The sequence below is a fragment of the Bombina bombina genome, unplaced genomic scaffold (assembly GCF_027579735.1).
Source record: "Bombina bombina isolate aBomBom1 unplaced genomic scaffold, aBomBom1.pri scaffold_1535, whole genome shotgun sequence".
Classification (NCBI taxonomy): Eukaryota; Metazoa; Chordata; class Amphibia; order Anura; family Bombinatoridae; genus Bombina; species Bombina bombina.
In genome coordinates this window covers 1-52500 of record NW_026511082.1, presented here as the reverse complement: position 1 = coordinate 52500, position 52500 = coordinate 1, and the positions used below count along the sequence as shown (strand labels likewise).

The 52500-nt window shown below is 44.2% G+C and overlaps 1 protein-coding gene across 1 annotated transcript; it reads left to right on the top strand.

Annotated features, from left to right (window-relative positions):
* The first annotated feature begins 15160 nt into the window (after positions 1-15160).
* Positions 15161-51827, top strand: LOC128643594 (protein sidekick-1-like). Its single transcript, XM_053696439.1, has 3 exons — positions 15161-15554; positions 42908-43024; positions 51596-51827. The coding sequence occupies exons 1-3, from the start codon at positions 15410-15412 to the stop codon at positions 51784-51786; spliced, it is 453 nt and encodes a 150-aa protein (XP_053552414.1). The 5' UTR covers positions 15161-15409; the 3' UTR covers positions 51787-51827.
* Positions 51828-52500: the final 673 nt, after the last annotated feature.

The following is a 52500-nucleotide window of genomic DNA, read 5'->3' as shown; positions in this document are numbered from 1 at the left end:
AAGGTATATATATACACAAATATATATATATACACACACAGAGAGAAGCACACTCACAGGAACGAACAACTGGCTCAATACTATTGTTAGCCTGTTCTTTCGCGATTTACCACCTGGGTGCAACTTCTTTTAGCCCAGCAATACTTTTCACAGAGAAGAACTTTCCTGTAGTATATCAGTCTGATCCCACCTATTACGGTCAGTCTAGCGCCAAAATACCAGGCAATTCCTCTCTGAACAAGGAACACAGCAACCCCAGACGATCGTTTCGGCCTTCATTGGGCCTCGTCAGTGAGGTGTAGCCATATTCCTCTAAGCACACTGAGCAAGGAGTCCACGTCTGGTTTCCCCTTTTTCCCATAGGGAGACTAAATACACACAGAGAGAAGCACACTCACAGGAATGAACAACTGGCTCAATACTATTGTTAGCCTGTTCTATGGCGATTTACCACCTGGGTGTAGCTTATTTTAGCCCAGTAATGCTTTTCACAGAGAAGAACTTTCCTGTAGTGTATCAGTCTGATCCCGCCTATTACGATCGTCTCGGCCTTCATTGGGCCTCGTCAGTTAGGTGTAGCCATATTCCTCTAAGCACACTGAGCAAGGAGTCCACGTCTGGTTTCTGGGGCAGCTTTTTATGAGTCCGAACCTGTGCAGATAACGCTAACCCTTTAACTTGAAGATCATGTGCCAAACTATTTACAAGCACTAACCTCATCTGCCGATAAGAAAGTGCATATCAAGATTTCATACTCCAAGAGGTGACGGGCACATCTACACACATATCCTGTGAGATAATCATTGGAAGAAAAAAATCTCTACATACTCTAAGAGGTGGATGAAAGTCTAGAAGCATACATGGGCATTCCGGACCAACCAATCACAAGGAACTAAGCATCCCTCCCAGTGCGGTAACTTACCTCCTATGATTGAGGTAAATTCTGGTAAGGGAATTCACTGCATTTAAAGATCACTACATGGATCTTCTTTGACATTTCATATATTTTTAAGAAACTTTGGTCTTTAACATTCAGACACTATTGATATTGTACAAACATACATATCAATCTCATATCACTCTGTTTATATAAGGATTTGTGAGCACTGTTATTCCCTTGTTTATTCATTTTAACTTTTACATCATCAGGTTTTACCCCTTTGATGTCTTAGTCTCTAACAGCTGCCATCTATTTCCTTTTCCCCTGACTAGCGCATTTTGTGAGTACCGCTTGTTCTCAGGTCAGGGCTTCTGAACTGTAACATTCTACTTGTTTGTTCCTATATATATATATATATATATATATATATATATATATATATATGTGTGTGTGTGTGTGTGTGCTGTGTAACCTGTTGGCGCTCTACAAATACCTGATAATAATAATAATAATTATATATATATATATATATATATTTCTCTTGTAAAGGTGAATCCAGTCCACGGGTTCATCCATTACTTGTGGGATATTCTCCTTCCCAACAGGAAGTTGCAAGAGGACACCCACAGCAGAGCTGTCTATATAGCTCCTCCCCTAACTGCCACCCCCAGTCATTCTCTTGCAACTCTCGACAAGAAAGGAAGTATCAAGAGATATGTGGTGACTTAATGTAGTTTTTACCTTCAATCAAGAGTTTGTTATTTTTAAACGGTACCGGCGTTGTACTGTTTTACTCTCAGGCAGAAATTGGAAGAAGAATCTGCCTGGAGGTTGATTATCTTAGCGGTTTGTAACTAAGGTTCATTGCTCACACATAACTGAAGAGTATGGAAAGAAAACTTCAGTTGGGGGGACGGTTTGCAGATCTCCCAGGACACAGTGGTGACGGTTTTGGGGTAATCAGTCCCCAGATGCCACAGTCCAAAAATCAGCACGATTCGCTTCTGAGGACCGGAGTTACAGTCTGTTGAAGTTATGGGGATAGGGGCGTCCAAAACCCCCGGTTCCCAAAGGAGCTCCCCTCCGGTAATTCCCCCACCTCTTTCCCTCCCTAGGGGCTACTAATCCCCAAAAGAGCGGAGCTCTGGGGCACATGGTTGCTGGAGCGACCAGGGGTAAAGTTAGCGGGTGTCCTGCTGTCCTGTGGCCGACCAGGAGTTTCAGGAGCCCAGGCCAGCCTGAGAGGAGTTAGACGGGTGTCCGTTGTGAGGCAGCCGACCGGGAATTCCAGGAGCCCGGCCAGCCTAGGAGGGTTTTCCTGGTCATACACCAGCTCTTCACAAAACAAGCAAACAAAAGCTTCCAGAGGTTGTGGTTGCTCTGAGGAGCCCAAAACCACTGAGAAACAGGGGTGAGGTTGTAGGAGGGTGGGGGGGGGTAGCCTTAGCTGTCTGGTATCCGTGACAGCTTTCTCTTCGGCTAGAAGAGTTTTGGAGCTTTCAGCATTGCAGTGTGAATCTCCTTTCCTTATTTTTCATTCTATTAAGGTGGTCCTGCATACTGCCTAAGGTTGTTTCATATAAGAACATTAATCAAGAAATTGTTGTTCCTTCTTTGTGTCATAATCCTTCTCATAAGGAGCGTTTGTTGCATAACCTGGATGTGGTTCGTGCATTGAAATATTATTTGCAGGCGACTAAGGATTTTCAGCAGTCTTCCTCTTTATTTGTTGTTTTTTTCGGGGAAACGTAAGGGTCAGAAAGGTACGGCTACTTCTCTTTCGTGTTGGTTGAGGAGTGTTATTCACTTGGCATATGAGACTGCTGGACATCACGGCTCATTCCACGAGGGCTGTTTCATCTTCTTGGGTCTTCAAAAATTGAGCTTCTGTAGATCAGATTTGCAAGGCTGCCACTTGGTCATCTTTGCATACTTTTTCTAAATTTTACAAATTTGATACTTTTGCTTCAGCTGAGGCTTCTTTTGGGAGAAAGGTTCTTCAAGCAGTGGTGCCTTCTGTTTAGGTTTACTGTCTTGTCCCTCCCTTATCATCCGTGTCCTCTAGCTTGGGCATTGGTTCCCAACAGTAATTCTGATGATCTATGGACTCACCGTGTCATTAGAAAGAAAACAAAATGTATGCTTACCTGATAAATATATTTATTTCTTGACACAGTGAGTCCACGGCCCGCCCTGTATTTTTCAGACAGTTTATTTTTCCATAAACCTTAGGCACCTCTGCACCTTAGATTACTTCCTTTCTCTTTTCCCTTTGGTCGAATGACTGGGGGTTGTGGGTAAGGGAGTGGTATTTAACAGCTTTGCTGTGGTGCAGTAATTATGATGATCTGTGAACTCACCGTGTCAAGAAAGAAATACATTTTTCAGGTAAGCATAAATTTAGTTTTTTCTGTTTTTTTTAGAACCTCCACATTTCACAAGGGAGCCCATGAGGACTATTGTGGCAGAAGTGAACACAGATGTGGAGTTTCCGTGTCAGGCCTCAGGTGAGAGGTTAATGTTGGGTTATTTGATCCTTTTTTATTATTTGCTTCTAACACAGTGGAAGAGAAGCTGGTGCAGGGCTGTTTGTTGTGTGTCTGGGGAAGCTGGTGCAGGGCTGTTTGTTGTGTGTCTCTGGGGAAGCTGGATCATGGCTGTTTGTTGTGTGCCTCTGGGGAAGCTGGTGCAGGGCTGTTTGTTGTGTGTCTGGGGAAGATGGTGCAAGGATGTTTGTTGTGTGCCTCTGGGGAAGCTGGTGCAGGGCTGTTTGTTGTGTGTCTGGGGAAGATGGTGCAAGGATGTTTGTTGTGTGTCTCTGAAGAAGCTGGTGCAGGGCTGTTTGTTGTGTGCATCTGGGGAAGCTGGTGCAGGGCTGTTTGTTGTGTGTCTCTGGGGAATCTGGTGCAGTGCTGTTTGTTGTGTGTCTCTGGGGAAGCTGGTGCAGGGCTGTTTGTTGTGTGTCTCTGGGGAAGATAGTGCAGCGCTGTTTGTTGTGTGCCTCTGGGGAAGCTGGTTCAGGGCTGTTTGTTGTGTGTCTCTGGGGAAGATGGTGCAGCGCTGTTTGTTGTGTGTCTCTGGGGAAGCTGGTGCAGGGCTGTTTGTTGTGTGTCTCTGGGGAAGATGGTGCAGGGCTGTTTGTTGTGTTTATCTGGGGAAGCTGGTGCAGGGCTGTTTGTTGTGTGTCTCTGGGGAAGCTGGTACAGGGCTGTTTGTTGTGTGTCTTTGGGAAGCTGGTGCAGGGCTGTGTATTGTGTGTCTCTGGGGAAGCTGGTGCAGGGCTGTTTGTTGTGTTTATCTGGGGAAGCTGGTGCAGGACTGTTTGTTGTGTTTATCTGGGGAAGCTGGTGCAGGACTGTTTGTTGTGTGTCTGGGAAAGCTGGTGCAGGGCTGTTTGTTGTGTGTCTGGGGAAGCTGGTGCATGGATGTTTGTTGTGTGTCTGGGGAAGCTGGTGGATGGATGTTTGTTGGCCAGTAGTCTTCTTATCCTGGCATCAAGAGGAAGGATAAGGAAATATCCCAGAACAAGATAATTTATAAGTAAATGAGGTAAGCAGTAATGACAGTAGTGAGGGCAATCCTTCATGGCACTACAGGGGATAACTGGAGAATAGTCAGGCAAGCAGAGTTAGGCAACAATAAGGCAATCCACATTATCAGTAGTTCAGGGGTTAATCAGAAGAGTGGTCAGAGACAGGCAGAGTTCAGCAACAATAAGGCAATCCAGCAGTTCAGGGTTAAACAGCAGAGTGGTCAGAAAAAGGCAGAGTTCAGCAACAATAAGGCATTCCAGAAGTTCAGGGGTTAAACAGAATAGTGGTCAGACAAGCAGAGTTCAGCAACGATAAGGCAATCCAGCAGTTCAGGGGTTAAGCATAACAGTACAAAGAATCACCCAGGAAGCACAAAACAACCTATACTTGGGCAATGTAAGTAAGGAAAAAGGTACTTACATAGACCCAGATTGGCGCCAAGGAAGACGTCCAGGAGTCATGGTGACGTCATGTCCAATGAGCCAGAGCAACAGCCATGATAACAGGAAGGAGCCGCCTGCATCCATGGCAACGGCCATGGAAGCGGAAGCAGCCGTCTCCGTTTATGACAATGGCCACAACGGAGTGGGCGGCGTCACAGAGTCCCCATCAAAGGGGTTCATCCTGCATCCTAATGAAACTTGGTGGGATGAACCTATTGAAACCTGGAGACCAGAGAAGGAGCATGCACATGATGGGCAGGAACGATCTGCCACAAAGTAACCCTTCCAGTGCACAAGGTGTTGAAGTTGTCTCCATCTGTACCTGGAGTCTAGGATCCTGGCAATCTCATACTCTGGCACACCATGAACCAAGAGTGGTGGAGGAGGAGGTCTGAGTCGGGTAAATCTGTTTATGATGTAGGGCTTGAGCAGAGAGATGTGGAAGAATGGATGAATGTGCAGGGCTCTGGGTAAGGTCATTTTTTTAGGCAACAGGAGATAATCTTTTAAGGACCTTGTAGGGACCGATGTAGTGAGGACGTAAGCAAATGTGTCGAGTAGAGACCCAGACTCACTCACCAACAGCAAAGGCACGAATAGTAGCTGGATGATGGTCGGCATGCCTCTTGTATCTGGAAACAGCTGAACGTAACTGAGAGTGTATACGATGCCAATGGGTAGTAAGGTCAGTGAAACGACATTCAGCAGCAGGAAATCCCGTGGACTGAGCTGAAAGAGGGAAGAGACAGGGTTAATAACCTGCTGTTGTTTGAAATTCAGAGCATTGTAGAGATTAGTGCCAATTACTGTTCCTTGCCAGTTCAGCTAGGGGCAAGAGTCCTAACCAATTGGTATGCTGAGAATTGACATAGGCTCTGATATAGGCTTTGAGATCTTGATTTGTCCTCTTTGTCAGACCATTGGTCTGAGGATAATAGCTAGAAGACAATGATACAGTGGTCCCAATCATTTTGAAAAAAGCTTTCCAGAAGGTGGAAACAAATTAAGGTCCTCTGTCAGAGACAATATTTACAGGTATACCATGAAGGCGTACCACTAGAAGAAGAAACAGAATTGATAACTCTTGGGTAGTAGGTAGTTTGACCAAGGGCACAAAATGAGCAAGCCTGGAGAATCGATCCACCACAACCCATATAACCGTATGGTGGTCAGAAGGAGGGAGGTCCACAATAAAATCCATGATTATGTGTGTCCAAGTTTGTTGGGGTATATTTAAAGGTTGAAGTAAGCCATAAGGTAAAGATCTGGGAGTTTTATTCACAGCACAAGTTTGACAAGCCTTGACATACTCCTGAGAGTCGGACTTCATGGTAGGCCACCACACATGCTGAGAAAGAAGTTTAAGAGTTCTTGTCAGACCAGGATGACCAGACAGTTTGCTATCATGAGCCCAGGATAACACAGCAGTGCGTAGGTTCGGAGGTACAAAATGGATGTCAGGAGTCGTAGGGGCTTCAGGAGGTTTTCTTGACTGAGCACGTTGTAATCTCTTCAGTAGAGAGGTATTAAGTTGAGCAGTCACACAGGAGGAAGGAATGATGTGTTCGATAGGGGCTTCAGAAAAAGTCAGTAGAGTGGGGAAACTGACGGGAAAGAGCATCCGCCTTTTTATTCTTGGTCCCAGGAAGATATGAAATGATAAAAGTAAAGCGAGAATAGAATAAGGCCCACCTGGCCTGTTAGGGATTGAGTCGATGAGCTGTTTCCAAGTATGTCAGGTTCTTATGATCAGTAAGGATCTGATCTGAATTGGGTTGGCAGTGCCCTCCAGCCAATGTTGCCACTCATTAAGGGCCAATTTAATGGCTAGGAGCTCACGATTCCCCACATCACATTTCCTCTCTGCAGGGGTAAAGTGTTTAGAGAAAAAGGCTACAGGATGCAATTTAGAGGTAGAAGGGTCCCTTTGAGTTAAGACAGCACCAACTCCTATTTCAGAGGCATCAACCTCTAAGGTGAACTGCAGGTCAGGGTCAGGATGGCGTAGCACAGGAACAGTACAAAAGGCCTTTTTTAGACGTGAAAAGGCGTCCATGTCTACTGGAGGCCAATTTTTGCAGTCACTGTTTTGTTTGGTAAGCTCAGTGAGTGGTGCAGCGATTCTGGAGAAGTTCTTTATAAACTCTTACGGTAATAATTGGAAAACCCCAAGAATCTCCTTCAATGTGGTGGGTTGAGGCCATTCCAAAACTGTGGTTAGCTTTGTAGGATCCATGGCAAAACCTTCTTTTGAGATAACATATACAAGGAACTGAATCTAAGCTTGATCAAATTTGCACTTCTTCAACTTGGATACCAGAGAATTGTTTCTGAGATGAAGGAGAACCTGTTTCACATGCTCATCATGTTCCTCCAGGGTAGTGGAAAATATGGGGATGTCATCCAAATAGACAATGACAGTACGATTAAGGAGGTCACAGGTGACGTCATTGACGAAAGCTTGAAAGACAGCAGGGGTATTGCACAGTTTAAAAGGCATTAAAAAATATTCATAGTGCCCTGATCTCGTGTTGAAGGCAGTTTTTCATTTATCTCCTGGGAAGATGAGAATGAGATTGTTTGCCCAACAAAGATCTAGTTTTGTAAAGTAACAAGCATTTTGGAGTGAATCATATAATTCAGTAATCAAGGGAATAGGATAATGGTTCTTGATAGTGATGTTGTTTAGGGCTCTGTAGCCGATGCAGGGTCTCAAACCACCATCCTTTTTACTGACAAAAAAGAAACCAGCCCCAGCAGGAGAGGAGGCAGGGCGAATAAAGCTTTTAGCTAAGTGTTCTTGGATGTTTTCCTCCATGGCTTTAGTCTCGGCCTTAGACAGCGGATAAGTCCTTCCTTTAGGATGTGGAGCTCAGAGCTCCAGGGAAGAGGTCAATATTGCAGTCTTAAGTGCGGTGAGGTGGTAGCACATCAGCTGCTTTCTTTTTGAACACATCAATAAATGCTGTATATACAGAGGGAAGGCTAGAATAAGTCTGAAGGTTGGCTATAGGGGTGTGATACAACAGAGTACCTTAGCCAGGCAGGAGTGAAAAAAGGATTTGCCCCAGGAGGACAACTGTCCCTCAGTCTAATGAAATTGTGGATTGTGTTTGCATAGCCAAGGAAGACCAATAATAACTGGTTGTGCAAGAGAATGAATAACATCAAATTGCAATTGTTCAGAATTTAGGACTCCCACAGCCATGGTCAGGGGTGCAGATTAAAAATGGATCAGGCCAGATACAAGGGGAGGGCCATCCACAGTGGTTATTTAAGACACTGCTTTTTCTGAATAAGAGGCAACCCTGTGTGAATCATGCAACAGTGATCTAGGAAATTTCCAGCTGCCCCAGAATCAACAAAGCTTTTGCATGGACAGGGTTCTGGAGAAAGGTAAGGGTAATGGGTACCAGGATCCAAGAAGAGTGAGGGGAATAGATAGTGGCCATGCTTCGAGGTACCTCCTTTTTATCCTCTAAACATTGGCTTTTCCCGGCAGTATATCACAATTCTTGAGTTGGTGTGAATTGGAGCCACAGTAAAAGCATTGTCGCAACCTCCTTATTCTCTGTCTTTCAGATTCAGAGTACTTAAGGGAAGAGAGATCCATGGGTTCCTCTTCAGAAGTAACTAGAGGTGGAGGAGGGGGGGAGGACAGTCTAGTGGTTAGACGGTTGGAGGACGAGAAGGCAGGATTCTGTGAGCTCTATAAATTCATCCAGGGTAGATGGAACATCACGATAAGTGAGCTCATCATTGATGCATTCATATAGACCCCTCCAGCAGGCCGTCCTGAGAGCATTGCAATCCCAAATTGTCTCATGTACCAAGGTGCGAAACTCAATGGCATATTGTGCCACAGATCTATTATTCTGGTGGAGATTCAAAAGAGAGTATTCTGCAGCAGAAGTGTGACCAGAGGTCCCAAATATGGAAGACAGTGCAGAAATAAAGTTATCGGCATCGTTCAGGAGTTGAGCACTCTGTTCCAATAGGGGAGAGACCCAGGCTAGGGCCTTATCCTTTAATAAGGAAATAATAAAGGTGACCTTAAACTGATGGGACTGGAAGGTATGAGGGTCATTGCGGAAATCCCCTACAGTCGGTAGTGCTATCATACTTGTCAGACAATGGTATCAAGGGTATGCTGCTAGAAGCAGGGGAGGAGGTTGCAGTACTAACAGCAAGGGCAGGTTGTGTGGCAACAAGAGCAGTATTTTTCTCTGCAACAAGTGAGCAGAGCATAGCGGTAATAGTCTCTAATTTAGAATCCAGACTCTGCAAGTGTATGGCATGGGTTCCCAGCGTCTGTCGCTGAAGAGAAACTGCTCTTGCTACCTCATTTGAATCCATGGCCCAATTATAATGTAATGCTTGTGGGATATTTTCCTATCAGACCAAACTTGGCCAGTAGTCTTCTTATCCTGGCATCAGGTGTAAGGATAAGGAAATATCCCAGAGCAAGAGAATAGATAAGTAAATGAGGTAAGCAGTAGAGGGCAGTCCTTCACGGCACTACTGGAGAGTAGTCAGGCAAGCAGAGTTCGGCAACAATAAGGCAGTCCATGGTATCAGCAGTTCAGGGGTTAAACAGCAGAGTGGACAAAGACAGGCAGAATTCAGCAACAATAAGGCAGTCCATGGTATCAGCAGTTCAGGGGTTAAACAGCAGAGTGGACAGAGACAGGCAGAATTCAGCAACAATACGGCAATCCAGCAGTTCAGGGGTTAAACAGCAGAGGGGTCAGAAAATCAGAATTCAGCAACAATAAGGCAATCCAGCAGTTCAGGGGTTAAACAGCAGAGTGGTCAGAGGCAGGCAGAGTTTAGCAACAATAAGACAATCCAGCAGTTCAGGGGTTATACAGCAGAGTGGTCAGAGACAGTTAGAGTTCAGCAACAATAAGACAATCCAGCAGTTCAGGGGTTATACAGCAGAGTGGTCAGAGACAGGCAGAGTTTAGCAACAATAAGACAATCCAGCAGTACAGGGGTTATACAGCAGAGTGGTCAGAGACAGGCAGAGTTTAGCAACAATAAGACAATCCAGCAGTACAGGGGTTATACAGCAGAGTGGTCAGAGACAGGCAGAGTTTAGCAACAATAAGACAATCCAGCAGTTCAGAGGTTATACAGCAGAGTGGTCAGAGACAGGCAGAATTCAGCAACAATAAGACAATCCAGCAGTTCAGGGGTTAAACAGCAGAGTGGTCACCAAAAGCAGAGTTCAGCAACAATAAGCCAATCCAGCAGTTCAGGGGTTAAACAGCAGAGTGGTCACCAAAAGCAGAGTTCAGCAACAATAAGCCAATCCAGCGGTTCAGGGGTTTAACAGCAGAGTGGTCAGAGACAGGCAAAGTTCAGCAACAATAAGACAATCCAGCAGTTCAGGGGTTAAACAGCAGAGTGGTCAGAAAAGCAGAGTTCAGCAACAATAAGCCAATCCAGCGGTTCAGGGGTTTAACAGCAGAGTAGTCAGAGACAGGCAGAGTTTAGCAACAATAAGACAATCCAGTAGTTCAGGGTTAAACAGCAGAGTGGACAGAGACAGGCAGAGTTTAGCAACAATAAGACAATCCAGCAGTTCAGGGGTTATACAGCAGAGTGGTCAGAAAAGCAGAGTTCAGCAACAATAAGCCAATCCAGCGGTTCAGGGGTTTAACAGCAGAGTGGTCAGAGGCAGGCAGAGTTTAGCAACAATAAGACAATCCAGCGGTTCAGGGGTTAAACAGCAGAGTGGTCAGAGGCAGGCAGAGTTTAGCAACAATAAGACAATCCAGTAGTTCAGGGTTAAACAGCAGAGTGGACAGAGACAGGCAGAGTTTAGCAACAATAAGACAATCCAGCAGTTCAGGGGTTATACAGCAGAGTGGTCAGAAAAGCAGAGTTCAGCAACAATAAGCCAATCCAGCGGTTCAGGGGTTTAACAGCAGAGTGGTCAGAGACAGGCAAAGTTCAGCAACTATAAGACAATCCAGCAGTTCAGGGGTTATACAGCAGAGTGGTCAGAAAAGCAGAGTTCAGCAACAATAAGCCAATCCAGCAGTTCAGGGGTTTAACAGCAGAGTGGACAGAGACAGGCAAAGTTCAGCAACAATAAGACAATCCAGCAGTTCAGGGTTAAACAGCAGAGTGGACAGAGACAGGCAGAGTTCAGCAACAAAAAGACAATCCAGCAGTTCAAGGGTTAAACACCTGAGTGGTCAGAGACAGGCAGAGTTCAGCAACAATAAGGCAATCCAGCAGTTCAGGGTTAAACAGCAGAGTGGACAGAGACAGGCAGAATTGAGCAACAATAAGGCAATCCAGCAGTTCAGGGGTTAAACAGCAGGGCTGTTTGTTGTGTCTCTGGAGAAGCTGGTGCAGGGCTGTTTATTATGTGTCTCTGGGGAAGATGGTGCAGGGCTGTTTGTTATGTATCTCTGGGGAAGATGGTGCAGGGCTGTTTGTTATGTATCTCTGGGGAAGATGGTGCAGGGCTGTTTGTTGTGTGTCTCTGGGGAAGCTGATGCAGGGCTATTTGTTGTGTGCCTCTGGTGAAGCTGGTGCAGGGCTGTTTGTTGTGTGTCTCTGGGAAAGCTTGCACAAGGCTGTTTGTTGTGTGCCTGGGGAAGCTTGTGCAGGGCTGTTTGTTGTGTGTCTGGGGAAGCTGGTGCAGGGCTGTTTGTTGTGTCTCTGGGGAAGCTGGTGCAGGGCTGTTTGTTATGTATCTCTGGGGAAGATGGTGAATGGCTGCTTGTTGTGTGTCTCTGGGAAAGATGGTGAATGGCTGTTTGTTGTGTGTCTGGGGGAGCTTGTGCAGTGCTGTTTGTTGTGTGTCTCTGGGGAAGCTTGTGCAGGTCTGTTTGTTGTGTATCTGGGGAAGATGGTGAATGCCTATTTGTTGTATGTCTGGGGAAGCTCATGCAAGGCTGTTTGTGTGTCTTTGGGAAGCTGGTGCAAGGCTGTTTGTTGTGTCTTTGGGAATCTGGTGCAGGGCTGTTTGTTGTGTGTCTCTGGGAAAGCTTGCACAAGGCTGTTTTTTGTGTGCCTGGGGAAGCTGGTGCAGGGCTGTTTGTTGTGTGTCTCTGGGGAAGATGGTGAATGGCTGCTTGTTGTGTGCCTCTGGGGAAGCTGGTGCAGGGCTGTTTGTTGTGTGTCTGGGGAAGCTTGTGCAGTGCTGTTTGTTGTGTGTCTCTGGGGAAGCTGGTGCAGGGCTGTTTGTTGTGTATCTGGGGAAGATGGTGAATGCCTATTTGTTGTATGTCTGGGGAAGCTCATGCAAGGCTGTTTGTGTGTCTTTGGGAAGCTGGTGCAATGCTGTTTGTTGTGTGTCTTTGGGAAGCTGGTGCAGGGCTGTTTGTTGTGTGTCTCTGGGGAAGCTGGTGCAGGGCTGTTTTTTGTGTCTCTCCTGGGAAGATGGTGCAGAGCTGTTTGTTGTGTGTCTCTGGGGAAGCTGGTGCATGGCTGTTTGTTGTGTGTCTCTGGGGAAGCTGGTGCAGGGCTGTTTGTTGTGTGTCTTTGGGAAGCTGGTGCAGGGCTGTTTGTTGTGTGTCTTTGGGAAGTTGGTGCATGGCTGTTTGTTGTGTGTCTGTGGAAGCTGGTGCAGGGCTGTTTGTTGTGTGTCTCTGGGGAAGCTGGTGCAGGGCTGTTGTGCGTCTCTGGGGAAGCTGGTGCAAGGCTGTATGTTGTGTATCTCTGGGGAAGATGGTGCAAGGATGTTTGTTGTGTGTCTCTGGGGAAGCTGGTGCAGGGCTGTTTGTTGTGTGTCTCTGGGGAAGATGGTGCAAGGATGTTTGTTGTGTGTCTCTGGGGAAGATGGTGCAGGGCTGTTTGTTGTGTGTCTCTGGGGAAGCTTGCACAAGGCTGTTTGTTGTATGCCTGGGGAAGCTGGTGCAGGGCTATTTGTTATGTGTCTCTGGGGAAGATGGTGCAGGGATGTTTGTTGTGTGTCTCTGGGAAAACTGGTGCAGGGCTATTTGTTGTGTGTCTCTGAGGAAGCTGGTGCAGGGCTATTTGTTGTGTGTCTCTGGGGAAGCTGGTGCAGGGATGTTTGTTGTGTGTCTCTGGGGAAGATGGTGCAGGGCTATTTGTTGTGTGTCTCTGAGGAACTGGTGCAGGGCTGTTTGTTGTGTGTCTTTGGGAAGCTGGTGCAGGGCTGTTTGTTGTGTGTCTCTGAGGAAGCTGGTGCAGGGCTGTTTGTTGTGTGTCTCTGGGGAAGATGGTGCAGGGCTGTTTGTTGTGTCTCTTCTGGGAAGATGGTGCAGAGCTGTTTGTTGTGTGTCTCTGGGGAAGGTGGTGCATGGCTGTTTGTTGTGTGTCTTTGGGAAGCTGGTGCAGGGCTGTTTGTTGTGTGTCTTTGGGAAGCTGGTGCAGGGCTGTTTGTTGTGTGTCTTTGGGAAGCTGGTGCAGGGCTGTTTGTTGTGTGTCTCTGAGGAAGCTGGTGCAGGGCTGTTTGTTGTGTGTCTCTGTGGAAGCTGGTGCAGGGCTGTTTGTTGTGTGTCTATGGGGAAGCTGGAGCAAGGCTGTTTGTTGTGTGTCTCTGGGGAAGATGGTGCAGGGCTGTTTGTTGTGTGTCTCTGAGGAAGCTGGTGCAGGGCTGTTTGTTGTGTGTCTCTGTGGAAGCTGGTGCAGGGCTGTTTGTTGTGTGTCTCTGGGGAAGCTGGTGCAAGGCTGTTTGTTGTGTGTCTCTGGGGAAGATGGTGCAGGGCTGTTTGTTGTGTGTCTCTGGGGAAGATGGTGCAGGGCTGTTTGTTGTGTGTCTCTGTGGAAGCTGGTGCAAGGCTGTATGTTGTGTGTCTCTGGGGAAGATGGTGCAAGGATGTTTGTTGTGTGTCTCTGGGGAAGATGGTGCAGGGCTATTTGTTGTGTGTCTCTGGGGAAGATGGTGCAGGGCTATTTGCTGTGTGTCTCTGAGGAACTGGTGCAGGGCTATTTGTTGTGTGTCTCTGAGGAACTGGTGCAGGGCTGTTTGTTGTGTGTCTTTGGGAAGCTGGTGCAGGGCTGTTTGTTGTGTGTCTCTGAGGAAGCTGGTGCAGGGCTGTTTGTTGTGTGTCTCTGGGGAAGATGGTGCAGGGCTGTTTGTTGTGTCTCTCCTGGGAAGATGGTGCAGAGCTGTTTGTTGTGTGTCTCTGGGGAAGGTGGTGCATGGCTGTTTGTTGTGTGTCTTTGGGAAGCTGGTGCAGGGCTGTTTGTTGTGTGTCTTTGGGAAGCTGGTGCAGGGCTGTTTGTTGTGTGTCTTTGGGAAGCTGGTGCAGGGCTGTTTGTTGTGTTTCTCTGAGGAAGCTGGTGCAGGGCTGTTTGTTGTGTGTCTCTGTGGAAGCTGGTGCAGGGCTGTTTGTTGTGTGTCTATGGGGAAGCTGGTGCAAGGCTGTTTGTTGTGTGTCTCTGGGGAAGATGGTGAAGGGCTGTTTGTTGTGTGTCTCTGAGGAAGCTGGTGCAGGGCTGTTTGTTGTGTGTCTCTGTGGAAGCTGGTGCAGGGCTGTTTGTTGTGTGTCTCTGGGGAAGCTGGTGCAAGGCTGTTTGTTGTGTGTCTCTGGGGAAGATGGTGCAGGGCTGTTTGTTGTGTGTCTCTGGGGAAGATGGTGCAGGGCTGTTTGTTGTGTGTCTCTGTGGAAGCTGGTGCAAGGCTGTATGTTGTGTGTCTCTGGGGAAGATGGTGCAAGGATGTTTGTTGTGTGTCTCTGGGGAAGATGGTGCAGGGCTATTTGTTGTGTGTCTCTGGGGAATCAGTTGCTGTGCTGTTTGCTGTGTGTCTCTGATACTTTCTTACGCTTGGAATAAATAATACAGTTTTACCCACATATCCAAGATTCTCAACAGTAATCAATATCAGCTTCGGCAAATGTGTTTTTTCCAGTGTTACAAATGCACAAATACTTTGCTTGTGAGACTTCACCTCATTTAATTTTAAATTAGAAACTGTGACCACCTTGTAAGCTACAGGGCAGCTTGTATTACTAGAAAGTCATAATGATTTATTGATTCTGTAGGAACAGACGCCAGTGCTGCATTTTCTCAATCCGTTCAGGCGATGTCAGTGCTACTAATGTAGTTGTTTTACAAGTAATAGCAGTGCAGCCTGTGATTGGGTAACTATCTCTTGTTCTGTTGCATAATAAAGGGTGAGGTTGCCCACTTGACTCTTTAACCCCTGACACCCACCACTGACAACTAGATTCATGAATTACAGATGTCTGTGTTTGTTTTTTATTACCAATTTATTCCAGTAATAGGAAATGATTTGCTTCCTTCGTTGTGGGTAAATAACCTGACTGTGCTCTCTGAATATTTATAGCTGGTTTTGACATTAGAATATGAGAAGTAAATGACAAGTATGTCACAGTGAACCGAGCTGGTCACCTTCCTGATAATAGGAGAGTTATTTTCTACTAAAAGTGACAGTGTAAAACTGAGACAACAAAGTTCTGCTATTACATTGTGACACTTCAAACAGAATGATTTAGAGCTAATACTCAGTTGTGGTAGATCCAGCAACTCTATGGTTTTCTCTTGCTGTAGGTATTCCAGCCCCTACATTAGTGTGGTACAAGAATGCTCAGAAGATAAACATGATGCAGAACCCTCGGTATAAGACACTTGCTAGTGGGAACTTGCAGCTCCAGAATCTCCATCCAGAAGACGCAGCAATATTTCAGTGTTTTGCTAAAAATGAAGCTGGAGAAATTCAGACTCAGACATACCTGGACATGTCCAGTAGGTATCAATGGTGGAGTGGGGCATACTGAGCAGAGAATGGGCAGGGGGGTGTGCCAAATAGATAAGGGTGCCACACATTTTATATATAAAGTCACATAATGTCCCCAGTGCTGTTATACAAAATATACATTAGGGCAACCGGGCACTGTTTTCTGTTTCCTCCAGTAAAATCTACGCTAAATATTTTGTAGCCCGAGTAAACAAACAATTTATTATGCATCAGCTCATCTGCTATTGTAATTAATTTCCAAATGAAATATTGATGGTCTCTTATTCTGTGCTGGCGCGTATTGCCTCTGCCTAGCGCACCTTGTGTTGTTTTACCAGCTCACTATCAGTCCCTATGGGAACCTAAAAACCTCAGATGTTTCACAGAGAGTAGGATAAGGGTTAGGTAAAGCTTTGTTCTTCAGATGATGATCACATTCCTGGTGCTATGGTGCCCGGCTGTGTAATTAATATAAAGTATGAGATAAATGCCTGCCACAAGGTTATTCAATATTTTCAAACAGCCCTCCAAGCACTATGCTATATATTCTCTATATATTCTATGGGGGATATTTATCAAGCTGTCAACCGCAAATACGCTGGAATTCTGCAGCGTAATTGTGGAAAGCTTGATCCGACCTAGTTATCAAAGCATACAGACGGGCAAAAGTTGAAATCTGTGACCTAACATATGATCCGCCGGTCTCAATCCAACACAGATCGATGCTTACGTCATTACAGATGTTCTGAATACACATTCGGCACATTTGACACTTTTTAAAAGTGATCAAACAATTAACTGGCACGCTCGCGGCTATTCCGGTCCAGCGTACCTTGTTTTCAATCTACCACCCTGGAGGCAGCAGATGCCATAGGAATCAATGGGAGTCTGAAAGCAGCGAAAGCTCATGTCCGATGCTGCCAGATATCCCATTGATTTCTATGGTGAAAAACCAGTTACGTTTACACCTAACACCAGCCCCGAGTCTAAACACCCCTAATCTGCCGCCCGACATCGCCGCAACCTAAATAAAATGTATTAACCCCAATTCCGCCGCCACTAAATAAAATGTATTAACCCCTATTTTGCCGCTCCCGGACCCCGCCACCACTAAATAAAGTTAGTAACCCCTAAATATCTGGTCTCCCACATCACTACCATTAACTAAACCTATTAACTCCTAAACTGCCAGCCCCCCCCCACATCGCCATAAACTAAATTAAGTTATTAACCCCTAAACCTAACAACACGCTAATTTTACATTAAAATTACAGCATCCCTATCTTATAATAAAATAAAACTTACCTTTAGAGTTAAAATAAACTATATAAAAATATAAATTAACCTACCCTAACTATTATACTAAAATTACATTAAACTAGCAATTAAATTAACTATATTACATATTAAAAAACCCTAACCCTACTCAAATTATTTAAATCTATTAAAAATTACTAAAATACAAACACTAACACCTAGATTACGAGTTTTGCGTTCCGGTTAAAAAGCAGTGTTGAGAGGTCCCAACGCTGCTTTTTAATGCCCGCTGGTATTACGAGTCTGGCAGGTACAGATGTACCGCTCACTTTTTTTCTGCGACTCAAACATACCGCAATTCCACTTACGTCAATTGTGTATCCCATATTTTCAATGGGATTTTCCTAATGCCGGTATTTCGAGTCTTGGAAAAAGTGAGCGGTACAGCCTCTCCTGTCAAGACTTGTACCACTTTTAAAAGTCAGTAGTTAAAGGGCCACTAAACCCAAAATCTTTCTTTCATGATTCAGAAAGAGAATGCAAATTTAAACAACATTACAATTTACTTCTATTATTTATTTTGCTTCATTTTTTAGATATCCTTAGTTGAAGAAAAAGCAATGCACATGGGTGAGCCAATCACACAAGGCTTCTATGTGCAGCAACCAATCAGCAGCTACCGAGCATATCTAGATATGCTTTTCAGCAAAGAATATCAAGAGAATAAAGCAAATTAGATAATAGAAGTAAATTAGAAAGATGTTTAAAATTGCATTCTCTTTCTAAATCATGACATAAAAAATGTGGGTTTCATGTCCCTTTAAGAGTTTTATGGGCTAACACTGTAACATAAAACTCTTAACTAAAGTGCTACAAAGTACACTAACACCCATAAACTACCTATTAACCCCTAAACCGAGGCCCCCCACATCGCAAACACTTAAATAATATTTTTAACCCCTAATCTGCCAACCGGACATCGCCGCCACTTTAATAAATATATTAACCCCTAAACTGCTGCACTCCCGCCTCGCAAACACTAGTTAAATTTTATTAACCCCTAATCTGCCGTACGTAACATAGCCAACACCTACTGTTACAGTACCAACAGTGTACCAAGGGTTAATACCAGGGAACAACGTCCTGCATAGGGAATCAGCAATTCACAAACCAGCCAGTTTTCAGGTTTAAACAGAATATAAGCTTTATTTGAAGGCAGCACACAGATTTATACACCCTCGCTTCAGGTTACAAAGGGCATTGGTTTAACAGTAAAGCAAACATATGAACAATGCATCTAACAATTGTCTATTCACAGGTAAAACAGATTAACATATTAAGTTAATTAACTAGGGAAGAACGTTTACTCAGACAATCTGATGTTGGGCAGTCTAGTTAACATAATCACACAAGGACACAATCAGTTTACCCAGACAGACTCCTGAGACACAATCAGATCTTAAACATACATAGAATACATCTTATTACAGAATATAGGAACAGTTCTTATTAGCTATAAAGTCTTTTATGCCCACTTTGCTTATAGAGTCACAATTGCTCCCACAAGGGGCACTCACACCCTGTACCCATCCTGTATTTATGGATACAGGGTGACATAGACATAAGACAGAGGTATGAAAGTACATGGGGTGTCCAGCATATAAAATTCCATATTTCCATGCAGTCTCTGGGTATCCTTAAGCCCATGTACCTCCAGCCCAAAGAATGTTCCATAACAGGCCCTCCAATGTACAGTGGCGAGATTGGTTTTGTCACATCTCTCCCCTTTTCCAAACAGACTAACAGGGTATCTGACCTCCTGCCGGTCAGTGCCCTGGTTAGTCCAGCAACCCACCCATAAAACACAATTAGTAGTACAGCCCACCCACAATAAATGGTTACTACACCTGAGTACGGGGAAAACTTGTCCATGTCCAGGTGCCTCACCACAGCTGTGTGGGGGACTGGTACGCTGAATTGGTGGGTTGCGAGGTGGGCAGAGACCAGCTGTACTCTGCCCGGGTGCCAGCACTACCATGGAAGTAGCCTGGTGGGAGCCTGGTTGCTGGAGGGGAAGACCGACTGTCTCCCCTTCGGATACATAGCTGTGCTGCTGGAGGGGGAGACCAATCGTCTCCCCTTTGGCTAAACAGCCGTGTTGCTGGGGGACAGGACCATCAAACTCCTCTCCCTCTGGTTTGTCATGCTCGGCTGTCCAGGGTATATACTGTGGCATATACCACCAGAGCGCCTGGTAGGCATGTCAGTTTGCTGGGACAATCCATCTGTATTCCCGTTATGAGAGAGAATTCCTGTCCATACAAACAAGGGTTCAAATTCCTCAGTGCCCAGACCAGGGCCAAACAGTCCTTCAAAATCCCATCAGCTTCTTTACGAGTTTTCTGTACCTGCTCTTTATAGGTATCCACAATCCCTTCATACTGACATAGGGTGCCCTTGAGTTGCTGCACCTCACTATGAGCCAGCGTCAGCTTCTCCTCCAGTGTCACTAAGTTTGTCTTTAATGTTTCATGTTCCACTCTCAAGCTGGTGTTTTCTGCAGTTTGTCGGTGCAGCTTGTCTAGCAGAGATTCCTGTTCTAAACGTGCTTTTTCCTCTGCGCTCCTCTTCTCCTTCATCAGCGCATTGTAACGGGACCTCCACATATCAATAGCGGATAGAGATTTACTGAGCTCAGCGTCCTGGGGCTTAGCAGCAGGTGGGTCAGTCTCTGCTGCACGGATCTGGGCACGGGTAGTCACAGAGTTAACATCAGCGGGACCCATAGGAGCGTAGGCAGAAACAAGGGGGGCCAAGTCATTTCCAAGAAGAACATCAGCAGGTAAGTCCTTCTTGACCCCCACATTCACAGGTCTAGCGCCCACTCCCCAATCCAAATGTACCCTGGCAACAGGTAGGCTGAACACATCGCCCCCTGCTACCCTCACAGCCACAGTGTCTCCAGTGTACTGTTTCTCAGACACCAAGTTCTTTTGAAGCAAGGTCATGGTAGCACCAGTATCCCGTAGACCACTGACCTTCTTCCCATTCACTTTAACCAGTTGCCGGTTATTCCGGTGGGCAGCTTGCACAAGGTCTGCCTCATGTAGGATGCTCCAGCATTCTTGCGCCTCTACGTAGCGGGCCGCAGGCTGAGGATTACGTGGGATTCCGCCGGCGGGTCTTCTCCAGGACTGCGCTTGGTTCGCTGCGTTTAGGGGACACTCTGGTCTTTTGTGCCCTAGTTGCTTACATCTAAAGCACCGAATAGGTTGTGAGTAGCACCGCAGGGCTCTCTGAGGGTAGTTTGTGGCCGGAGGCCGTGTGGTATAGTGGTGCGCCGGGGTTTGGTAACTGGCAGCTGCTGGGGTGACTGGGGGTCTGTACTCCACTCTAGCAGGGGGCTTAGTGGTAGCAATGTCCAGTTTGCGGGCATCCGTATACTCATCTGCCAAGCGAGCCGCTTCCTGCAGGGTGGAGGGTTTACGGTCCCGAACCCACTCTCGAACTCCTGCGGGTAATTTGTCGAAGCAATGTTCCAACAGGAATAGCTGCAGCACCTCTTCCCCAGATATAGCTTGGCACCCCGCTATCCAGTGAGCTGCTGTGCGGTGCACCTTACATGCCCACTCAAGGTAGGAATCTCCAGCTAATTTAACAGTGTCTCTGAACCGTCTCCGGTATGCCTCCGGTGTAACCGCATACCTGGAGAGCAGAGCCTCTTTTACAGTATTATAATCCCTGACTTCCTCATCTGGAATGGCCCGAAAAGCCTCTCTGGCCCGGCCGGATAATTTTCCAGATAATATCGTGACCCAGTCCTCTGCGGGTACCTTGTGTAGTGCACATTGCCTCTCAAAATCCGCAAGGTACCCATCAATCTCTCCTTCTGTTTCCAGGAAGTTTTTAAAAGCTGCAAAATTTACTTTTCTCTTTTCCATCTTAGTCAGTATTGTAATAATCCCCCTCTTCCTGAGGTTACTGGCTTGTGTAGTTGCTCTTCTGGGCGATAAGGTTCATTCCGTCGCTGCCACCAATGTTACAGTACCAACAGTGTACCAAGGGTTAATACCAGGGAACAACGTCCTGCATAGGGAATCAGCAATTCACAAACCAGCCAGTTTTCAGGTTTAAACAGAATATAAGCTTTATTTGAAGGCAGCACACAGATTTATACACCCTCGCTTCAGGTTACAAAGGGCATTGGTTTAACAGTAAAGCAAACATATGAACAATGCATCAAACAATTGTCTATTCACAGGTAAAACAGATTAACATATTAAGTTAATTAACTAGGGAAGAACGTTTACTCAGACAATCTGATGTTGGGCAGTCTAGTTAACATAATCACACAAGGACACAATCAGTTTACCCAGACAGACTCCTGAGACACAATCAGATCTTAAACATACATAGAATACATCTTATTACAGAATATAGGAACAGTTCTTATTAGCTATAAAGTCTTTTATGCCCACTTTGCTTATAGAGTCACAATTGCTCCCACAAGGGGCACTCACACCCTGTACCCATCCTGTATTTATGGATACAGGGTGACATAGACATAAGACAGAGGTATGAAAGTACATGGGGTGTCCAGCATATAAAATTCCATATTTCCATGCAGTCTCTGGGTATCCTTAAGCCCATGTACCTCCAGCCCAAAGAATGTTCCATAACAGGCCCTCCAATGTACAGTGGCGAGATTGGTTTTGTCACACCTACCTACATTTATTAATCCCTAATCTGCCGCCCCAACGTCGCCGCCACTATACTAAATTTATTAACCCCTAAAAGTCTAACCCTAACACCCCCTAACTTAAATATAATTTAAATAAATCTAAATAAAATGACTACAATTAACTAAATTATTCCTATTTAAAACTAAATACTTACCTATAAAATAAACCCTAAGCTAGCTACAATATAACTAATAGTTACATTGTAGCTAGCTTAGGATATATTTTTATGTTACAAGCAAGTTTGTATTTATTTTACCTAGGTACAATAGTTATTAAATAGTTATTAACTATTTAATAGCTACCTAGCTAAAATAAGTACAAATTTACCTGTAAAATAAAACCTATCCTAAGTTAAAATTACACCTAACACTACACTATAATTAAATTAATTACCTAAATTAACTACAATTAATTAAAATTAAATTAAAAGTACGAAAAACCCCCCACTAAATTACAGAAAATAATAAAATAATTACAATTTTTTTAAACTAATTACACCTAATCTAATCCCCCTAATAAAATGAAAAAGCCCCCCAAAATAATAAAATTCCCTACCCTACACTAAATTACAAATAGCCCTTAAAAGGGCTTTTTGCGGGGCATTGCCCCAAAAGTAATCAGCTCTTTTACCTGTAAAAAAAAGTCTAAAACCCACCCAATCCCCCCTTAATGAAACCTAACACTAACCCCTTAAAGATCACCCTACCTTGAGAAGTCTTCACCCAGCTGGGCCGAAGTACTCCACAAAGCCGGGCAGAAGTCTTCATCAAAGCCAGCCAGAAGAGGTCCTCCAGACGGGCAGAAGTCTTCATCCAGGCGGCATCTTCTATCTTCATCCATCCGGAGCGGGTCCATCTTCAAGACATCCGATGTGGAGCATCCTCTTCCAACAAAGTCCAACTGAAGAATGAAGGTTCCTTTAAATGGCGTCCCTTGAATTCCGATTGCCTGATAGAATTCTATCAGCCAATCAGAATTAAGGTAGAAAAAATCCTATTGGCTGATGCAATCAGCCAATAGGATTGAGCTTGCATTCTATTAGCTGAACACTAGTTCTAATGCAGCAGTTAAGTAATGTGCTTACACTTATAAACACTAGTTCTAATGCAGTAGTTAAGTAGTGTGCTTGCACTTATAAACACTAGTTCTAATGCAGTAGTTAAGTAGTGTGCTTACACGTATAAACACTAGTTCTAATGCAGCAGTTTAGTAGTGTGCTTACACTTACAAACACTAGTTCTAATGCAGCGGTTAATTAGTGTGCTTGCACTTATAAACACTAGTTCTAATGCAGTAGTTAAGTAGTGTGCTTACACGTATAAACACTAATTCTAATGCAGCAGTTAAGTAGTGTGCTTGCACTTATAAACACTAGTTCTAATGAAGCAGTTAAGTAGTGTGCTTACACATATAAACACTAGTTCTAATGCAGTAGTTAAGTAGTGTGCTTACACTTATATACACTAGTTCTAATGCAGTAGTTAAGTAGTGTGCTTGCACTTATAAACACTAGTTCTAATGCAGTAGTTAAGTAGTGTGCTTACACGTATAAACACTAGTTCTAATGCAGCAGTTAAGTAGTGTGCTTGCACTTATAAACACTAGTTCTAATGAAGCAGTTAAGTAGTGTGCTTACACTTATAAACACTAGTTCTAATGCAGTAGTTAAGTAGTGTGCTTGCACTTATAAACACTAGTTCTAATGCAGTAGTTAAGTAGTGTGTTTACACGTATAAACACTAGTTCTAATGCAGCAGTTATGTAGTGTGCTTGCACTTATAAACACTAGTTCTAATGCAGCAGTTAAGTAGTGTGCTTGCACTTATAAACACTAGTTCTAATGCAGCAGTTAAGTAATGTGCTTACACTTATAAACACTAGTTCTAATGAAGCAGTTAAGTAGTATGCTTTCACTTATAAACACTAGTTCTAATGAAGCAGTTAAGTAGTGTGCTTGCACTTATAAACACTAGTTCTAATGCAGCAGTTAAGTAATGTGCTTACACTTATAAACACTAGTTCTAATGCAGTAGTTAAGTAGTGTGCTTGCACTTATAAACACTAGTTCTAATGCAGCAGTTATGTAGTGTGCTTGCACTTATAAACACTAGTTCTAATGCAGTAGTTAAGTAGTGTGCTTGCACTTATAAACACTAGTTCTAATGCAGCAGTTATGTAGTGTGCTTGCACTTATAAACACTAGTTCTAATGCAGCAGTTAAGTAGTGTGCTTGCACTTATAAACACTAGTTCTAATGAAGCAGTTAAGTAGTGTGCTTGCACTTATAAACACTAGTTCTAATGCAGCAGTTAAGTAGTGTGCTTGCACTTATAAAAACTAGTTCTAATGCAGGAGTTAAGTAGTGTGCTTGCACTTATAAACACTAGTTCTAATGAAGCAGTTAAGTAGTGTGCTTGCACTTATAAACACTAGTTCTAATGAAGCAGTTAAGTAATGTGCTTACACGTATAAACACTAGTTCTAATGCAGCAGTTTAGTGTGCTTGCACTTATAAACACTAGTTCTAATGCAGCAGTTAAGTAGTGTGCTTGCACTTATAAACACTTGTTCTAATGCAGCAGTTAAATAGTGTGCTTGCACTTATAAACACTAGTTCTAATGCAGCAGTTAAATAGTGTGCTTGCACTTATAAACACTAGTTCTAATGCAGTAGTTAAGTAGTGTGCTTACACTTATAAACACTAGTTCTAATGCAGCAGTTAAGTAGTGTGCTTGCACTTATAAACACTAGTTCTAATGCAGCAGTTAAGTAGTGTGCTTGCACTTATAAACACTAGTTCTAATGCAGCAGTTAAGTAGTGTGCTTGCACTTATAAACACTAGTTCTAATGCAGCAGTTAAGTAGTGTGCTTGCACTTATAAACACTAGTTCTAATGAAGCAGTTAAGTAGTGTGCTTACACTTATAAACACTAGTTCTAATGAAGCAGTTAAGTAGTGTGCTTACACTTATAAACACTAGTTCTAATGAAGCAGTTAAGTAGTGTGCTTACACTTACAAACACTAGTTCTAATGCAGCAGTTAAGTACTGTGCTTACACATATAAACACTAGTTCTAATGCAGCAGTTAAGTAATGTGCTTACACTTATAAACACTAGTTCTAATGCAGTAGTTAAGTAGTGTGCTTGCACTTATAAACACTAGTTCTAATGCAGCAGTTAAGTAGTGTGCTTACACTTATAAACACTAGTTCTAATGCAGTAGTTAAGTAGTGTGCTTGCACTTATAAACACTAGTTCTAATGCAGCAGTTAAATAGTGTGCTTGCACTTATAAACACTAGTTCTAATGCAGCAGTTAAGTAATGTGCTTACACTTATAAACACTAGTTCTAATGCAGTAGTTAAGTAGTGTGCTTGCACTTATAAACACTAGTTCTAATGCAGCAGTTAAGTAGTGTGCTTGCACTTATAAACACTAGTTCTAATGCAGCAGTTATGTAGTGTGCTTGCACTTATAAACACTAGTTCTAATGCAGCAGTTAAGTAGTGTGCTTGCACTTATAAACACTAGTTCTAATGAAGCAGTTAAGTAGTGTGCTTGCACTTATAAACACTAGTTCTAATGCAGCAGTTAAGTAGTGTGCTTGCACTTATAAACACTAGTTCTAATGCAGGAGTTAAGTAGTGTGCTTGCACTTATAAACACTAGTTCTAATGAAGCAGTTAAGTAGTGTGCTTGCACTTATAAACACTAGTTCTAATGAAGCAGTTAAGTAATGTGCTTACACGTATAAACACTAGTTCTAATGCAGCAGTTTAGTGTGCTTGCACTTATAAACACTAGTTCTAATGCAGCAGTTAAGTAGTGTGCTTGCACTTATAAACACTTGTTCTAATGCAGCAGTTAAATAGTGTGCTTGCACTTATAAACACTAGTTCTAATGCAGCAGTTAAATAGTGTGCTTGCACTTATAAACACTAGTTCTAATGCAGTAGTTAAGTAGTGTGCTTACACTTATAAACACTAGTTCTAATGCAGCAGTTAAGTAGTGTGCTTGCACTTATAAACACTAGTTCTAATGCAGCAGTTAAGTAGTGTGCTTGCACTTTTAAACACTAGTTCTAATGCAGCAGTTAAGTAGTGTGCTTGCACTTATAAACACTAGTTCTAATGCAGCAGTTAAGTAGTGTGCTTGCACTTATAAACACTAGTTCTAATGAAGCAGTTAAGTAGTGTGCTTACACTTATAAACACTAGTTCTAATGAAGCAGTTAAGTAGTGTGCTTACACTTATAAACACTAGTTCTAATGAAGCAGTTAAGTAGTGTGCTTACACTTACAAACACTAGTTCTAATGCAGCAGTTAAGTACTGTGCTTACACATATAAACACTAGTTCTAATGCAGCAGTTAAGTAATGTGCTTACACTTATAAACACTAGTTCTAATGCAGTAGTTAAGTAGTGTGCTTGCACTTATAAACACTAGTTCTAATGCAGCAGTTAAGTAGTGTGCTTACACTTATAAACACTAGTTCTAATGCAGTAGTTAAGTAGTGTGCTTGCACTTATAAACACTTGTTCTAATGCAGCAGTTAAATAGTGTGCTTGCACTTATAAACACTAGTTCTAATGCAGCAGTTAAATAGTGTGCTTGCACTTATAAACACTAGTTCTAATGCAGTAGTTAAGTAGTGTGCTTACACTTATAAACACTAGTTCTAATGCAGCAGTTAAGTAGTGTGCTTGCACTTATAAACACTAGTTCTAATGCAGCAGTTAAGTAGTGTGCTTGCACTTATAAACACTAGTTCTAATGCAGCAGTTAAGTAGTGTGCTTGCACTTATAAACACTAGTTCTAATGCAGCAGTTAAGTAGTGTGCTTGCACTTATAAACACTAGTTCTAATGAAGCAGTTAAGTAGTGTGCTTACACTTATAAACACTAGTTCTAATGAAGCAGTTAAGTAGTGTGCTTACACTTATAAACACTAGTTCTAATGAAGCAGTTAAGTAGTGTGCTTACACTTACAAACACTAGTTCTAATGCAGCAGTTAAGTACTGTGCTTACACATATAAACACTAGTTCTAATGCAGCAGTTAAGTAATGTGCTTACACTTATAAACACTAGTTCTAATGCAGTAGTTAAGTAGTGTGCTTGCACTTATAAACACTAGTTCTAATGCAGCAGTTAAGTAGTGTGCTTGCACTTATAAACACTAGTTCTAATGAAGCAGTTAAGTAGTGTGCTTGCACTTATAAACACTAGTTCTAATGCAGCAGTTAAGTAGTGTGTTTGCACTTATAAACACTAGTTCTAATGCAGCAGTTAAGTAGTGTGCTTGCACTTATAAACACTAGTTCTAATGCAGCAGTTAAGTAGTGTGCTTGCACTTATAAACACTAGTTCTAATGAAGCAGTTAAGTAATGTGCTTACACGTATAAACACTAGTTCTAATGCAGCAGTTAAGTAGTGTGCTTGCACTTATAAACACTAGTTCTAATGCAGCAGTTATGTAGTGTGCTTGCACTTATAAACACTAGTTCTAATGCAGCAGTTAAGTAGTGTGCTTGCACTTATAAACACTAGTTCTAATGCAGCAGTTATGTAGTGTGCTTGCACTTATAAACACTAGTTCTAATGAAGCAGTTAAGTAGTGTGCTTGCACTTATAAACACTAGTTCTAATGAAGCAGTTAAGTAATGTGCTTACACGTATAAACACTAGTTCTAATGCAGCAGTTAAGTAGTGTGCTTGCACTTATAAACACTAGTTCTAATGCAGCAGTTATGTAGTGTGCTTGCACTTATAAACACTAGTTCTAATGCAGCAGTTAAGTAGTGTGCTTGCACTTATAAACACTAGTTCTAATGCAGCAGTTAAGTAGTGTGCTTGCACTTATAAACACTAGTTCTAATGCAGCAGTTAAGTAGTGTGCTTGCACTTATAAACACTAGTTCTAATGCAGCAGTTAAATAGTGTGCTTGCACTTATAAACACTAGTTCTAATGCAGCAGTTAAATAGTGTGCTTGCACTTATAAACACTAGTTCTAATGCAGTAGTTAAGTAGTGTGCTTACACTTATAAACACTAGTTCTAATGCAGTAGTTAAGTTGTGTGCTTGCACTTATAAACACTAGTTCTAATGCAGTAGTTAAGTAGTGTGCTTGCACTTACAAACACTAGTTCTAATGCAGCAGTTAAGTAGTGTGCTTGCACTTACAAACACTAGTTCTAATGCAGCAGTTAAGTAGTGTGCTTGCACTTACAAACACTAGTTCTAATGCAGCAGTTAAGTAGTGTGCTTGCACTTATAAACACTAGTTCTAATGCAGCAGTTAAGTAGTGTGCTTGCACTTATAAACACTAGTTCTAATGAAGCAGTTAAGTAGTGTGCTTACACTTATAAACACTAGTTATAATGAAGCAGTTAAGTAGTGTGCTTACACTTATAAACACTAGTTCTAATGAAGCAGTTAAGTAGTGTGCTTGCACTTATAAACACTAGTTCTAATGAAGCAGTTAAGTAGTGTGCTTACACTTATAAACACTAGTTCTAATGAAGCAGTTAAGTAGTGTGCTTACACTTATAAACACTAGTTCTAATGAAGCAGTTAAGTAGTGTGCTTGCACTTATAAACACTAGTTCTAATGCAGCAGTTAAGTAGTGTGCTTGCACTTATAAACACTAGTTCTAATGAAGCAGTTAAGTAGTGTGCTTACACTTATAAACACTAGTTCTAATGAAGCAGTTAAGTAGTGTGCTTACACTTATAAACACTAGTTCTAATGAAGCAGTTAAGTAGTGTGCTTACACTTACAAACACTAGTTCTAATGCAGCAGTTAAGTACTGTGCTTACACATATAAACACTAGTTCTAATGCAGCAGTTAAGTAATGTGCTTACACTTATAAACACTAGTTCTAATGCAGTAGTTAAGTAGTGTGCTTGCACTTATAAACACTAGTTCTAATGCAGCAGTTAAGTAGTGTGCTTGCACTTACAAACACTAGTTCTAGTGCAGCGGTTAAGTAGTGTGCTTGCACTTATAAACACTAGTTCTAATGAAGCAGTTAAGTAGTGTGCTTGCACTTACAAACACTAGTTCTAATGCAGCAGTTAAGTAATGTGCTTACACTTATAAACACTAGTTCTAATGCAGTAGTTAAGTAGTGTGCTTGCACTTATAAACACTAGTTCTAATGCAGCAGTTAAGTAGTGTGCTTGCACTTACAAACACTAGTTCTAGTGCAGCGGTTAAGTAGTGTGCTTGCACTTATAAACACTAGTTCTAATGCAGCAGTTAAGTAGCGTGCTTGCACTTATAAACACCAGTTATAATGAAGCAGTTAAGTAGTGTGCTTGCACTTATAAACACTAGTTCTAATGCAGCAGTTAAGTAGTGTGCTTGCACTTATAAACACTAGTTCTAATGCAGCAGTTAAGTAGTGTGCTTGCACTTATAAAGACTAGTTCTAATGCAGCAGTTAAGTAGTGTGCTTGCACTTATAAACACTAGTTCTAATGCAGCAGTTAAGTAGTGTGCTTACACTTATAAACACTAGTTCTTATGCAGCAGGGGCCCGATCCGATATACATCGTAGTTTGTGGCGCAAGCGAGGGAACCCCCACCGCCTGTAGTTTCAGCTCGCAACTCGAGCTATCTAATATACCCCGCCGGCAATTGCTAAAGTGCCGTAAGTCGGATAAACTAGCGATGTCCAGAAATCTTGCGTAAGTACAAATTTCTGAAGTCGCCAGTGACTTACGGCACTTTAGAAATTGCCGGAGCCTACAAAACCTGACTAAAGTATTAAATCTCCCGTACTGTCTAACACGCCTCCCAAACATAGCCCGACATGTATACCCCTCTTTCCGCTATCCCCCCTCACTCTCCTAATAAATGTATTAACCCCTAAACCGTCGCTCTCGGACCCCGCCGCACCTAATAAAGTTATTAACCCCTAAACCGCCGCTCCCGGACCCCGCCGCCACCTACATTAACTACCCCCTAATGTGAGCCCCTTACACCTTCGCCACCTACATTAACTACCCCCTAATGTGAGCCCCTTACACTACCGCCACCTACATTAACTACCCCTAATGTGAGCCCCTTACACCGTCGCCACCTACATTACCTACCCCCTAATGTGAGCTCCTACCCCGCCGCCAGCTATATTAAAATTATTAACCCCTAATCTAATCTTCCTATACCGCCACCACCTATATTAAATTAATTAACCCCTAAAATAATAAAATATCCCTACCACTAAACCTAAGTCTAACCCTACAAATAGCCCTGAAAAGGGTTTTGTTACGGTACCAACAGGATACCAAGGGTTAATACCAGATGGAAGATGCCCTGAATGTGAGATCAGCAACTCACAACCCAGCTAATTCCCCCCTCAAACATGAGACCAGGCTCCACATTGAAGGTTAAAACAGAATGCACTTTATTGAAGGCTATATGCCCAGTATTTATGCAGGTCTGACCCCAGATGGGGGGTTGAAAGAATATTGTACATTAGATAGAGGGAAAACGCCCTTTGACATGATACAATAGAATTACATTACTTAAGCAGATAAACAATTTAGTCTTTCTTATCACTTGGGCGTCTGCTCTCTGGATGTGATTAAACAATGTGAATGTTTATCACTAAACTTAATTACAGTACACAATAGCTGAGGCTAGCAACCTTGTCTTTAGAAAATAGCTTCTCAAAGCTGAACAAAGTTAACTCTTTCAGTACTGACAGAAGGGTCTGTCACATAGCTCCCCCCCCTAGTGGAACACTCCGGCAGACCCGGCTTGACCCTTTGGCGGGTCAACCTGGGGATGACCGGACTATGAGGTGGTAGGCATGTCAGTTTGCCGGGACAATCCATCTGTATTCCCGTTTTGAGAGAGAATTCCTGCCCGTATAAATAAGGGTTCAACTTCTTCAGTGCCCAGACCAGGGCTAAACAGTTCTTCAAAATCTCATCAGCTTCTTTACGTGGTTTTTGTACCTGCTCTTTATAGGTATCCACAATCCCTTCATACTGACATAGGGTGCCCTTGAGTTGCTGCACCTCTCTATGAGCCAGCGTCAGCTTCTCCTCCAGTGTCGCTAAGTTTGTTTTTAATGCTTCATGTTCCACTCTCAAGCTGGTGTTTTCTGCAGTCTGTCGGTGCAGTTTGTCTAGCAGAGATTCCTGTTCTAAACGTGCTTTTTCCTCTGTGCTCCTCTTCTCTCCCGCTAGCACTGTTACGTGATTGTTTATCGTGACCATTTCATCCTCTACTTGACTCTTCTCCTTCATCAGCGCATTGTAACGTGACTTCCACGTATCAATAGCGGATAGAGATTTACTCAGCGTCCTGGGGCTCAGCAGCAGGTGGGTCAGTCTCTGCGGCATGGATCTGGGCACGGGTAGTCACAGGGTTAACATCGGTGGGACCCATGGGAGCATAGGCAGAAACAAGGGGGGCCAAGTTATTTCCAAGGAGAACATCAGCAGGTAAGTCCTTCTTGACCCCCACATTCACAGGTCTAGCGCCCCCTCCCCAATCCATATGTACCTGGGCAACAGGTAGGCGGAACACATCGCCTCCTGCTACCTTCACAGCCACAGTGTCTCCAGTGTGCTGTTTCTCAGACACCAAGTTCTTTTGAAGCAAGGTCATGGTAGCACCAGTATCCCATAGACCACTGACCTCCTTCCCATTCACTTTAACCAGTTGCCGGTTATTCCGGTGGGCAGCTTGCATGGGGTCTGCTTCATGTAGGATGCCCCAGCATTCTTGCTCCTCTACGTAGTGGGCCGCAGGCTGAGGGTTACGTGGGATTCCGCCGGCGGGTCTTCTCCAGGACTGTGCTTGGTTCGCTGCGTTTAAGGGACACTCTGGTCTTTTGTGCCCTAGTTGCTTACATCCAAAGCACCGAATAGGTTGTGAGTAGCCCCGCGAATTGAACCGGGCTCTCTGAGGGTAGTTTGTGGCCGGAGGCCGTGTGGTATAGCGGTGCGCCGGGGGTTGGTAACTGGCAGCTGCTGGGGTGACTGGGGGTCTGTACTCCACTCTAGCAGGGGGCTTAGTGGTAGCAGTGTCCAGTTTGCGGGCATCCGTATACTCATCTGCCAGGCGAGCAGCTTCATGCAGGGTGGAGGGTTTACGGTCCCGAACCCACTCTCTAACTCCTGCTGATAACTTGTCAAAGCAATGTTCCAACAGGAATAGCTGCAGCACCTCTTCCCCAGATACGGCTTGGCACCCCGCCATCCAGTAAGATGCTGTGCGGTGCACCTTATATGCCCACTCAATGTAGGAATCACCAGCTAATTTAACAGTGTCTCTGAACCGCCTCCGGTATGCCTCCGGTGTAACCGCATACCTGGAGAGCAGAGCCTTTTTTACAGTATTATAATCCCCGACTTCCTCATCTGGAATGGCCCGAAAAGCCTCTCTGGCCTGGCCGGATAATTTTCCGGATAATATTGTGACCCAGTCCTCTGCGGGTACCTGGTGTAGTGCACATTGCCTCTCAAAATCCGCAAGGTACCCATCAATCTCTCCTTCTGTTTCCAGGAAGTTTTTAAAAGCTGCAAAATGTACTTTTCCCTTTTCCACTGGGGTTGCTGTGACTTGGGCTGCTGTAAACAGCTCTATTGCCAGCCCTTAAAAGGGCCTTTTGCGGGCCATTGCCCTAAAGTAATCAGCTCTTTTACCAGCCCTTGAAAGGGCTTTTTGCGGGGCATTGTCACAAAGTAATCAGCTCTTTTGCCTCTAATCTAAATCCCCCTACACTGCCGCCACCTATAATAAATAGATTAACCCCTAATCTGACCCCCCTACACCGCCGCCATCTATATTAACTATATTAATCCTATCTAACTCTAACACCCCTAACTTAATTATTATTAAAATAAATCTAAATAATATTAATAATATTAACTAAATTGTTCCTATTTAAAGCTCAATACTTACCTATAAAATAAACCCTAAGATAGCTACAATGTAATTAATAATCACATTGTAGCTAGTTTAGGGTTTATATTTATTTTACAGGTAACTTGGTATTTATTTTAACTAGGTACAATAGCTATTAAATAGTTAATAACTATTTAATAGCTACCTAGTAAAAATAATTACCAATTTACTTGTAAAATAAATCCTAACCTAAGTTATAAATACACCTACACTATCAATAAATTAATTAAATAAACTACAAATATCTAAACTAAAATACAATTAAATACACTAAACTAAATTACAAAAAAACAAACACTAAATTACAAAAAATAAAAAAAGATTACAAGATTTTTAAGCTAATTACACCTATTCTAAGCCCCCTAATAAAATAATAAAGCCCCCCAAAATAAAAAAAAATTCCCTACCCTATTCTAAATTACAAAAGTTAACAGCTCTATTACCAGCCCTTAAAAGGGCCTTTTGCGGGGCATGCCCCAAAGTAATCGGCTCTTTTGCCTGTAAAAAAAACACAATACCACCCCCCAACATTACAACCCACCACCCACATACCCCTACTCTAAACCTACCCAAACCCCCCCCCTTAAAAAAACCTAACATTAAGCCCCAGAAGATCTCCCTACCTTGAGTCGTCTTCACCCATCCGGGCTGAACTCTTCATCCAAGCGGCAAAGAAGAGGTCCTCCATCGGGGCGAAGTTTTCCTCCAAGCGGCATCTTCAATCTTCTTTCTTCCAACCTCCGACGCGGAACATCCAGCTGGCCCAACGACTGAACGACAAATGAAGTTTCCTTTAAATGATGTCATCCAAGATGGCGTCCCTCGAATTCTGATTGGCTGATAGGATTCTATCAGCCAATCGGAATTAAGGTAAGAAAATCTGATTGGCTGATTCAATCAGCCAATCAGATTCAAATTCAATCCGATTGGCTGATCCAATCAGCCAATCAGATTGAGCTTGTAATCTATTGGCTGTTCCGATCAGCCAATAGAATGTGAGCTCAATCTGATTGGCTGATTGGATCAGCCAATCGGATTGAACTTGAATCTGATTGGCTGATGCTATAGAACAGTAATAGGGTCTGTGGTATATACCCAGTCAGTCACATGATGTTGTTATACCTTCAGTACAAGACGTACAATAATGACATCACAGGTCTTCTGCTATAGAACAGTAATAGGGTCTGTGGTATATACCCATTCAGTCACATGATGTTGTTATACCTTCAGTACAAGACGTACAATAATGACATCACAGGTCATCTGCTATAGAACAGTAATAGGGTCTGTGGTATATACCCAGTCAGTCACATGATGCTGTCATACCTTCAGTACAAGACGTACAATAATGACATCACAGGTCCTCTGCTATAGAACAGTAATAGGTCTGTGGTATATACCCAGTCTGTCACATGATGTTGTTATACCTTCAGTACAAGACGTACAATAATGACATCACAGGTCCTCTGCTATAGAACAGTAATAGGGTCTGTGGTATATACCCAGTCAGTCACATGATGTTGTTATACCTTCAGTACAAGACGTACAATAATGACATCACAGGTCCTCTGCTATAGAACAGTAATAGGTCTGTGGTATATACCCAGTCAGTCACATGATGTTGTTATACCTTCAGTACAAGACGTACAATAATGACATCACAGGTCCTCTGCTATAGAACAGTAATAGGGTCTGTGATATATACCCAGTCAGTCACATGATGCTGTTATACCTTCAGTACAAGACGTACAATAATGACATCACAGGTCCTCTGCTATAGAACAGTAATAGGGTCTGTGGTATATACCCAGTCAGTCACATGATGCTGTTATACCTTCAGTACAAGACGTACAATAATAACATCACAGGTCTTCTGCTATAGAACAGTAATAGGGTCTGTGGTATATACCCAGTCAGTCACATGATGTTGTTATACCTTCAGTACAAGACGTACAGTAATGACATCACAGGTCCTCTGCTATAGAACAGTAATAGGGTCTGTGGTATATACCCAATCAGTCATATGATGCTGTTATACCTTCAGTACAAGACGTACAATAATGACATCACAGGTCCTCTGCTATAGAACAGTAATAGGATATGTGGTATATACCCAGTCAGTCACATGATTCTGTTATACCTTCAGTACAAGATGTACAATAATGACATCACAGGTCCCCTGATCCTAGGAATGTAAAATATGCATAACAAGATTTGTGCTTGGGGCTTTCGGTCCAAAGGGTTAGCACACATGAAGAATTGGAAATCTTAAAGTGCATTCTTAAATAAAATATTTTAAAATATAGAAATTCTAAATAATGCATAGAATATATATATATATATATATATATATATATATATATATATATATATATATATATATATTGTTACGGTTACCCTTAGTCTCGCTGAGAGATGGACCGCTTAGTAGCCTGGATTCCTATTGCTGAAGAGGGGAGAAACTGCTTTCCATAGTATTCTATATGAGTCTCGCAAATGTAGAATAATCCCCCTTAGCTGTAGTACAGCTAGGATACCCTTCTGCCCACAAAAACGAGTCAACGCTGCGATTGAGGGACAACCAAGAACTGAGGACTGGGATGCCCAGCCTGCTTTTTATTTAGGTTACATGCACACAGGGCACTCCCAGGGGGGGAAGCATAAAATCCCCCATCACACATTTAGACAAAGCCCTTGGACAGGCCACCGCAGATAACAAGTACACACAAGAAAACAATTGAGTCCTTCTTATCACCTAGCAGTGAATGCTTATCACAAACTTAATTACAGTACACAATATGCTAGGAAACCTGCCTCAGAAAATAGTTTTCTCAAAACTGAACAGAGTTAACCCTTTATGAAATAATACTTGTTACAGTTTTCTTGGAGCCCTTCTTAGGCGCTGGCTTGGCTGGTTCAGGCATTGCTGCTGGGAAATAAGTTTCTTCACAACAAAATAACTAATGCTTCTGTAACAGTGCTCCCTTTCTGTGGAACACTCTGGCAGACACGGTCTGACCCCTTTTCGGGGCAGACTAAGGCTGTCCAGACCGCTGGTTATGCGGGGCTGAGGTCGGTTTGTCTGGACAACCCGTCAGCGTTGCCATTCTGTTTCCCAGGTCTGTAAGTAATGGTGAAATTGAAGGGTTGCAACGATAAACTCCAACGTAATAGCCTGCCATTATCTCCAGAGACCCGGTTCAGCCACACCAACGGGTTATGGTCGGTGACCAGAGTGAACTCCTGCCCATATAAATAGGGAGTCAATTTCTTTAATGCCCACACCAAAGCCAAACACTCCTTTTCGACCGCTGCATAGCTGACTTCGCGGGGCAGGAGCTTCCGGCTGATGTAGGCAACTGGATGCTCCCCTCCATCTTCGCCTACTTGGCTGAGGACGGCTCCCAGCCCGAACATGGAAGCATCTGTGTGGACGATAAAACGTTTGTTAAGGGCTGGAGCCGCCAAGACAGGAGCGTTAATTAGAGCATTTTTGAGAGCCTGGAAAGCCGTTTCACAGTGGGGAGACCACAGGACCTGTCGAGGTAAGTTCTTCTTGGTCAAGTCAGTCAGGGGTTTGGCAAGTGTGCTGTAGTCTGGTACGAACCGTCTATAGTACCCTGCCGTGCCCAGGAAGGCTAGGACCTGAGTCTTAGTGATGGGGGTGGGCCAATTGGCGACAGCTTCTATCTTGGCCGGCTCTGGTCGCTGCTTTCCACACCCCACCCGGTGACCCAGGTACTGTACCTCGGCCATCCCAAAGTGGCATTTTTCTGGCTTCAGAGTCAGGCCAGCAGCCCGGATCTGATCCAGAACCATTCCTATGTGAGCTAAGTGGTCCTCCCATGACTCACTGTGGATCGCTATGTCGTCCAGGTAGGCGCAAGCAAAACTCTGGAAGCCATCCAGGAGCCTATCCACCAAGCGCTGGAATGTAGCTGGGGCATTCTTCATCCCAAACGGCATTACCCTAAACTGATATAAGCCGAATGGGGTGACGAATGCCGACTTGGGGATAGCCTCCGGGGCCAGGGGAATCTGCCAGTAACCTTTGCAGAGGTCAATAGTGGTCAGGTAATTTCCCCTGGCTATACGATCGAGTAGCTCGTCTACCCTGGGCATAGGGTAAGCGTCCGTCACGGTCTTTTCATTGAGCCTCCGATAGTCTACGCAGAACCGGGTGGTCCCATCTTTCTTGGGCACCAAGACAACTGGGGAGGCCCAGGGACTATCGGAGGGCTCAATTACCCCGAGTTGGAGCATCTCATCGATCTCCTTCTTCATTCCTATCCTAACTGCTTCGGGGATTCGGTACGGAGCCTGGCGCAAGGGAGCTTGTCCCGGAGTATCTACCTGGTGGGTGGTTAAAGTAGTGTACCCTGGCTTCGGGGAGAAGGTGAGGTGTTTGGACTGTAGGAGTTGGTTGAGCTGCTCCCTTTCAGTGGGGCTAAGTCGGTCTCCTATCTGAACCTGAGCCACTATACCTGTGGGGAGACTCTTTTCTAATAGGTCTGGAATGGGTAGACTGTCGGGGCCTTCCTGAGGGGAACAACATACGGCCGTCACGTTCTCTGGTCGCTCAAAATATTCCTTGAGCATGTTTACATGGAATGTCTTTCTAAGACTGTTGTCGTGGCAGCTAGCTATCACATAAGTGGTGTCTCCCCTTTTCTCTACGATCTGGTAGGGGCCCTGCCAGGACGCCTGCAATTTGTCTGTCTTCACCGGCTTAAGTACTAACACCTTTTGTCCTATGGTAAAGATTCTCTTTCGGGCCCCCCGATCGTACCATACTTTCTGTCTTCTCTGGGCCGACTGGAGATTAGCCCGCACGGATTTGGCTAATTGCTCCATTCGGTCCCTGAGTTCCAGCACGTATGGCACAATGGGGACACCGTCAGTCTCCATCTCTCCCTCCCAGTGCTCCCGGATCAGGTTTAGGGGTCCCCGTACCTTTCTTCCGTAGAGCAACTCGAAGGGAGAGAACCCTGTCGTTTCCTGGGGCACCTCCCGATAAGCAAAAAGGAGGTGCGGCAGGAAGCGTTCCCAGTCTCGGTATTCCTGAGTGAACGTCTTGAGCATTTGCTTGAGGGTCCCATTGAACCTCTCACACAGCCCGTTCGTCTGGGGGTGGTATGGGGAGCTCAGGAGGGACTTAATTTTGCAAACCTGCCAGAGTTGTTGGGTCAATTCAGCCGTAAATTGGGTGCCTCGGTCGGATAGGATTTCTTTTGGAAATCCTACCCGGGAGAACACCTGTACTAGTGCATTCGCTACCGTATCCGCTTGTATGTTGGATAGGGCGACAGCCTCTGGGTACCTGGTAGCGTAGTCCACTACGGTAAGAATGTAGCGCTTACCGGAGGGACTAGGGGTAGCCAGTGGTCCCACTAGGTCAATAGCAACCCGGCTGAAGGGTTCCTCTACAATGGGCATATTTACTAGATGGGCTTTAGGGTGATCGCCTCGCCTTCCTACTCGTTGACACACATCGCAGGTGTTACAGTAAGTTCTAACGTCAGCGTGTACCCCTGGCCAAAAGAACGTGTGAGTAATGCGGTGTAGGGTACGGGTTACAGCTAGGTGGCCTGCTAAGGGGATGTCATGGCCTATCTTGAGGATTTCTTGACGGTATTTGTGGGGCACTACGAGCTGTCGCCTACGCTGTCCCCTTTTCTCTGTCCAGCGGTATAGTTTCCCTTTTTCCCATAAGAATGTTTCATTATCTGCCCCGCCCCCTCCGGTCTCTGCTCGTTCCCGGTACTTTTGTAAGGTCGGGTCAGTCTTAGACTCTGTCTCGAAAGCATCTGGGGTGTCCCAGGGTATGGGGCCTAACATGTCAGGCAATGTCGGGGTAGGTCTTACCTGTGTCTCCCGCACTGGTGAGAGTTCTCGCTCCGTCCGGGCTTGGGCCCGTGTAGTCACTGGGTCCGCCTCGTTGTTGCATACTGGAGCATAAGCAGAAGTCATGGGGCCCAAATCATTGCCCAGTAGTACTTCGGCAGGTAAATTATCCATTATGCCCACGTTCACAGCCCCCTTTCCCGCTCCCCAATCAAGATGCACTTTAGCTGTTGGAATTTTGTACACATCCCCCCCCGCCACTCTAACGGCCACAGTCTGTCCAGATCGCTTGTGCTCCGGCACCAAATGACTCTGTACCAGCGTGATAGTAGCCCCTGTGTCTCTCAATCCCTCGGTAGATCGCCCCTCGAGCCATACCTTCTGCCGATGGTGCTGGCGGTTATCTGAGGCAGCATATACAGGGTCCGCCTCGTGAAGCGGCCCCAAATATTCCTCCATAGGGGCCTCTTGGTTAACACAGAGGGTCCGGGCTGGACGATATGCCCCAGAGGGGTAATTGTAATTCCTGGGTGTCTGGTGCGTATTAAGGGGGCAGCTAGCCATGAAATGCCCTGGTTGCTTGCATCGGTGGCAAGTCGGTCTGGGACGCTCAGAGCTGTTATTGGGTGGTCCTGAGTGTCGGGCGGGCCCTGCGGGCACCGGGGCTCGGAATTCAGCACGAGGGGGTGCACGGTAAACCTCTCTGGGTTCGTGAAGACGGGAGTCATAATGTTCATCGGCCAATTTGGCTGCTTCTTCTAAGGTAGAAGGTCGCCTGTCTCGCAGCCATTCCTTCCCTTGCTGTTCCATGCCATTATAAAAATGTTCTAAGAGAAACAATTGTAAAATTTCCTCACCAGTCACCGCTTTACTTCCGCTCATCCAGTGATTTGCCGCTCTCCGCATTCGGTGCGCCCATTCCATATGGGTATCGTTAGGCTTCTTTTTCGTGCCCCGAAACTGTCGGCGATACGCGTCCGGAGTTACTGCGTACCGTCGCAACAGTGTCTCCTTAACTAGCTCATACTGTGTCACTTCCTCAGAACCCAGAGTACGAAAGGCTTCCAGGGCTCGCCCGGATAGTTTCCCAGACAATATCGTGGGCCACTCCCTGTTGGGAATCTGGTGCAGGGCACATTGCCTTTCGAAGTCCGCCAAATATTCATCAATCCCTGTCTCGCTCTCTAGGAAGGGTCGAAATGCCGCATAGGGTATCTTGGGCCTCCCAGCATTTTCGACAGGGATGATTACCTGCGGGGCTTCAGCATTGCGGTGTGCGTTCGCTAGGTTGAGTTCGTGGGCTCGAGTCTCTCGTATATCCTTGTCCGCTTCCGCCATCAACTGCTGTACCAATTCCATGGAGGGGTTCGGCCCGTACAGTGAGAGCCTCTCCCGAACAATCCTGGTTTTTTCGTCACTAATCGTGGTCGGTGTTTCCGCCATTGTGAAGCTCTGATCCAGTTCGGTCAATTCTGCGATCAGCTCTCTCCTCGGCCGGTTGCTGGCGTACCCCCCTCTGCTTTCAAGTAAATCCTTTAGGGTTGTACGCTTCAATTTTTTGTAAGCGCTCTCCATCCGTTCTGTACCTCTCCTAGGAAATCCAGGAAAAATCCCACCGCTGCCGCCAAATGTTACGGTTACCCTTAGTCTCGCTGAGAGATGGACCGCTTAGTAGCCTGGATTCCTATTGCTGAAGAGGGGAGAAACTGCTTTCCATAGTATTCTATATGAGTCTCGCAAATGTAGAATAATCCCCCTTAGCTGTAGTACAGCTAGGATACCCTTCTGCCCACAAAAACGAGTCAACGCTGCGATTGAGGGACAACCAAGAACTGAGGACTGGGATGCCCAGCCTGCTTTTTATTTAGGTTACATGCACACAGGGCACTCCCAGGGGGGGAAGCATAAAATCCCCCATCACACATTTAGACAAAGCCCTTGGACAGGCCACCGCAGATAACAAGTACACACAAGAAAACAATTGAGTCCTTCTTATCACCTAGCAGTGAATGCTTATCACAAACTTAATTACAGTACACAATATGCTAGGAAACCTGCCTCAGAAAATAGTTTTCTCAAAACTGAACAGAGTTAACCCTTTATGAAATAATACTTGTTACAGTTTTCTTGGAGCCCTTCTTAGGCGCTGGCTTGGCTGGTTCAGGCATTGCTGCTGGGAAATAAGTTTCTTCACAACAAAATAACTAATGCTTCTGTAACATATATATATATTACAGTATCTGTAATCATTTGTAATAATTAATATTTTTTTAATATTTCAAGAATGCACATTAAGATGACCAAATTATTTATGTGCGCTAACCTGACAACGTGTTAGACTTAAAGCGTCAAACCTGAAATGCATTACGCATATTTTGGTGCAACTTTTTTTTCATGCACTACACTTTGCACAGGGTTTTTGGTTGAACTAACCCGACTAATCTATTGCACATATCGCTATTGCGTTTACTTTCAACTTGTAATACCAGCGTTATTTCCATTGCACGCAATAACCCAATATCACTTGTGTGCAACAATTAGTTGTACTCTAGCCCTTACTCTAGCCCACTGGTAGCAATAAATGTGTTTGTTTTTGTTTTATTTTACTGTGGAAATGATAAATAATATTTCTGCTAAAATCTTCACAGTTTTTCTAATTAGCAAAAGTGGTTTATAGGGATTCTATGTCATTGTGCCCAGATTTGGTCTGCACAGCTCCATGACAGTCACATGACTTATGTTTGCACTAAGGGCAAAACATGTTAGAGACAGTTTAGACTATTTCCAAAAGTGACATTGCATCCAATTCAGCACAATAACCAAAAATCAAGCAATCCTGGAATACCAAACAGGAAGAGAGAGGAACCTTATATATGTAGAGTAGAGACTGACTAGCAATCCTGGAATACCAAACAGGAAGAGAGAGGAACCTTATATATGTAGAGTAGAGACTGACTAGCAATCCTGGAATACCAAACAGGAAGAGAGAGGAACCTTATATATGTAGAGTAGAGACTGACTAGCAATCCTGGAATACCAAACAGGAAGAGAGAGGAACCTTATATATGTAGAGTAGAGACTGACTAGCAATCCTGGAATACCAAACAGGAAGAGAGAGGAACCTTATATATGTAGAGTAGAGACTGACTAGCAATCCTGGAATACCAAACAGGAAGAGATAGGAACCTTACATATTTAGAGTAGAGACTGACTAGCAATCCTGGAATACCAAACAGGAAGAGAGAGGAACCTTATATATGTAGAGTAGAGACTGACTAGCAATCCTGGAATACCAAACAGGAAGAGAGAGGAACCTTATATATGTAGAGTAGAGACTGACTAGCAATCCTGGAATACCAAACAGGAAGAGAGAGGAACCTTATATATGTAGAGTAGAGACTGACTAGCAATCCTGGAATACCAAACAGGAAGAGAGAGGAACCTTATATATGTAGAGTAGAGACTGACTAGCAATCCTGGAATACCAAACAGGAAGAGAGAGGAACCTTATATATGTAGAGTAGAGACTGACTAGCAATCCTGGAATACCAAACAGGAAGAGAGAGGAACCTTATATATGTAGAGTAGAGACTGACTAGCAATCCTGGAATACCAAACAGGAAGAGAGAGGAACCTTATATATGTAGAGTAGAGACTGACTAGCAATCCTGGAATACCAAACAGGAAGAGAGAGGAACCTTATATATGTAGAGTAGAGACTGACTAGCAATCCTGGAATACCAAACAGGAAGAGAGAGGAACCTTATATATGTAGAGACTAACTTCATGAGAGCTGATCGCTATGTAGTAATCACAGAGCAAACGCTTATGACAGGTACCCACATATATTAATAATCCCGGTAAATGATTTTATCATATTGTCTGATTATAGTGGACAAAGTAACACAGAGTAATTACTATATCCCACTAATTATACGCATATACCAATCTATACAAATCAAGGTTACGTTTTAACGGTAGATTTACAGTCTGACAATGGAAATAAGTTAAATCACTGTATTCTTTTTTCTAGTGGTTAATAATATGTTTGTAAAGGTGACGCATCAGAGAGCTGTGGGTGTGAATTGTCCTTGTATTTTATAGGGACATACAAGCTGAGTGACAGGTTACAGAGCTGTGGCCTCTGCGTAATGAGGTCTTGTTTGTGGCCCAGCTAAGCTTGTGCTGAACACGTTATCTGTAGGGATCTCCTGGAGATCTGAGCTGATTAAATCAATAATTATACACAGTAAAAGTTGCTTAGAAGTGATTAGTCTTTTCCTTCTGTGCTGATATCGTCCTTTGGCTGAAGCTGGCGCTGGGTTCCCTGAGGCCCTGAATACGTAAAATGTCAGTCAATAATTCACTTAACTGAGAAATTACAGAGAGCTGTATTGCTATGTCCTCCTGCACAGAAAGTCATTATTTCCCCACATTTCCTCTCTGTCATCGCTTGTGTGCCTTACAGCTCTACTAACCAGTAATAAACTCAGGTCAGGTGTGGGATGCCAGTGACTGTCGTGTTTATTTTTCATGTGCACAGGGTTTGTATTGACTCCGATGTCTCTTGATTTTGTGCAGATCTTGCACCGAATTTTACTCGTCCTCCGAGGGACACAGCAGTGACTGACGGACTGTCAGCCACATTTGTCTGTGACGTTATAGGGGCCCCCAAACCAGCCATTGTCTGGAAAAAAGGTCTGTACATGTAATCTGTCCTGTCTGTCTATCTATATTAAATACATTTTACACTGGCTTCGGCTGTGTATCTGTTTGTAACAGGAACGGTTTGCAAAGTATCAGCAAAAAGTGATTTTTTTTTTTTACTAAATATAAATGAGCTCAACTCCAAGATTGTCTGCATTTATGTTACTTGTAATATGGCCGCTCAACTAATTCTAGTGCACTAGCGACACACATATGCTGTACTAGTGACACACACACACGCTGTACTAGTGACACACACATGCTGTACTAGTGACACACACACGCTGTACTAGTGACACACACACACGCTGTACTAGTGACACACACACACGCTGTACTAGTGACACACACACACGCTGTACTAGTGACACACACACACTGTACTAGTGACACATACACACAGGTGCTGTACTAGTGACACACACATGCTGTACTAGTGACACACACACGCTGTACTAGTGACACACAAACGCTGTACTAGTGACACACACACACGCTGTACTAGTGACACATACACACAGGTGCTGTACTAGTGACACACACATGCTGTACTAGTGACACACACACACGCTGTACTAGTGACACACACACGCTGTACTAGTGACACATACACACAGGTGTTGTACTAGTGACACACACATGCTGTACTAGTGACACACACACACGCTGTACTAGTGACACACACACACGCTGTACTAGTGACACACACACACGCTGTAGTAGTGACACACACATGCTGTGCTAGTGACACACACACACGCTGCACTAGTGACACACACATGCTGTACTAGTGACACACACACGCTGTACTAGTGACACACACACATGCTGTACTAGTGACACACACACACGCTGTACTAGTGACACACACATGCTGTACTAGTGACACACACACACGCTGTACTAGTGACACACACACGCTGTACTAGTGACACATACACACAGGTGCTGTACTAGTGACACACACGCTGTACTAGTGACACACACACACGCTGTACTAGTGACACACACATGCTGTACTAGTGACACACACACACGCTGTACAAGTGACACACACACACATGCTGTACTAGTGACACACATGCTGTACTAGTGACACACACACGCTGTACTAGTGACACACACACATGCTGTACTAGTGACACACACACACGCTGTACTAGTGACACACACACACGCTGTACTAGTGACACACACACGCTGTACTAGTGACACACACATGCTGTACTAGTGACACACACACACGCTGTACTAGTGACACACACATGCTGTACTAGTGACACATACACACAGGTGCTGTACTAGTGAAACACACACTGTACTAGTGACACACACACACGCTGTACTAGTGACACACACACGCTGTACTAGTGACACACACACGCTGTACTAGTGACACACACATGATGTACTAGTGACACACACACACGCTGTACTAGTGACACACACATGCTGTACTAGTGACACATACACACAGGTGCTGTACTAGTGAAACACACACGCTGTACTAGTGAAACACACACGCTGTACTAGTGACACACACACGCTGTACTAGTGACACACACACGCTGTACTAGTGACACACACACGCTGTACTAGTGAAACACACATGCTGTACTAGTGACACACACACGCTGTACTAGTGACACACACACGCTGTACTAGTGACACACACACACGCTGTACTAGTGACACACACACGCTGTACTAGTGACACACACACGCTGTACTAGTGACACACACATGATGTACTAGTGACACACACACGCTGTACTAGTGACACACACATGCTGTACTAGTGACACATACACACAGGTGCTGTACTAGTGAAACACACACGCTGTACTAGTGACACACACACGCTGTACTAGTGACACACACACGCTGTACTAGTGACACACACACGCTGTACTAGTGAAACACACATGCTGTACTAGTGACACACACACGCTGTACTAGTGAAACACACACGCTGTACTAGTGACACACACACACGCTGTACTAGTGACACACACATGCTGTACTAGTGACACACACACGCTGTACTAGTGACACACGCTGTACTAGTGACACACACACGCTGTACTAGTGACACACACATGCTGTACTAGTGACACATACACACAGGTGCTGTACTAGTGACACACACATGCTGTACTAGTGACACACACACGCTGTACTAGTGACACACACACACGCTGTACTAGTGACACACACACACGCTGTACTAGTGACACACACACGCTGTACTAGTGACACATACACACAGGTGCTGTACTAGTGACACACACATGCTGTACTAGTGACACACACACGCTGTACTAGTGACACACAAACGCTGTACTAGTGACACACACACACGCTGTACTAGTGACACATACACACAGGTGCTGTACTAGTGACACACACATGCTGTACTAGTGACACACACACACGCTGTACTAGTGACACACACACGCTGTACTAGTGACACATACACACAGGTGTTGTACTAGTGACACACACATGCTGTACTAGTGACACACACACACGCTGTACTAGTGACACACACACACGCTGTACTAGTGACACACACACACGCTGTACTAGTGACACACACATGTTGTGCTAGTGACACACACACACGCTGCACTAGTGACACACACATGCTGTACTAGTGACACACACACGCTGTACTAGTGACACACACACATGCTGTACTAGTGACACACACACACGCTGTACTAGTGACACACACATGCTGTACTAGTGACACACACACACGCTGTACTAGTGACACACACACGCTGTACTAGTGACACATACACACAGGTGCTGTACTAGTGACACACACGCTGTACTAGTGACACACACACACGCTGTACTAGTGACACACACATGCTGTACTAGTGACACACACACACGCTGTACAAGTGACACACACACACATGCTGTACTAGTGACACACATGCTGTACTAGTGACACACACACGCTGTACTAGTGACACACACACATGCTGTACTAGTGACACACACACACGCTGTACTAGTGACACACACACACGCTGTACTAGTGACACACACACGCTGTACTAGTGACACACACATGCTGTACTAGTGACACACACACACGCTGTACTAGTGACACACACATGCTGTACTAGTGACACATACACACAGGTGCTGTACTAGTGAAACACACACTGTACTAGTGACACACACATGCTGTACTAGTGACACACACACACGCTGTACTAGTGACACACACACGCTGTACTAGTGACACACACACGCTGTACTAGTGACACACACATGATGTACTAGTGACACACACACACGCTGTACTAGTGACACACACATGCTGTACTAGTGACACATACACACAGGTGCTGTACTAGTGAAACACACACGCTGTACTAGTGAAACACACACGCTGTACTAGTGACACACACACGCTGTACTAGTGAAACACACATGCTGTACTAGTGACACACACACGCTGTACTAGTGACACACACACGCTGTACTAGTGACACACACACACGCTGTACTAGTGACACACACACGCTGTACTAGTGACACACACACGCTGTACTAGTGACACACACACGCTGTACTAGTGAAACACACATGCTGTACTAGTGACACACACACGCTGTACTAGTGAAACACACATGCTGTACTAGTGACACACACACGCTGTACTAGTGAAACACACACGCTGTACTAGTGACACACACACGCTGTACTAGTGACACACACACGCTGTACTAGTGACACACACACGCTGTACTAGTGAAACACACATGCTGTACTAGTGACACACACACGCTGTACTAGTGAAACACACACGCTGTACTAGTGACACACACACGCTGTACTAGTGACACACACACACGCTGTACTAGTGACACACACATGCTGTACTAGTGACACACACACGCTGTACTAGTGACACACACACACGCTGTACTAGTGACACACACATGCTGTACTAGTGACACACACACGCTGTACTAGTGACACACGCTGTACTAGTGACACACACACACACACGCTGTACTAGTGACACACACACGCTGTACTAGTCCTGTCTGTCTATCTATATTAAATACATTTTACACTGGCTTCGGCTGTGTATCTGTTTGTAACAGGAACGGTTTGCAAAGTATCAGCAAAAAGTCATTTTTTTTTTACTAAATATAAATGAGCTCAACTCCAAGATTGTCTGCATTTATGTTACTTGTAATATGGCCGCTCAACTAATTCTAGTGCACTAGCGACACACATATGCTGTACTAGTGACACACACACACACGCTGTACTAGTGACACACACACGCTGTACTAGTGACACACACACACGCTGTACTAGTGACACACACATGCTGTACTAGTGACACACACATGCTGTACTAGTGACACACACATGCTGTACTAGTGACACACACACACGCTGTACTAGTGACACACACACACGCTTTACTAGTGACACACACATGCTGTACTAGTGACACACACACGCTGTACTAGTGACACACACACACGCTGTACTAGTGACACACACACACGCTGTACTAGTGACACACACACACGCTGTACTAGTGACACACACACACGCTGTACTAGTGACACATACACACATGCTGTACTAGTGACACACACACATGCTGTACTAGTGACACACACACACGCTGTACTAGTGACACACACACGCTGTACTAGTGACACACACACACGCTGTACTAGTGACACACACACGCTGTACTAGTGACACACACACGCTGTACTAGTGACACACACACGCTGTACTAGTGACACACACACACGCTGTACTAGTGACACACACACACGCTGTACTAGTGACACACACATGCTGTACTAGTGACACACACATGCTGTACTAGTGACACACACACGCTGTACTAGTGACACACACATGCTGTACTAGTGACACACACACGCTGTACTAGTGACACACACATACGCTGTACTAGTGACACACACACACGCTGTACTAGTGACACACGCATGCTGTACTAGTGACACACACACACTGTACTAGTGACACACACACATGCTGTACTAGTGACACACACACACGCTGTACTAGTGACACACACACACGCTGTACTAGTGACACACACACGCTGTACTAGTGACACATACACACAGGTGCTGTACTAGTGACACACACATGCTGTACTAGTGACACACACACACGCTGTACTAGTGACACACACACACGCTGTACTAGTGACACACACATGCTGTACTAGTGACACACACACACGCTGTACTAGTGACACACACATGCTGTACTAGTGACACACACACACGCTGTACTAGTGACACACACACACATGCTGTACTAGTGACACGCACATGCTGTACTAGTGACACACACACACGCTGTACTAGTGACACACAGGTGCTGTACTAGTGACACATACACACAGGTGCTGTACTAGTGACACATACACACAGGTGCTGTACTAGTGACACATATACACAGGTGCTTTACTAGTGACACATACACACACACTGTACTAGTGACACATACACGCAGGTACTGTACTAGTGACACATACACACACACTGTACTAGTGACACATACACACACACTGTACTAGTGACACATACACACAGGTGCTGTACTAGTGACACATACACACACATGCTGTACTAGTGACACACACACGCTGTACTAGTGACACATACACACAGGTGCTGTACTAGTGACACATACACACAGGTGCTATACTAGTGACACATACACACAGGTGCTGTACTAGTGACACATACACACACACTGTACTAGTGACACATACACACAGGTGCTGTACTAGTGACACATACACACAGGTGCTGTACTAGTGACTCATACACACACACTGTACTAGTGACACATACACACAGGTGCTGTACTAGTGACACATACACACACATGCTGTACTAGTGACACATACACACAGGTGCTGTACTAGTGACACATACACACAGGTGCTGTACTAGTGACACATATACACACATTGTACTAGTGACACATACACACAGGTGCTGTACTAGTGACACATACACACAGGTGCTGTACTAGTGACACATACACACAGGTGCTGTACTAGTGACTCATACACACACACTGTACTAGTGACACATACACACAGGTGCTGTACTAGTGACACATACACACACATGCTGTACTAGTGACACATACACACAGGTGCTGTACTAGTGACACATACACACAGGTGCTGTACTAGTGACACATACACACACACACACTGTACTAGTGACACATACACACAGGTACTGTACTAGTGACACATACACACAGGTGCTGTACTAGTGACACATACACACAGGTGCTGTACTAGTGACACATACACACACACACACTGTACTAGTGACACATACACACAGGTGCTGTACTAGTGACACATACACATAGGTACTGTACTAGTGACACATACACACAGGTGCTGTACTAGTGACACATACACACAGGTGCTGTACTAGTGACACATACACACACACTGTACTAATGACACACACACGCTGTCCTAGTGACACATATACACAGGTGCTTTACTAGTGACACATACACACAGGTACTGTACTAGTGACACATACACACAGGTGCTGTACTAGTGACACATACACACAGGTGCTGTACTAGTGACACATACACACAGGTGCTGTACTAGTGACACATACACACAGGTACTGTACTAGTGACACATACACACAGGTACTGTACTAGTGACACATACACACATGCTGTACTAGTGACACATACACACAGGTACTGTACTAGTGACACATACACACAGGTGCTGTACTAGTGACACATACACACAGGTGCTGTACTAGTGACACATACACACAGGTGCTGTACTAGTGACACATACACACAGGTGCTGTACTAGTGACACATACACACAGGTGCTTTACTAGTGACACATACACACATGCTGTACTAGTGACACATACACACAGGTGCTGTACTAGTGACTCATACACACAGGTGCTGTACTAGTGACACATACACACACACTGTACTAATGACACATACACACAGGTGCTATACTAGTGACACATACACACATGTACTGTACTAGTGACACATACACGCACACACTGTACTAGTGACACATACACACATGTGCTGTACTAGTGACACATATACACAGGTGCTTTACTAGTGACACATACACACAGGTGCTATACTAGTGACACATACACACACACTGTACTAGTGACACATACACATACATGCTGTACTAGTGACACACACATGCTGTACTAGTGACACATACACACAGGTGCTGTACAAGTGACACATACACACAGGTGCTGTACAAGTGACACATACACACAGGTGCTGTACAAGTGACACATACATGCTGTACTAGTGTCACACACATGCTGTACTAGTGACACACACACACTGTACTAGTGACACACACATGCTGTACTAGTGACACACACATGCTGTACTAGTGACACACACATGCTGTACTAGTGACACATACACACAGGTGCTGTACTAGTGACACATACACACAGGTGCTGTACTAGTGACACATACACACACTGTACTAGTGACACATACACACACAGGTGCTGTACTAGTGACACATACACACACTGTACTAGTGACACATACACACACACACTGTACTAGTGACACATACACACAGGTGCTGTACTAGTGACACATACACACACTGTACTAGTGACACATACACACAGGTAATGTACTAGTGACACATACACACAGGTGCTGTACTAGTGACACATACACACACTGTACTAGTGACACATACACATACACTGTACTAGTGACACATACACACAGGTACTGTACTAGTGACACATACACACAGGTGCTGTACTAGTGACACATACACACACACTGTACTAGTGACACATACACACAGGTACTGTACTAGTGACACATACACACAGGTACTGTACTAGTGACACATACACACACACTGTACTAGTGACACATACACACAGGTACTGTACTAGTGACACATACACACAGGTACTGTACTAGTGACACATACACACACACTGTACTAGTGACACATACACACAGGTGCTGTACTAGTGACACATACACACAGGTGCTGTACTAGTGACTCATACACACAGGTACTGTACTAGTGACACATACACACAGGTACTGTACTAGTGACACATACACACACACTGTACTAGTGACACATACACACAGGTACTGTACTAGTGACACATACACACAGGTACTGTACTAGTGACACATACACACACACTGTACTAGTGACACATACACACAGGTGCTGTACTAGTGACACACACACACAGGTACTGTACTAGTGACACACACATGCTGTACTAGTGACACATACACACAGGTACTGTACTAGTGACACACACATGCTGTACTAGTGACACACACATGCTGTACTAGTGACACACACATGCTGTACTAGTGACACATACACATAGGTATGCAGTGAGTAGCCTGAGAGTTTTGTGACTATTTTATCCTGATTATCTCATTCAGGTGTCTAATATTAGCTGTTTATCTCAGGAGAACAGATCCTGGCAAGCGGCACGTTGCAGGTTTCCAGGTTTCACCTTTTTGACAATGGCGAACTGCGGATATCTCCTGTGTCCTCTCAAGATGCCGGAAAGTACACTTGTTTTTCTGAAAACTCAGTAGGAAGTGTGAACGGATCTGCATCTCTTACTGTGTGGTGTAAGAAAACTACTGCTGTGTAACTACTGACCAACATGCATGTACATACACAAACATCACACACATGCACATATACACACATCTGCACACATGTACATATACACACATCTGCACACATGTAAATATACACACATCTGCACACATGTACATATATACACACACATCTGCACACATGTACATATACACACACATCTGCACACATGTACATATACACACATCTGCACACATGTACATATACACACAATCTGCACACATGTACATATACACACATCTGCACACATGTACATATAAACACACATCTGCACACATGTACATATATACACACATCTGCACACATGTACATACACACACATCTGCACACATGTACATATACACACATCTGCACACATGTACATATACACACACATCTGCACACATGTACATATACACACATCTGCACACATGTACATATACACACATCTGCACACATGTACATATACACACATCTGCACACATGTACATATACACACATCTGCACACATGTACATATAACACACATCTGCACACATGTACATATACACACATCTGCACACATGTACATATACACACATCTGCACACATGTACATATACACCACATCTGCACACATGTACATATACACACACATCTGCACACATGTACATATACACACATCTGCACACATGTACATATACACACATCTGCACACATGTACATATACACACACATCTGCACACATGT

Excerpts from the sequence above, each read along its gene's own strand:
- LOC128643594 (XM_053696439.1), top strand. The coding sequence starts at position 15,410 with ATGATGCAGAACCCTCGGTATAAGACACTTGCTAGTGGGAACTTGCAG. Across the intron at positions 15,555-42,907 it reads GACATACCTGGACATGTCCA|ATCTTGCACCGAATTTTACT; the intron begins GTAGGTATCAAT and ends GATTTTGTGCAG. Across the intron at positions 43,025-51,595 it reads AGCCATTGTCTGGAAAAAAG|GAGAACAGATCCTGGCAAGC; the intron begins GTCTGTACATGT and ends TGTTTATCTCAG.